A 70,174-nucleotide genomic window follows, 5' to 3' on the forward strand; every position below is an offset into this window, starting at 1 on the left:
TAATTCAAATCATTTCCTTCAGAAGTACAATGGACTGGATGATGTATTCTTCTTCATTTTCAACTACTGTTGCTCCTGGTTGTGTTTCCATTCGTTTATTTTTTTTAAGTTACAAAATCGAGAATAAAAAATGATGTGCAAAAATAAGTATAAAACTATAAAAAATAATTATCTTCGTACTGAAGAACGTCAAATACAACAAATTTTTTCGTTAACCCTCTCACGTTAAAATGATAAACTTGCTCTCTCAAATGCTATGGCTGAAAAATAATGAAAGTGTTATGACTAAAATGAAGATAAGAAAGTGCGGTGTGCATATGAGATTATTTAAAAATTGTAAGATTATGCTCCTTTAAAATTATTTAAAATTTAAAAAAATTAAAATTATTTTTTCGCAATTAACATAAAGACACAACATGAGTAAGATATGAAAAATTTGCGTCAACTCTTTCTTTTTCTACTTCCATATTTTTCTGGATTACATAATTGATAACAATATTTTGAATTTTGAACAAATTAATAAACTTTAAATCATATAATATACGATATGATTTATAAGATATAATTATTCCTAATTATATAAGATATAATTATGAGTTACGTATTTTAAAATACAAATTCAAATTGATTATGAGGTGTTAGCATATGATTTCATTTCATTGATGATTTCTTATATTAAAGGGTGGGAGAATAAATTATGGGCATTGGTTAGGGACCTCACCTGTCCAATTATGTATATTTTTGGAGCGAGACCCCTTACCCCAGGAAATTTTGTTGCTATGTAATGATAAATATAATTAAACACTAAATGATAGCATATGTACTGTTATTTTTTTTAATTGAAGAGGAAAATAGATAATACTTGAAAATAAAGTCATTTGACTGCAATGGAAGCATTTATAGCCTTCAAAGAAAATAACATAAATAAAAATATTATTAAATAGGAAAATAAATAATACTTCAAATGTAACAAAAGAATAACACGGTGAAGGAATTTGATTCGGTCAGGCTCCAATACTTCAAAAGAAAATGGGCCGGTCCACTTGAGATTTTTCGGCCATTGGATTTTGGTATTTTGTTGGATGTCATAGGCTAGACTGTTTCTTCCTGCACCTCTATATCTTCTTCTGCCACCTCCATACACAACATCAAAATACATTTTTGTCTTTCTTGTGTCACCCCATAGAATAGTTTCTGGATTATGTAATTTGGAAACTCATTTGAAAAAACACTTCCGGATTACATAATCCAGAAGTTAAATCAGACTTTCGGATTGTGTAATCCAGAGAATAATCATGTATCTGAAAAATGGCTTCCGGATTATGTAATCCGGTAGCTAATTACAAATTTGAAAAATAACTTTCGGATTACGTAATCCAGAATATAATAAAGGGGCATTTTTGGAAATTTGAAAACTTATGGAGGTGAGAGAAGAAGGTATGGAGGTGCAGGAAGAAACAGTCCATAGACTAAAACTAATAATAACATGTGTTTTATAATAATTAAATTTCTTCCTGCACCATATTAATTTGAAGTTGCACCCAATTTTCACTGAAATAACGAAAATGACCTTAAAACAAAAGAGGATGCTGATAAAAAAATACTTTCAAAACCACTTATCTGAAATACATTTCTGGGTTTGAATTTTTGGAACACGTTTCTGAATTCTGTAGACCTTTTTTCAAAATATATTTTCAGATTTTGTGGTTTTGATTTTTTTTCCGAAATATATTTTTAACGTTCCAAATTTACTTTTTTGGAATGAGGTTTTAATTTTTAAATTGTATTTTTAAATTTTAAACATTTAAATCCAAAACAGAAAGTAATATGCAGGGTCAAATTAGTATGGTGGACGAAAAATTTGTCAATCAAATATTGGTGAAGTTGCTTTACTTGCAGTTTTAAGCCTATTTATTAATTGTTTTGTATACACAATTTTATTTGAAAGAATGGTAAAACTAGTAATAACTTGAGTAGTTCTCCTTATTAATGAATTTAAGTAACTGTTGTTTTTACATACAATGTTAGAAGGAAAAATATTTTTGAAAGTGAAGTTACATTTTTGTTAAAAAGCAGTTTTTAGCAGAAGAAAATTTAAAAAGGAAAAATTTAGGGTTGAAGAAGAGTAGTGGGGGAGCGCATGGGTTTGCGCACTCAAGTGGTAAAAACGAGGGAATTTGGGAATGTTGTGTGGTTGTCTTGGGAAAGTCAATGTATAACATTTCCATCTGCAGAATGATTTTGGAGAAAGTCAATGGAATCCGATCCCACAAGAAAGAGAAACACCAAATCTACTCTCTCACTCACCACGTTCCTCCAAATCAAAACCTTCCCTACCCTAATTATGTCATCCATCTACTGCTACACATCACATTCTATACCTTTTTCATCTCCTTATTCATGTTCAAACCCACCCCATCAGTATATCGTACACATTTAATTTCACCATAACCAAACAAACTCAATTCTCACAGAAAACCATCATCAAATCCAATTAATGCTCCATGGAGAACCTTTAATTATACCACCAAATTAATGCACTATCAGGGTTACACGTTTTGTCTAGAGTTACAAGTGCATCACAGCACCAACACACAAATTAGCAAGGTACTACTAGTTATCAATATTCAACATTCATCAGGACTCTAGCTACACAATCTAAGGCTCACCCTTTTCCCACGTTTAACAATGTTTCACCCGCTTGTTCACGCCACCACCTGCAAGATCCACCATACAAGGCGCAGGGAACAAAGATTCCAAATCTTGGGGCAGATCAAGCACAATTCTTCTTCCGCACGCTTTTCTCTTCATCGCCGCCTTTGCTTTTGACTTCTTGGGTGCACCTGGGCATTCTAGGATCGCCGGGACTTTCTTGTCCGAAGATGTTGGAGTTGCGTAACCGTCATCCTCGTTGTCTGATCCTACGTACGAAGACAGAATCTCTAGTTTCAAGGTGTTTGTGACGAGGATGTTGTTGCGTTGCTGTTGCTTTTGCTCTTCTTGGTTGTGATCTTTGTTGTCTTCTTCTCGTTGGTCACGTTCTTGCACTGATAGTTGTTTCAGTTTAATAAGGTGGTGATCTTCTTGGATGAAAGCCTGACACCCTTGGTTGTGTAGCAGTAACCCAAGTTCTGGATCGAGGATGTTGGGTCCTTTGATATCTTTGTCAGAGAGAAAGACTTTGGGATTGGAAGCTACCCCCATGAAGAAAAAGGAAAAAAGAAGGAGAACAAAGGATGTTCAAGAAGATTGAGGTGGATGAAAGGGCAAGGGAAGAAGACAATTCAAAGTGATTAACGTAATAATAAGATACCTATAAGAGGAGTGGTGAGATGAAAAGATGCATGGTGTATGAACATGAAGAAGAAATGAGATGAGAGAGTGTTTTTTTAAAGGGTTTTTCTCTCAAGCATGTTTGGATTGTAGCATTGCAGGCGTTGTTGGTGTCATGTGTGGTTATGTTATGAGAGAGAGAGAGAGAGAGAGAGAGAGAGAAAGAGAGAGAGGGTAAGAAGGGTCTGAAGCGGAGGATCCAATGCAAGCAACAAATGCTACCACAGCACAACACAACACAACACAAACACCTTTCTCTCTCAACTCAATATATAACCTGCAGGAAGGGGAAAGTAGAGGGAGACTTTTACTGTCACTCACCTTATAAAACTATAAATGCAGAGGTTGAATAAGTCCACAATACTAATTTTATTTATTAAATACACAAAATACAAATAATATATATCAGAAAATAAATTCTAAATGCAATGCAACGTGTGTTCCATTCATTTTTACTTTCAACAGAAGCACAATAAAAGTTCTTTTTTAACAGTTAATTAGGGTTGTTTGTAATTTTTTTATCCACTAAGAGACTAAAGTTTTCTACAAACTTTGAAGCACAGGGCACGTGGTTGAGTAGCAAAATCATATGCTTTAACGTGCATGCTACTAAATTAGTATTCTGGCCACCATTCTCGTGGTACATTTGACTTTAAGGTATTGATTTGATCTCATAATCTGTGTTTGTTTATCACTTTATTTTAAATTTGAGGTGATTAAAAAATGGCAAAAAAAAAGTGTATAGTGAAGTTGAAGATAAAGTTTGGGGTGGGCAAACACAGCAGACATTCGGTTTGTTGTTGGATGCAATGGCAGCAGAAGATAGATGTTTGTGACCATTAATTGAGTGCTAAGTTTGAAAAGCATTTGAAAGCAAACCCACATATCCCTAACAATATAATTGCAACTCTTCACATGCATTTTATTCTGCTTTCAACTTAATTGCAACTTCAATCATGCCTTTACTTCTGTTTAATACAATACTCAACAATCATAAGCTAATAGATTACCTTATATTTTCTCAACAGTCATAATCGTCAACTAATAAATTACCTTATATTTTCTTTTCTTTTCACAGATTATATATGTAAAAAAATTGTATTAAGTTTTGTACAATAAACAAAATATATAAAATAAAACAGTTCATGTGATAAATAAATACTAACCAAGAAAAATGGCAATGTATGTACGAGTAAATACTAATTATTTTCTTTTATATAAATATATTATTTATAAAAAAAACTTATCTATATCTAGCATTTCCATGAAAGTCCAATCATTAATCTAATTGATATAATTATTTGTGTTTGTGAATTAATATATATAAAAGGACAAACAGAAACAACCCCTAAAAAGAACTAGCCCCGGAATGAAACAACTAACCCTATATCTCATAGCCATAGTTGTAGCCTCTCTCTATATATAAATTAAATTTTAACATTAAATATAAATATATATATATATATAAGTAATAAAAAAATAAAATGAATAGACATAAAATATCTAAGGTGTGTTTGTTTTACTATTCACGAAGAAAGAAAAGATGTATATCATGTGTTTGTATTTGTTTATGAGTGGAAATGTAAATGTAGAAAAACGGGAATTTACCTTTTCTCCATCCTTTCATGTGCGATTTGCGGAGAAAGCTACAAGCTACAGTAAAATGTACTGAATTTATGAATTTACTATGTTGCTCTTGAATAATTTTTTATACACTTATAAAATAACACTTTATATATATATATATATATATTATAATATAAAATATTATATATTTATAATATAAATATAAATAAAATAATTAATTTTAATAATATAATATAGTAGTAATAAAATAAACATATTTATATAATAGGAATATAAATGTATTTATATAGTAATAGTACAAGAAAATAAATTAGTAATATAAATGTAAAAACTATGTAATAATAGTAATAATTTTAAATTTAAAATAGGAATCATAATAATAATAAATTATAAACAATAATAATAAATATAAATATAAAGAAAATTACATATTTAATAATAATTAAAATAAATTTATTAAATAATAATATTAATAATAATAAAATTTAATTTTAATTTTCGTTTGATTTTATGAAAATATTTTTTATATGTATTTATAAAATTTTAATTAACTAAAATTTACACAAAAATATCTCATATTTTATTATTTAAATATTTTTTTAAGGAAAGGGTAAATTTATAAACTTACATTATACACATTTAAAAAAAATAAAAATTCTCTTACAACCAACATATCACTCAGACCCTTCAATAAACTTTCTTCCCAAATCCACCCTAACATACCTTAATACAAACAACCTCACTCTCTTTACACTTTCCTCTCAAATCCTCTCCCAAATCCAAACACAACCTACGTGGTATATTGTGAAAAACATAACCAACATAATAGTTATATATGGTAAATTTACAAATGTCATGCAATATGTCTTTATAAACTTTATATATATATATATATATATATATATATATATATATATTAAAGAAGGAAACAATAATTTACAATGTCATGGTTTGCCGTAATAAATTCTAAGACACCAAATAAAGATTGATATTCAAGATGTATTACATTTCTCCTGTCATTTAAAAGAAGTATATTTGTCCAATGTTTCGTCTTTTATTTGCAATATTTAGTCTTCAAGTTTGTATTTCACTTTCTAGTGTTAATCTTTTATCACTTATATTTTTCATTTTGTTATATAATCTATTAAAATCTAGAAAAATAATAAACATTGGAAAAGTTATTTGAAAAATTCTAAAATATAAATATTATTAATGAGAGTTGTAAAGTAAAAAAAATTAAATGCAAAACAATTATTAGTGTATAGTATTTGCTCTTATACATTCAACACAAACATCATTGAGCTTTCTCACCCTATCTTTCAACATTACATTGTTAATTTTATTACTTTCATTCTCATTGGCAACATGAACCAAAGTCTTAGAATAATCAAAAGCTTTGTCTTTTTACCTTTTCCATTCTTTCTAATGGACAAATGCACGCTCAACGCCAAGTTGAATACAAAGTAATAATCTCAAAATGTAGGAACGCAAAATTTCCCAAAGGAGACGCTGACAAAAAACAAAGTCTCTCTAATGATAGACGCAACATCCAAAGAAATATTAATGGAAAGATAGAAAAACAAAGTAAATTTTAGAAACAAAAACCCTATGTTGCACTTTAGATTTGATTTAACGTTTCCAACTTGTGAGCACTTCAATTATGAAAGAATGACAATATATTTTATCTAAATTAAAAAACTGCTCTATCAACTGCTCTGTAATTATTTTTTTTTAAATAATATAAAAATTTACTCATTCAAAATGACTGAAATATCTAAAATAAAATAATAAAATAAAAATTAATAAAGATAAAATAAGAACAAATTTGTGTACACCAAAAACAGTTGTAATGGAGAATCCCCTTTATATATAGTATTGATATTGATATAAAAAAAAAACTACTTTAGATCTTAAAAACTCACGTCTAATAAATTGTTTCACTGTTCCACCTCTAATAAACTGTTTCCTTCTACTTTTGACAAACTACTTCATTGATAACGGTTTCTTACAAAATGACAATATATTAGTATTAAACATAAAATAAAACATTTTTTAATTAATTATAGGAATAATTAGTTATTTAGTAAATACTTAAAAAATAGAAAATGATTGAAATATCTAAAATAAAATAATAAAATAAATTATTAATAAAGATAAAATAAGAACAAATATGTGTACACCTAAAATAATTATAATGTGAAATCCATTCACTACAAGAAAATCATTAAATAAAAACCAACTTTAAAGACAAAAAATAATTAGTTGATATAATGACTAAATTAGAAACCATTTTAGAAACTAAAAAAAATGGTTTCTAAATTAGTTTATATTATTGTTAAATAGTTTCTAAATTGGTATCTCAATTAGCTACCAAGGTTTTTGCTACCAAATTTAGAAACTATTTAACAATAATAAAAACTAATTTATAAGTCATTTTTTTTTAAATTTCTAAAATTATCTCTAATTTAGTCACTATAGCAACTAATTACGATTTTAGGTAATACTTAAAGTCAAATTTAAATGGGGAATACACTATCATTAGTTATCAATATCCATCAGAGTGGCGCAGCGGAAGCGTGGTGGGCCCATAACCCACAGGTCCCTGGATCGAAACCAGGCTCTGATAAAAAAAAATAGTTTTAATAGGGTTTATTAGTTATTTTTTATAACAATTGATTCACTAAGATTCATAAAGCTTGTCACTTTATATAGTAGCATTAAACTTATGCCAAATTGATATGTTTTTCCTTCAAAAAAAATCTTAAATAACAACTAACTTGAATCAGTGTTTGTTAAGTGATGATTTGGTTAAAAACATTGAGCAAAGAAGGCATAAAGTAAAATGGTATCTTAGCATAGGAGGTGAATATTAATTTGACATGGAAAGGGGTCCTACGTACTACCTGCCATTTCTCACATTCCTGATAATTGGGTAGGCAGAGGCAATAGATTAGACGTGTTCGGTTTCACTTAGGATTCCCAAACTTTACGTACTACACTATCAATATCAACCACAAGGTAGGTTTTACATTAATTTGTGACTTTCGTTTCTTGGGGGTTACAACCAATGTCAAAGAGAGCAACAACAATTGTTGTATGATTTGTATTTTAGGAAGTTGTGTTGTGTACATGAAAGAGAGTTGTGCTGTGTACATGAAAATAACCAGCAAATACTAATTTAGCATGTTATAGTGAAGAGGGCAAAAAGTTAACAAGATATTATCCTTCTCGATAGAAGAAATTGACAAAGGGAATATGCAGAAAGAAAAGAGGGAGGACCCAATTGGATTTGCCTGAATTTCACCACATATCTATCTTCGAACATGATAAAAGTGACGTATCTTGAGGAGGACCACACATGCATATGCGACTTTCTAAGATTCTACACATCAATACTTTATCTGGTTTTTCCATCATCCAACCTATAGTACTGTAAGTTGACAACGTTATATGAAGATGCTGTTGTTTTTCTTAGTATTCCTTTTCTTTTGCACCATCTGCATTTTTCTCAAGCAATTTCTCTGATACTTGAGATGTTTGGTGGTTGAGAAAACCTCCAAAGCTACCTGTCCGTAGTTGAGGAAATAATGAGGGTTGAGAGGTAACATGTGATGGTGTTCGAAAAGTAACACTGAGGGATGCATCTATTTTTAGTTAATTCAGCACCGTACAGTGTGAGTTAAGTTGGGAAAATTATTGATGAAAAGATGTTGCGGATTATAGTGTGCTTTAATTAGTATGAGAGTGGTGGTGTAGGAGTAGTTAAAGCATAGAAAATTAAGAAATGGAAAAGCATAATATTGTGGGGTAGGAAGAGGGAGAAGAGGGCCAAGTGTATGAAAAGTAAAGGGAGCATAACACACACTCTCATGGGGCATAATTGCACCCCATGCTCATGCCTAATCATTTTGCTTCCCATCTCAATCATGTCTCCATCCCTAACAATCATGAACCATCTTTCTTTCCTTAATTTCCTCTTTTTCTGCAATTTATCACTAAAACTGTTCTTTATCTTTTAGATAGTTAAGTTTAACAACGGATGAGCCCATTGGGGTCTGTTCTCCATGTTGGATCCTATTGCACCACTCCTTTCTCCCTCCAGCATCGGATTCTCAGCTCTTGTCGTATATAAATAAACTCCCACTTCAATATATTTTGTCCTATATAGTTTGCAAATTACTACAATCTAAATCAATTTGACCCTACTATACGTTTCTTTTTAATTTCTATATTCAAATCTCATTTACTAAAATAGCATAAATTATGTATATAAACTAAAAGAAGTATAATAGGTCTTGTTTTTTTAATCAAAATTCCTTTACTATCACAATCACAATGTTAGCTCTCCAGTAATAAGTCTTGTAGTGTTTGAAAATGTATGGACATGGCTCAATGGAGTTCAATTGTCTCTTGATCATGAATTTCATATTACGAAGTAGACTTTAAGCCTAAGTCAACTCCTAGTCGATGTGGGATCTTTAATACACCCCTCACGCCGAGAGTGACAGTTATGACTCTGATACCATATCACGAAGTAGACTTTAAGTCTAACTCAACCCCATAAAATCGACTCATGGAGTGAGGTTCACAACCACTTATATACAATGAAAATTTCATAATCTCTAATTGATGTGGGATCTCCAACATACTTTGTAAGTGTGATGCGGAACACACTTTATAAGTGTGGTGCAGGTAGGTCGGGAGACCGGATAATCGAGTAGTAAAATATAGTTGAGCCTCCAATAGTACACAAGATTGTAAGAGTTTTGTTTTCAAGAACATCATATTCTCACATTGGTTAAGTTTTGAAATTGAATGAAAAATAAGCAAAATTGGATAAAAATATAATGTAGTGTAGGTTGAAGGAAAGCAAAATATTTAGATTAAAAAGGATAAAAAGAGTGAGAAAAGCTATGGATAGAGGGGATGGAAGTGCAATGCAAGTGAGCCCAGAATTTTGGGGCAAACGAATGAGCATGGAGGCAAAGAGGCAAAGAGGCAGCAGGTGCAGTGCATGTCGTTTTGCATGGCCTGATGATTCGTGAAGGAATTTGTTTTGTCGTTTAGTGGAAACATTATCGTTTGTTCCCATATTTTGTTGAGGAAAAGACAACACATGTCTATGTTGGTCCGTCACAGAAAGAATTGCATTGTGGTGAGAACGTGCAGTCTTATTTTCTTTCTTGCATCATTTATCATATTTTGGCCTATACCAACGAACGTACCGTTTTTTGTTTTTTTGCAAAAGCCATGTTTGCATGAGACGACCCAGTGGGTGGAAAGAAGGCCCAAATGGATAGTGAAGAAATAGCGGAAGTGGTAAAAATGGGCCAAGCTAATAAAAGCAATGTGTGTGCGGAGCCACAGAAGGAAAGGACACGCGTGAAGAACAACACGAATGTCTCGTTGAGGCAATGTGCTGAGAACGTGGACACCTTCATTTAAAAACCCAAACTCATTGAAACTTGAGGTTTGATTTGGGCGTCCAATCCCGTGTATCAGTTTTCGCCTTCAGGTTAATCGCTTTCTTCCTCCTATCTCTCTAACATTCTCTCTAACATTCTCATGCATTGCTTTTTTTCTCTGCTTTCTTTTTCCAATTTTCAAACAAAATGTTCGGATTCTCATATAATCACCTACCATTAGTAATAATGTCTTTTCTTTCGTAACTCGATGAATGTGTTTAATTACTTACTCTTCTCTCAATTGTATCCATACTACCAGGCTGTGATCAATTTTTATTTTTTTTGAGTTAAAATTGTTCCATGTTTTCCCCTTGTATTGTCTTGTCTTTCAATAGTTTGAGAGGAAATGACTGCTTTGTGCAGATTTTGAAAGACAATGGCCGATGCTGAAGATATTCAGCCACTCGTCTGCGATAATGGGACAGGAATGGTTAAGGTAAAACATGAAAGTAGGAGTGATTGGATATGTAGTATGTTCTTTTAGGTGTGGGTGGTGTCTTTGGATTTGTACTGATTTAGTGAGTCTTTTGCACTGTACTGCGTTGCATTGCAATTTGGATAATGCAGGCTGGATTTGCCGGTGATGATGCTCCGAGGGCTGTGTTTCCCAGCATTGTTGGTCGGCCACGTCATACTGGTGTGATGGTTGGGATGGGGCAAAAGGATGCATATGTTGGGGATGAGGCTCAGTCCAAGCGTGGTATACTGACTCTGAAATATCCCATTGAGCACGGTATTGTGAGCAACTGGGATGACATGGAGAAGATCTGGCATCACACCTTCTACAATGAACTCCGTGTGGCCCCAGAGGAGCACCCTGTTCTGCTCACTGAAGCCCCTCTCAATCCAAAGGCTAATCGTGAGAAAATGACCCAAATCATGTTTGAGACCTTCAACACACCTGCCATGTATGTTGCCATCCAGGCTGTTCTGTCCCTCTATGCCAGCGGTCGTACAACTGGTTAGTCTTTATTATGCTGTCTATAAAAAAAACAGCCAATCCTCTGCAAGGTTCACATTGCCCTTGAAAACATGGACCAGAAAATTGAATGTGGAGAAAAGAATAACAAAAAGGGCTCAAGGGTCTGTTTGATTGCCTTTTCATTTTTCTTATTTTAGAAACTGTTTTATATTCAACAATCAATTTCTAACCCCAGAGAGGGTTCATTAGTTTTGAAAACGATTTCAAAAGTAAACAAATGGAAACAACTTTGAGATGTGTTTTCATTCTTCTTGTATTCTGTGACCCTAGGTCAAGAGTGTTGTTGGTCATTAAGGATGGTGCTAATGTAGTGAGGCATGATATGAGCTGTGTTGGCTTTGCAGAGATTTATTCGTGATTTCAAGAGCTAAACGATTTTTGAAAATAGAAATCAACACTCCCTGATTCTCAAAGTTCAAACATTTTGGTTTTGACCCTGCTAATTTTATATGCTTAAACAGTTATCTGATATGAAGTAATTGAGTTACTCTAACTTGGCTGGTTGCCGTTATGGTTGGTACACTAATTTGTGTAGGCATTGTTCTGGACTCTGGAGATGGTGTCAGCCACACTGTACCCATTTATGAAGGCTATGCCCTCCCTCATGCCATCCTCCGTCTTGACTTAGCAGGACGTGACCTCACTGATGCCCTGATGAAAATCCTCACTGAGCGTGGTTACTCCTTCACTACCACAGCTGAGAGAGAAATTGTAAGGGATATGAAGGAAAAATTGGCTTATATTGCCCTTGATTATGAACAAGAGCTTGAAACTTCAAAAACTAGTTCATCTGTTGAGAAGAGCTATGAGCTGCCTGATGGACAGGTCATCACCATTGGTGCCGAGCGCTTCCGTTGTCCTGAAGTTCTCTTCCAGCCATCCATGATTGGAATGGAAGCTGTTGGCATTCATGAGACAACATACAATTCAATTATGAAGTGTGATGTTGATATCAGGAAGGATTTGTATGGAAACATAGTCCTCAGTGGTGGTTCTACCATGTTCCCTGGTATTGCGGATAGAATGAGCAAGGAAATCACTGCCCTGGCCCCAAGCAGCATGAAGATCAAGGTGGTTGCTCCACCCGAGAGAAAGTATAGTGTCTGGATTGGTGGCTCTATCTTGGCTTCTCTCAGCACTTTCCAACAGGTAAACATTCTGTGATTCTAATGACCAAAGTAATTTGTGTTGTGATAAACCTAAAACGGTGATGTCTCATGCACTTTATTACAACTGCATGACGGAGACATCAAGTGTGTGATTGTCTTTATTTTAGTTTTAGTTCTGATGCTCTTATCTAAATCTCAGTTTGATAGCTTGGTTGCTTGAATTTTGTCTCCTTCTCATGACAGTTGAGGTTCATAGGCCAATTGGGATTTGTGTAACTTACTATGCATACTAATAGCAAGCGGCATCTCATGCATTTGGGCACACATGCTAGAATGTTTTTTATATGGGTCAGCTTATTAAGATTATTAATGAGAATGCAATTGTTTTTGGAAATGCAGATGTGGATTGCGAAGGCAGAGTACGATGAGTCCGGTCCTTCAATTGTACACAGGAAATGCTTTTAAATGCAGCAGAACGGCTTGGTGTCCTCGATTGGCAATGCAGTAGCCCCTTGCAATGATTGAAGATCTTTCTTAAAAAATGTTTGTGTTGTTAGAACAGTGTACTAAGATAAAGTGGAGTTTTATGGCAGAATTAATTCTTTCATTTGTTTTGTTTTAACATTGTTAATTGTTGAACAGTTGATCTTTAATGATATATCAAAACCAAATCAGCTTATTACTCATTGCTTCCTCGTAATCATCATATTCTTCTATTTAAATCAAAGTCAGATCCTATAATTCTGTATATGTTTCAAGTTAATTAGAACCTCCTAATCAAACTGGTCCTTGGTTGGGTTATATGGCTGCAGAGTTGAGATTTTAAATACGCATTTTCACTGCAAGAATTCGGAGCTGGTTAAGATATAATGTAAGAGCATTTGTGTTTGATTTTTTGGTTGCTGAGGCAACATTTTGAATATTATACTGAATGTATATTACTTTAAATCCTTTTGCTAGATGTTGAAATTTCTGAACATTTTAAATGCTTAAAAGTTGGATGTCTTACCCAGCAAACATAAACACCTACCTCGGTTTTAGACTTACTGTCACGTTGCCTGTGCATCTGAATTTGGTTTTCAGTTGAAAACTTACATACTCAGATTCAAAAAGAAAACAAAAATAAAGAAACTTCTCATTTTAGTATTTCTCATCCAAAAAATAGGTTATATATATTCAAAGAAATTAGTATGTATTATTTGGTATATAAAAATTTCAATACTTTTTATCTTGTGCACTAAATGCCTAATTAAGAAAATAAAAAGTTATTGAAATAAAATAAGCTAATTAAATTAAAAACAAAAATTAATTATTTGTGTTTTTTCAATATTTAAGAGAATGAATGCATTTCCCTTAACAGATGGAACAAAATAGATTATAAAATACTATTACTTTATAAATTATTGCACATTTAAACTATAAGTGTAAGAGATACATTCAACATATAAAAATGAGGGACGTTCAGAACTGAAACTAATTTTTTTTTACCGATAATTGATAAAAAAAAAAGGTGATGATCAAGTAAAATCGAAATTTGTTGGATCCATTTGAATTTTTTTTTAGAACCAAGCAGTTCTGTTTGGTTTGTGGTTTAACATTTTGAAATTGATCCAAAGAGAATCGAAGAGAAATCAATTATTTAAGTATTATTATAGTACTTAATATTTCACTATCATACACAAGAGAAGAAGAGATGTGTATGCGAGAGAAGAAAATTAATATGTCTAACTAGTTTCATGTTTATAAATCTGAGTAAAAGATACGTTTAACATATGAATAAAGTAAAAAGAAGAGTAAAAGGAAGAGTTATTATAATAGTGCGAAAGTTACATTATTAACAAGTGCTAAATTAAAATCAAAGATTATTGAAAGGAAACCATATATAATGACTAAATTTTTTGATGTTTATGTTTTGAATTTTGTGAACTTATGTGTGCAAAGATTCTGTTAGAGTTAATAAAATGTACATGCTAGAAGTTATTTATAATTTATATTACAATGTATAAATATAATCCAATCACCTTTTTTCTTTTTATTTTATAGTAATTCATTTGTTTTAAATATTTAATTATAGTTAAATGAGAGAATAAAATTATTCATTTTGATATAACATTAGAGTTGTTGAGAATAAGAATGAATGACTTCTTGAATAGGTCGTGAATGAGGTCTTTGTTGTTGCGTATATTTTTTGTCTTCTAGTTATCGATTTTGAATAGTGTTCAATCTTCTGTCTTCGATTAGTAAAGAGGAGGGAGTATCTGAAGAAGATTATCCAATGTTTAAGTCATTACTCGATATTTGATGATTGTAGATAATAAATGTTATTATATGCATATCTTTACTTGTTTGGTAGTAGTGGTCAACTTATTTAAAGGGATAATTTGAGCTTAAAAAGTGTTGAGCCAAATTAACACGAGTAGCGTTATCAAGTCTTTGTATTAATCTAACACGAAGTCTAATGTCACTAGACTTGTCATGGATGTAGAGCATTAAATATAAAATATGTTCCTACTAGGGAGATGAGACCTAGAGAACTATTGAAGTCTTCTTCTCCTTCCTTCTTTCGGTCGGTTAGGTTGTTGGGTGATGAACTTGAATTCTTCTCGTCCTCCTGCTTCTCCTTCGGCACTCGGTCTCGGGTGAACACCGGATGGTGGGGGTACCTGCGAAGGCACTCCGACACTCAAGTTAGTAAAGCGGGTGATCAATTTTCTGGTAGGTGAACAGTAATAAATGACGTACCTTTCTACTTGGGATGTGTGCTATTTATATTATTCTAATGGGCCTACCTTGTTGGACCCGTTTATCGGAGTGGATCTTGCTTAGGATTGCATTACTTAATTATTAATGATGGATTAGTTTTACTGACCTTGGTTTGAGCGTTAACGGTAGTATGGGTCGGCTGGCTAGACCGACCGTGATGTTTCCACTTGTCTCGGTCGCCTCGGCCGAATCTATCGGGTCTCGGCCAGACTCCCTCTGATCTCGGTCTCGGACAATCAAGTGGGTATCGGTTAGGATGACCAAGTGTCGATCTCGCCCATATCGATACAAAATATATTCACTAATAAATAAAAATGTATATAATAAAATCACAAACAAAAACTATACTAAAAAAATCATTTCTTTTAATTTTTTTTTTTTAATCTTCAAATCGAACCAAATCAAACGGTTAATAATTTTTATATTAGGTTGAAATACATTTTAACTTAAAAAATTAAAGTACATACCGCGAAACATCCTAATAAAAATAATTGAACAGATATAAAACAAAGATTGTGTTAGGAATGAATTTCTAAAGTCTGAACAAATGGACTGTTAAGGTTGGGATTTTCCCCGGGTTAGGTGAATAACAAGAATATTGTTCGGTCTCTTTCAAACCATTCTTTATTTCAAAGGATATTAGCTTTTAAATGAATATAATATTATATTCTATTAATTCTATTTTATAAAATTGATTAAAAATAAAATTTACATCCAATTATATAATATAGTTAAGATGTTGTTACATATAGTTGATGTTAAAAATATAAAAAAAAAAATCACAGTCGTATACTTAGTATAGAGAAAAAATGGTAGTTGAATGAAATTAAACATATAAAACATCACCATTGCAAGAATATCTTGGGAGAGTGGGTAATAACTAACTAATAAATTTCTGATATGTGTACGGAATGTTGTGACATTGCCAAATTGAATTGGTCTCTTCTACCATTATTATTATTACTTAGTACGACAAACAAAACCAGATTCAGAGTAACATTCTTATTTGCAGGTAATTAGAAACATGTTTGGGTTTTCACTGCAGTGGAAAAGGAGATGACTCCAATTTCCACAGACCATGGAGTCAACTAAAAAGTCAAACGTTTGATGGGTTTCATTCCAATTGAATTGGCATCACAATCCACCCAATGTTGCAATTTCTATTCCCACCATCCAATAATTCAGTTCCTGCAGTGCACCAATGGAACTTTTGAAACCTCTGCACCCTCACCATGCACCCAATTTGTGCCTTCCCTTCCACGGCCACCCCTCTTCTTCTCAATCTCAATCTCCCCTTCCCCTCCCCATGCCTCGAAAGGTTCATGTCGCTGTTGGCAAATCGATTGATAAAGCTGTCACCTTGCTTCAATGGACCTTCAACCACTTTCAGCACGCTGAAATCGTTATATTACATGCTTATCAACCTTCTCTCACCATCCCCACCCTATGTAAGCTCGTTTCTCTCAGTTTTTCGTTGTGAATTTTTGTGGTTTCTACTTTGCGCCCGTTTTGCGCTTATTCGGTCTCTTTGAATTTTGTTGTGTAGTGGGGAAATTGCCTGCATCACAGGCTAGTCCTGCTGTGGTGTCTGCTTTTCGATGTGTGGAGAGAGAACAGACCATGAAGCTTTTAGACAAGTACTTGACCATTTGCCGCACAGCTAGGGTAAGCCTCTTCTTTCTATTTTCATTTCAGTAACTGAGTTTATTTGTAGTCTTAACTTTTGGTAAGAAACCTGTTATTAACTGTGCTTTTAATATAAATTTACCTTTCAGGTTAAGGCAAGCATTATAGTTACTGAAGCTGATCAAGTCCAAAAAGGAATTGTTGATTTGGTCGTTAAGCATAGTATTCAGAAGCTTGTAATTGGAGCAGTACCAGAAAAGTAAGTTCTTCATTCATTGTCTACTAAAGCTGTTTTCTTTACAACTGTCTATTATTCTTTCTTTTCCTGCATTTTTTTGGGGTTTGGGGAAGGGAGGGAGAGAAGGAGGATGATTTCTTCTGTATAAAACTGCCAAGTTACTAGTTAGTCTTCCCTGTAGTTTGGATAGAGTTGATTTTATTTATTCTTGTGACTCATGAATTTTGTATCCTCGTGTCTATTGTTTCTGTAGAGAGTTGAGAACGACACAACTGGTTTTATTTTCTTTTGATAACTTGAAGGCTACAATCTACTTCTGTAGTGTCCGTTTTTGTCCCATTTCTTTCACCGAATGGATCAATAAATCGTTCCACTTACAAAAATCATCGTGGAAAATTGCAGTTGCATGAAAGTGAAAAGGAATTCTGGTAAAGCAAATTACACTGCCAAAAATGCTCCTCCATTCTGTGAAGTATGGTTTATCTATAAAGGAAAAGTTATTTGGACACGAGAGGCTTCTGAGACACCATGTTCTTCATCCTCGTGTGCTCAACCTGAGATTGCCACCGCAGAAAGCTTGAGATGTAGATCTTTTCAATATGGTAAGAATGAACTATTTGACTCGGAATGTCTTCAACCAAATTCGGCAAGATCTGCTACTGGTCTTGGAATTAGAAGTTGTGTTCATGAGGAAATCACAGAAACGGAAGCCACTTTTTCATCCAAAGCATCCAGTTGTGGCAGTCATTGTTCCTCCCAAAATTCTTCTAGGGCTCATTTAGATACGTACTTAGAGGCCATGGAAGAAAAAATTAACAAACAACTTATTGAAACCAAGATAGAAGCCGAGGCAGTATCAGATGAAGCCTTTGCTAACCTATTAAAGTGTGAGAGGTTAGAAGTTGAAGCCATGGAAGCCATCAGGAAGGTAAGCAAAATCTAGTGATTGTAAATCATTGAAGACTTCTGAAGCCAACAACCTTCTGGCTTTTGCCCTTATTGCTCTTTCTAGTCATGTGAATGAGGAATTAAATATTTTTTTCTTAAGTATTTCAGAAATTTTGACAAAGCATTTCAGCAAGACAGAATCCCTCCTGAAAATACTGGGATTCTGCACACAATTTTCTGAACCTAACATTTCAAGTCAGTATTGTAGAAGAAACATTTTGAACATTTGCACAAGTTTAATTGTTTGGAAATTTCTACGATGGGATATTGTATGATTTAGTTTTCTATCTCCAAACCATTGTGACCAGTAGTGATGGATAGCGAGTCTATAGTTTAGCTGATTTCTCAAGCTCCCTACGTAAGTTATATTCTATCTTACAGGTCAATTTGTTTGAATCTGCCCATGTTCGTGAAGTAAAGCTTAGAAAAGAGGCTGAGGATGCACTGCGAGCTGCGGTACAAGAACAACAAAAGCTCTTGAATGAGAGTGAAGAAATTGCTAGTGAGCTTCAAATGACCATGAGAAATATTGCGCTGTTAGATAGTCATGCTCAGGAAGCAAACCGTAGGCGTGATGAAGCTGCAGATGAACTATCACTAATTCAAGAATCCATCTCAACCCTGTGGCAAGAAAGGCAGCAGATAAGGAGACAGAAAATGGAAGCCCTACGTTGGCTTGAGCGGTGGAGAAGTCGAGGACAAGTTGGAGCACCTCGTTGCAATGGGGTCATTGGGTTTCCAGAAGAATTACCTGAGTTAGCAGAGTTTTCATCATCAGATCTTCAAAATGCCACATGTAATTTTTCCAATAGCTTTAAAATTGTGCAAGGTGGATTTGGTTGTATATACAAGGGGGAAATGTTGGGTAGGACTGTTACTATAAAAAAGTTCCACCAACATACCATGCAAGGACCAATGGAGTTTCGTCAAGAGGTTAGTTCCCCATAAAGGTCATTCTGCCTGTTGAAATAATTATCTTAAAATATAGAGATGGCTTCAGATGATTGGAGGTGGAAACATTAATTTTGAGGCATTTTATATTCTACTAATTTTTTTTTCGCAACACTAATAATGGAGTTGTTTTCTATTTTCCTCACTCGTTTCTTTTTCCCGTGTTTGTGTTAAGACTCCACTGATGTTATCCTTTTTTGTGATCAGGTTCAAGTTCTTGGTAGTCTCCAGCACCCTCACTTAATCACTTTGCTTGGTGTTTGCCCTGAAGCCTGGTCAATTGTATATGAGTACCTCCCCAATGGAACTCTTCAAGACTACCTATTCCGAAAAAGCAACAATTCTCCTTTGACATGGAATACCCGAGCGCGAATGATTGCTGAAATCGCTAGTGCTCTCTGCTTCCTACATTCTTTTAAACCCGAAACTATTATCCATGGTGATCTGAAGCCAGAAACTGTACTACTTGATTCCTCACTTGGTTGCAAGATATGTGGATTTGGGTTCTGCAGTCTGGTAAGTGAGGAGTCTCTCCTCCGTCCTAGTTTCCGTTTGAGCACTGAACCAAAGGGTGCTTTCACGTATACGGATCCAGAGTTTCATAGAACTGGAATACTAACAACAAAGTCAGACATCTACTCCTTTGGGCTCATCATTTTGCAACTCCTCACTGATAAAACTCCAGTTGGATTAGCAGCTCTTGTACGCAATGCAGCTTCATGTGGAAAATTGTCTTCAATTCTGGATTCTTCAGCTGGAGAATGGCCCTCGCCTGTGGCATCGCGATTGGTTGAACTAGGATTGCAATTCTGTCAACAAAATCGTAGAGACAGACCAGACTTAACTCCTACACTTGTGAGAGAATTGGAGCAGATGCATGCTTCAGAAGAGCGACCAGTGCCATCTTTTTTCTTATGTCCAATACTTCAGGTAACTCTTTTCTATAAATAAAAAAACTTTGCATAACTTTTATCTTGTTAAAAGACAAAGATGGTTATGTATTCTATTTTGCTCCTGTATTTTGGATTCCTTCAGGAAATAATGCATGATCCTCAAGTTGCGGCAGACGGATTTACCTATGAAGGAGATGCCATACGTGAATGGTTGGAAAATGGACATGACACTTCTCCCATGACTAATTTGAAATTGAATCACCTGTTTCTAACTCCCAACCACGCACTACGACTTGCCATCCATGACTGGCTTTGCAAATCTTGAAGCTTCTTTTGTTCATTTAGGCTAAAGGCTCCTTTTTATCCTCTTTAAGATTTTCTTTTCTTTTGTGTGTGGTTGTAAATATTTTGTATGCCACAAAAAAATTGCCAATTTGATTTGATCCCACCTTACGCCATTCAAGTAGACAGAAAAGAAACTGTATTTTGGCCACAATTTCCAGCCCAGAGAAAAAGGAAGAGGTATGTGCACCCGTCATGATTATGTCTGTGCTATTTTATGGCATTAAACTGGTTCTTGTCACACATTTGAGGGGCAAAAGAATCAATTTAGCCTTTTAGATATGCAAATATTTGTATATTCTATTTTTCACATTGCGTTTCTTCGTTCTGCAGCTTTCATCATTGTTAAGTCTTGAAATCATGGATATGTTTTAATGTGTCTTTCTATAACTATTTAGAGAAGAGAAACAATAACTGAAATTTACTTTTACATAAAATTATTTTTTAAAAACTATATCATACAATTTTTCTCTGTGATCTTTACAATAGGTGCGGAGGGTAACATATGTGCTTCATTTATATTCATTCATGCATTCCAATATGCTTAGTTCTAGTTCCAAAATCACAAACCTTTAGTCTTCTCTTCTCAGGGAAAACTGTAGGAGGAAATAAAGGTAACCCACATACATAAATACATGTAGTATAAGACCTTGATTGGAATAATTTTCTGCACATGAAGTGCAGTATACCTTGTTTCCTTCATTCTAATATTTATAATATCATCCACAAGGAAGAAGGGAAGAAGAGGAATGAATTTCTTTGGGGTTAAAGGGGTGATCATCTTCGGCTGTGAATATACTAAGTCTGGAATCATTCTCTTGGTTACCATCCAAAAGTGGATTGGATTCCCCTTTCAAGTTCCATAGATGGAATTCCTTCTTGCTAGGTGTCTCCGATTTCTGATAAATTTGAGCTTTTCCCTGATCATCCAAGTAGTTCTCAGGCTCTACACCATCTTGAGACTTGAAAATTCCTCTCTCATGACCAGGACTAAGAGATTTAGCTGCTGCTGTGTCCAGAAAATGGTTTGAGCCAAATGACTGGTTTTCCTGATAGTGATTGTTGTTGAAGTCAGAGTTAGATCTGTCAAATATGGTTGGCAAAGCTTTTTCTTGCAGAACTCCTTGTGCTTGAGTTGACCTTTGGCTGACACTTCCAAAACCTTGAATTCCTCTGGACAACCTCCGAGCACGGTTTCTTTCCTCCTTAAGGAGAGTTCCTTCTTCCAGGAGTTTCAAAATCCGTTCTGATTTCTCTCTAACAGTTAGACCCCAGTTGAACCTGCATGCACATTCTCACCAAGCCCTCATTAATCACTATCTGTAATAATTTTCGTGCACTGTCACTCAACCAATTAAAAACTATTCCAAACACGACTTTAAAAAAGTAATTATTGCAAAATAGTTTTGGCACACACATTAATATTGGATTACAATATAAAATAAATACATTTATCTTGAAAATATAAAACACCTTTAATTCTCACCATACAAAACAAACAAGTTGAAAAGTGTTATTTTGTTATTCATTATAAAAGAAGTAGTTAAATAAATTGAATATTATTATTTTCAATATTTTGTCTAAATTGCTTCCAAATTATATTTATTGAGACTAATATTTAAGTATAAAAATAAATGTATTTTTGAAATAGCAAAATCAAGGCTATCAAATATCACCATTGTTGTGCTTATATGTAAATACTGAGGAAGTATTATCATGTAAATCTAATTAAACCAGAACATACCCACTGTCATCACTATACTGAAAGCCTTTCATCTGGCTAATTACTTCTTTGTCAATCTGAAATTCCTCTGCAACACTTTCTGGTCCATGAGTCAACAGATGCTCCACCACAATCAGAGAATTGTAAGATGCCCTCCAATTCTTCTTCTCAAATTTAAGGAGTCTGTTTTAGAATTATTCCATTCATTCATCTTTTATCAGATGATTAAGATAGTGGCAAGCATCAATACCAATAACTTAAAGAAGAAAAAGCAGGCAGAAAAACCTTTTGTGGAGAATCTCTACAATCCTCCAATAATCTTCAAGCTCAAAAGCAGCCCTTGAAATTGATCTAAGTGTTGGAGAATCTGGGGCCCATGGATTTCCTTTGGTAACTTCTTCTGTCATGCTGCAAATAGTAGAAGACCACAAAAACTATGTATTACAAATGGTTTCTTTGGCTGTGAAACACATTAAAATGTCAAATCTTATAGTTGAATCATGAAAATAGAAGCTTACAGTTCTGCTGGAGTAACATCAGTGAGAGCTAACCTAGCAGTCTTGAATTTTTCCTTGAGGAAGAAAGAAGCTTGCTTTTTAAAATCATGGAACAAAGGTGTGCCCATTTTTTTGTTCAACAGGACTGACATGACATATCTAAGCTGAATCAGCTCTTGCAAATGTTCTTGAGTTGGAGGTAACAAGATAAGGAATGGACAAGAAAGTTGAGTTTGGTATATACAGTTGAAATTAGCAGAAACTATTTTAAAACTATTTATTTATTATATCCTAAAGTTGAATATTTTGAAAACATCTAGGGGTTTTGAGAAGTCAGCATATAAGTGCCACTTGGTGCAACCTCTGTTTAAGTTTGAACATTGAATACTTGATCTTATCATTTGAGGTCATCACCCAAGACTAGTATAATGTATATCAAGAGAAAGTCACACCATCATCTGGGCTCTGTGGCTCAACACAGAACACAGAGCCAAAAGAACTTTGAATAGGAATCAGACCCAATTGTTCAACAACACTAATGTTCGAATTATGTTCGAATTGTCAGAAATAAAACCGTGTTGTGCAAAGACTTCGATACGTAACTTTTTAATAAGTATATGTACAAAATCGATATAATTGTGCGAAGAAAGTGAAGTTGTTTGGATTGAGGTATGTTAGAATGTATGTGTGAGAAAAGTTTATTGAAATTTGTGAGTGATAAGATGATTGTGAGGAAATTTTGATTTTTTTTAAATGTATAAAATGTAAGTTTACAAATTTACCTTATCTTTAAAAATATTTGAATAATAAAATATGAAGTATTTTTGCGTAAATTTGAGTTAACTAAAATTTTGTAATTATTTCCAATATCATTGAATAATTATTTAAAAAAAACACAAATTTTTTTATCATTTAACACATGAAATTTTTTCATAAAAATAATAAATCTGTAAGTGATATGATGAGTATGATTGAAATTTTAATTAATGAAAACTTAAAATTACAACTTTTTTTTATATTTAAAAAAACTAATTTATTTATTTATATAAATAACTATATTTAATTTTATTATATTATAACTTTATTTATTATTATTAATAAATATTAAATATTTGATATAAAAATAATTATTATTAATATTACTATTATTTAATAATTTTATTTAATTTATATTTATTATCATTATTTTAAAAATATATTTTATTAATAATATCTTTAAATATTTGTGTTGGTTAAATTTATTGTAATAATTAATATTTATATTTAGATAATGTTAATATTATTTTATTTGTATTATATTATATTATATATTAAGTAATCTTCTACTTTATGCAAAGACAAAAAAATGAGACTAAAATGGGAAAAACATACTTGCTTATGTGGCTTTCTTCAAGGTTCTTTGCAATATGAGGAGAAGTAAGAGAAGTAATGTTCACATTAATCCTCTCTTTCTCTTCCGTGCACATCAACATATCCAAACAAGCGATATCACTGCACTTTCATCCTCGTGAACAGTACATCTCTTGAAGCAAACATGCCCTAACTAAAACGAATTGAATACTAATAGAAAATACTATTCAAATAGAAATAGGTCCAATATGGAGAATTTCAGAGATTTTACTTGACTTTATCCGTGTCAACAAACAATTCGAAATGCCTCGAAATGCCTCGACTTCTTTAGAATAGGTCTGAGTCAAATAAGAATGTTTCGAATCACTTTACACAATTTTGGAAACCCAATGCCTCTATCAATATGTAAAATACTGGATTTCCATTCCTAGAGAAAAAAAAGGGAAACGGACACTCAATTCAAGCATGTTTTTTAATTTCTTTTAATTTTTTGGTGAAGATGTCTTTATGTCCTTTAGTTCCTTATTCTTTATTCGTTTTTATGTTTTTAATTTTTATAAATTTAAATAATATAGATAATTATTTATATGATAATTGAATGTATTTTGAATAATTTAAATTATTAATGCAGTCAAATATATTTAAATTAATTTATTTAAAAAATAATTAAATAATTAGTCAATTTGATTAATTAATGAAATTACATGCAATTTTAGAAAATTTAAAACAATGCCATTAAAATACATGTTATCAGAAATAAGCTTAATTGAGATAAAAGAAGAAATAAATATGTAAGGACATTTTTTTATGACAATAAGGTTTTTTTAGAATGACAATTATATAAGGTTATTTCTTACAAAAATGTAAAACTTGATGAAATTCTTTTCGCAAATCTTCAGATGTAAGAGTGGAAGTTTACAGTTGTCAAATCCATTTTTTTAAAAAACATTTCTTCCTATTCTGCAATACCAACTAAACATATTTTTTTCAATTTTTATTTCTTTCTTATTCTTCTTTCTCTTCTTCTAATCTCGGAAAATTATATTTTTTTAATTATTTTGTTATGAGTAAAGAAAATTTAAATAAATAAGAGTCATTTTACAATACTAAAAGAAAAACACAACAAAGTAACCTACTCAAACTAATAAAGATTTTTAATAAAAAAAACAAATAACTTATCAGATCAAAACACCAATAAAAGAAATAAAAACAATTTAGCTAATATTGTTATATATTTTAGAATCGAAAGAACTGAGATAATACAATAAGCTAAAACAATCAAATTCGTTATTAACTTGTCAATAAATAAATTAGGATGAATTGAATTCATTGAGTTCAAAATCTCATTGCAATATAACCCTAATAAGTTATATATGATGACCCATAAAAAGAAGTTATAAAAATAATATAAAAATAAATGCAGTGTCATAATTATAAGTTATGAAAAACCATTTCTCTTTTTTTTTTCTTTAAAGAGGGTGTAGGGCTATGAACATGACTAACATCTTGACTCATGAGGAATAGACATAGTTGAATCAAAAGGAACCCATTTTTTGAATCTTTAAAGTTCTGTAACCCTTCTCTTTTAAGTCCAGCAATAACAATTTACATTAGCATCTTGGAATTCAAAGTTGATTTCAAAGCAGAAAATGTTTGAACTTTGAAGTTTTCTTATTATGTCTTGGTCAACACGGAGCAATCCAGTTTTCAAAGTTGACCATCCCTACCACACTCCAATTGGGTCATCCAATCAGCTAAGGTCTACAACCATATGGGTTCTTTTCCATCTAGAGCACTCACATCACTATGCAATATTTGAATTTTTCTTTATTTTTTTATCTTTGAAGCTGTATTTTGAATCGTATGAATTTTGTTGGACATCACTCTTTCATTAAAAATAAAGATATTTTTTATATAAATGGATATAAATCTTGTTAGGTATGAAGTCAGGACCAATTGGGTTGGACTGAGTAGACACCATGTTTTAGTGGGTGGGCTTAATCATTGTGTCCCTTTGTTATATCTATTTATCTCTATTTAAAGAGATCATTGTAATTGTAATTATAATTGGGGTGCAACAGGACATAATGAAAAACCTAATAGTTGTTCGTGTGGATGTAGGTTGCAGTTGACGACCGAACCACGTTAAATCTTGTGTCGTTTATTTTTCTGCAGTTGATTCGTGATTGTGTGTTGTTTCCGCGTGCGTTTTTTCAATCAAATCTCACTTTATAATTCGATATTATAAGATTGAGTTAAACTTAAAGTTTATTTTTTAATATGATATCAGAGTCATTTAGAATCTATCGTAATGAAAGTTTGTTGAGTCTATCGTATCATCCGTTATCGATCTGTGTGAGAAAAGTGCATTATAAAGTTAGACTTATAATTTTTTCTTAAAAAATAATATCTTTTGTGTAAATAATTTTCTGAAAGGGTCAATTTGCTCCAGTGATTATATTAATCAATTTGGTTATTCATGTTTTCTGACTCATATTATACTCATCACCGTATCCCCAGTACAGTGAAGATTGTGACTTGATGACACTGTATGGGGTCAAATTTTTTTGTACTTATACACCTTGGTTGAACAACTTGCAAATAATTGACTCTTTGGTGAGAAAGTTGCTTTAAAAAGACACGTTAAAGCACAATTTTTATCATATGCACTTCATCTATACCCATTTTTTAAATGCTTATTTTCTTAATTTTGTTGATTTAAACCCTAAACACGTTACCACTCCTTAAACATTCTCCTTCATGAGTTACCTTGTTCAGTCATAGTTTCGTCATCTTGTATATGCATACCTTGTTCAAGCAAAATACAAGATATAGGTTTATAAATATTTAAATAATCATTTTCAAATACCATTAACTTTTATATTTGTTAAATATATTTATTCAGGTAAAAGTTTAGGGTTACTCATATTTTCCGTGAAGGAAATACGTGTACTGATAAGTTGACTAATTTAAAATTTATTCATAGAAAATCATTTCATTGATATAATAGGTTTTCATCTAGTTTGTTTTTAGAATTTTTTTATGAATATGTATAGTCTTCTATGTATCATTTTTGTTAACATACGTGTTTTCATCTAATCCCTTCATATTTTTGTATTTTCTATCTTTTTTTAAAATAATATTTTTTTTATGTATTGTTATTTGATGTGTCAGTTTATCTAATATATCAAATTACATAGTATGTTTAACATAATAATATATATATATATATATATATATATATATATATTCAATCCGGTCACTTTAACTTTAATCTCTTTAAAATAAAAGTATTTGTTATATAATTTCAGACTTCAATATTTTAAAATAAATTAAAATAAACATTAAAACTTTATTGTTTCCATACGTATTCAAAATATAATATTATTTTAAATTCAACAGTATACTTGATTTTTTTTTTAAATGTAATTTAAATGGACTAAATTCTGAAAGAAAAATAAAACAGAGGGAGGAGAAGAAGAGAAAAAGACTTCAACACAAATATCAAATAAATATTTAAGACTATTGATGTAAAGTATATTTAAATGTATCATCTATCTGATTTTTGTCCTGCGATATTAATTATCGCATTTATTAAATAACAGAAACATGAATAGGAGTCAAATATTATATTTAGTAATTAAAAAATATTTATTGAATGTAATAAATAGAAAAAATTATATTAAAATAATTAATTTTCCTCGGAATCTATATATTATAAAAAATTATACTACAAAAATAAATAAATAATGCAAAAAACTTCACGCACATGTACATTTGAAAACCATATATTATTATTATTTAAAAATAAATTATAAAAACATGTTAAATACAAAGATTCAAATGTAATACAATCTAATATATCAATGATGAAAATGATGAATATGAGTAGTAATTTATTTCTTAATTTTATGTTTGAATAATATTTTCTATAAATACATTTATAAAATATATAATTAATTTAGTAATATTAATAAATATTTAAATATATAGTAACAAACTAGTTACTGTATAAATTTTAATTTAAACTTCTATATGATGATGAACTATCTCATATTTTACTTATATTTATTAGTGACAAAAGTGTATTTAATTTTGTGTTTTCTAAAAATAAAATTAATAAAAAGAAGATAATAGATTATGAGTTATGTGAAGTCCCTAATAGATTCAAACCTATAAATTAATCCGATTTATTTATCTCGTGAGTTAAACGGAGGTGGATTGACTCCTAATAACAATCTTAATTTTTTTCATATTTTATTATTATAATTATTTAATACTTCCAATTACACAGATTTTGACACTTTGATTTGTTTTAAGCTTATAATATTTTTAATAGTATTTGAATAGTTTGAATAATACATTTATTTATCCAATTATATAAATTAACACTTTAATTTTTAGTTACTATATTTATAATATCAATTCCTAATTATAGTTAATGTTTAGGTTAAAAAATGTGAATATCGTGATTATGTGATTGCACTGCTATAAAAAAGGTGGATTTAATTCATTGGTAGTGTAATAAATATATGAATCTAACTTGAAAAAAAATATGTTTAAATGAGTCAACCACTTAATCTAATAACTTATCGTTACTAAAAAATTTACTAAATAACCATTGATTTTTTAAAAAATAATTAATTATTATATTAATTAAATTAAATATTATTTAATAAAAAAATTATTAATATTTAAAGTAATTTTTATTATTATTAAAAATTTGTAAACTAGTTTTTAAATTATATATAAATTAATTATCAATATTTTAATTACTTTATAAATAAAGATAGCTATCAACTTATTTCTGATCATTCTTGACATCATAAAATTAATAAAATATATACTTAATATAATTATAGTTTATTTTTTCTTTGTCATTCTTGATCTTCTAATAAAAATTTCTAATAAAAATCATTATCTATGTATTATAGATTAGTATTTAAGATTAAGGGTTTACATATTTAATTGTATTTTTGACAACATCTTCTTAAAATATTGAAAAAATCATTTATTTTAATATAATTGAATGTAATTTTGCTTCAATATTGTATAAAGTATTAACATTTATAAGAAGCTAATATGAAGAGAAAAGTTAATCTTATAATAAAGAATCAATAAATAACATGGATATTGCACTTGAAAAGTATGTTAAGTATAGTCACACACAAAAGTAAAAAAGTGAGGAATTTCTCTTTTATAAATTTACCAAAATTATATGGAATAATATATTTGTATATACAACTCAATGAGAAAATTGGAGTTGTCTAATTATACTTGATATTGTATGAATTCCATACTTGTTCGGTTAGGAACTAATTCATATTGAGAAACATTTATATAACTATATGTAAATAAAAAATCACCTTATATAATATTTATTAAATAAAATACATTATTATACTATTAAGTATTATAGTTATAAAATATTTTTTCTCCATCGTGTTAAATATTATATTTTTCAAACATAAGACATAAATAATATATATAATTATTAGTATCCTAATTTATATCTTTGAACGTGATTTTAAATGAATTAATTTTAATATATTTAAAATAATTAGTTTAATTACTGTTTCATAAAGTTAAAATTAAATTGTAAACAATAATCTATATTCAATAAAATTGACTAAAATATTGATTTAACTTTTTGTGTTTACATAAATAACCATAATTTTCTTTATATTAAATTAATTATTTCACTTGTTGAATATTTTAATTTAACATATAATAACATTTAATAAAATCATGTAGCAAACAAAATAAATGGAATACAAATTTATTACATAACCTTTCATTTGAATCTATGCATTTAAGAATTCTACTGCTGGATTAAAACCAATTAATACAAATTCAATGTGTGTGAGAGAGAATCCCATAAAAATCACAATATTGTTAATATCAATAATCAATTTCCTTAACTTCAAAATCAACATAAATAATGCTAAACTTAAACTTGATGAAAAAACTAATAAATTAAGTCTATTTTGACTTTTTCTTTTCCACAACACTATCTTGACAAGTGATTTATTTATCTTCTGTTCATTGATTTATTTAGAATCAGTTTGTGAAGTAAATTGGGTCAATGTAAAATTTATTTTGTAATTGTTGGTGTGAGGAATAATGTTTGCAACTAAAAAACTAAGATGAAATTATGATGAAAGAAAATAATTTGGTGTGAAAATGTGCAGTGATAAGAATAAGAATAAGCATTGCAGAGTTTGTTGTTTGGTGATAGTGAGAGAGAAGACCAGTTTTGCGCGCGTTTGATGTGGTGAAGCACTTCCTCTCCTTATATCAACAAACATCACTTCCATTCCATTTCTTAACAACCTTTTCTCCCTCTGCTCCTTCTTCTTTGCTTTTTCCTAAGTTTCGCAGCAGCCACCCACCATAATAATAATATTAATAATAACCTATTCATACATACAAAGTTGACTTGTACTTTAGTTGTCCTTGTTCCTTCTTTTCTGCTTCTGCCACCTTATTCTGATCAAACTGCTTCACCCCTTTTGCGCCGTCGTTACTCTAACTCTGCCAACTCTCCTTTTCTTCACCACTTAGAGGTTAGACTCTCACTGCACCTTCAATCTTGGAGAGAGAGAGGTTTTCGTTTTGGTTAACTTTGTTTCTCACGTTACAAGTTCTTCTATCTCTGTTTTTTTTTTTTTTTCTTTCTATATTGATTGGATGCATGTTTTTCATGTTTATGTTACATGTTTGAATTGTTATGAAAAGTATGGATATGAGTTTCGGTTTTGTTTGAATTGATTGAATTTGACGAACCTCCAGGTTGCAGTCCGATATGTTAGTGTTTTGATTGTTTTCACCTTTTTATCTGTTCATAATTTCATGTTTTCTCCTTGGTTTGGTATGTGTCTGTGTGTGTCTTTGTGGTGTTTGTATATATGAATTTGGGGATGGTTATAATTTATCAATAAGGACCAACTAGCTGCAAAGGGTATGAATGTTTGCTGATGAATTTTGATGATCAATTTAATCCTTTCTGCTTAAGGGTTAATTTAGATTTCAAGAGGGGTTTGAGTTTCTTAATCTCCTTTTCTTGATGTGCAGCAACACAGGTTTTGGAACTAGTTGTTGTTGATATTCGTCTACGCGGACTTCTTCTTCATTCAGTGGAAGACTGAAGAACAAGGTTAGAGAACCTATTCTGCTATTCTGCTGTGGTTGGTTATTAAGGAAAGTAGAAAAGAATCCAAAATCTTGTGTGAATATGAGATTGAGATTCGTGTTCAATTATGCTTCTTTCCGTGATATAAACATCTTTTTCTTTGTATTTTTAATCAAGGTTCCGCGAGACAGGGCATGGTGGAAGAGATTGATTAACACTCGAGTGGATTCAAAAACTAGAGAACAAGATTACCCTGATAAGCAGTAATGGGAAAGGACGTGATTTCTTCCGACCAGACCGCTATTCAAATTCAGGACAATAATCCAGGATGCATGTGGGGCATGCTTAAAATTCTTGATTACCATCGTTGGCGCGTAAAAAAGGTGTTTCCTCAAAAAAGGAGAAGACATGTCACATGTAAGCTATTTCACAGCAAATCTTGTTTCTCTCACTCATCATTGCTTAAATTTTGGTTCTTTTTCTATTTGTAAATGAAACATTGCATTTGGCTTAATATATAACATGGAACCCACTGTGGTTGTATATTTGCCTTAAAAGGAATCATCAAAACGTGTACAAGATACAGAATAAGGGTATGTTATACATTACTGCCTCAGTAATTATGCACTTTTCCTATTAATTCCTCTAAACCTTTCTCTTCTGTGTCACTAAACCTCTCAAAAGTCCGGGTTAAAGTTAAACATATTATGGCTATAGTGGCAAAAAAAATAACATAACCTTCAGAACCAAAGTGAGAAAGTGTAAAAGGGATAATTTAGTCCATGTAATCAGAGTGGATACATAAAGTGAAGCCGAAACAAAATCTAATTTACTACTTAAATTGGGACACAAGGGACCTTCTGTGTACATCTGCTACTATATCATTGGGAATATGTCATTCATCCCGTCTTATTGTTATGATATGATTAACAGAAGGAAAGAATAGTTGAGTTCGAGTTCCCCTAAAAAAATAACATAACAGCTGCAGATCCAAAAAATAATTTTGTTTAAGGTAAAGCTCTAGAAATCCTGACTTTGAAGATAACCTCACATTATTCTCTCTTGAATAATCGTGACCATATTTTGCTTCTGTGAGTGACTTTACATACTTAACAAGCTCTTTAACTTTACTGCAGATAAGAGAAAATCCATTTTGTATGACCAACTTGAAGACCAACAAGATGGAGTTTCAGAAGCAGAACCCCTCCTGGTAAGTTGAAAACTTCATGCTCTCAGTTTAAGGAGGTGGCCACAAACAATTATAGATTGGTCTCCTATTTAACATGGATATATTTGTATATAACATAGTAATTATGTCTTGTATAAATATCAGGTCAGGCAACATAGCGAAAAATTGCATGCTGCAGACAAAAGTTCTCCCAAATATCGCCAAAAGGAAGCACGAACTGGTAAAAAGTTTGACAAAGAAAACTCCAAAGGCAACAAAGCCTACTCGAGGAAAAACCAAGACAGTAGTGAGTATGCGCTTCATCTGGAAAAGGATGGCAAGACAACAGAAGCTTCCCTTGACCATAAGCCTACGGACAGTTCCTACAATTTTGAGAAACATTCTGATGTTTTTGAGTTTCTTAGGGTGGAGAAGGATTTATTACTTAAATTTCTACGGGACATGGACTTTAGTGGGAAAAAACTCCATCAACCTTCCCAAACCAAAGCAAGATTGACAAAATGTGGGTCATTTCCTTTAGCATCAACTTCACAGATGAGGAACATTAGCTCTAGGTCCTTAAAACACAAGCAAAATGAAATTTATCCAAAGGGAGAATTTTTTTTTGCGGGTACCCAAGAATCAAACATGTCCGTGTCCAGTGTGAAGAAAGATGTTTCTTATGAGAAGCCACTAACTTTAGTGAGTGATCTTGGTGTGGATAGTGCCATGAAACAAAAAGCAATCATTTCTTCAAAGTCTTCTCAGGAATCAAATCACAGAGGGTGGAATCAATTGGTTCTTCATCAATTCAAAGCTATAAAACAGAAGATAAAACATGCTCTTGTGGAATTCAGAAAAAGTAGTTACCAAACTTCTGCTGAAGCTATCCACCACAGAGCTTCACCTGAATATAGCATCATCAATAATGACGAAGAGATCTCACGAACTTTGGAAGATGGTGTGGTTCAAGAATACAAAAGGAGCAAAAGCTCAAATGAAACTAAAGCTTCTGATTATGATTCCAACAAACATGATGCCCGGCTCATGCGGAGAACATCTTCTCTGAATGAATCATTGGATAGATATACTCAGTTGTTCGAGAAAAGCTTCAGCAAAGAAGCTAAGTGGCAAAGCTCAAAGTCTAAAAGCTTAAAATTGACACACGAGGATAAGATCCACAAGAGTGCTCATGTTCCCAAGTTTTCAAGAAGCAATTTCTCTATGCCTAATCTCGAGACTTTAGGCTTCATTGTACAAGAGGCACTTTTTAATACAAATGATATAGGGACCGAGGAAACTTATGATCGTGTTCACAGAAAATCAGTGAGTCTTCCTTTAAAGATGGACAAATCACTTGATAACTTTAAAGAGGCTGAAATTGTGGAAACAGATAAGATTTTGGAGAAAATTGATGAAGTTACCTATGACCAAAAGGAGGACATGGATGAGCCAGCAGTGGGGGATGGATGTTTTACCCAAGAAAAAGAGGAAATGAGTAATATGACTGCCTATCTGAGCAAGGAGGTGACGCCAACTCTTGAAACTAGCTCCGAGGACAATATAACCAGCCATGCAGAAGGTACCAAACTTATATACACGGGACTAAGTACTTCTTTGAGATGTCATGAAATTATTTTTTATTCAAAGTAAAACAAAAATATTGGATGAAATATTGCAGTCACTTTTCCACCTCTTAATGTTTGTGATATGAACTACAACAGAGGTAATTGACTAATTGCTGATTGTTTTTGGCCATTATCGTTTCAGGCACAGAATTGTATACCCGAGTCTCTACATTGGAAGAATTGGAAACTGATTTATCAGACAAAGGAAGTGTATGGCCAGACTCTTCATCCAACAGAAATGCAAGTGTAGTGACAGCTGAAGATACAGATTACCCTTCCAATTTCAAATATGTGAAAAAAGTTCTTGAATATTCAGGATTCTTGGGAAATGAGCACACTCAGATGCGATACACAATAGACCAGCCACTAAAGCCCTCCTTGTTCAAAGATTTGGATGAGAGTTTGAGCCATGAAATTGAACCCTCTGAAGAAGAGACGATGAACCCTTATGATCATCAACTCATTTTTAACTTAGTGAACGAGGTGCTGCTCGAAATTTATGGAAGATCACCAACCTACTTCCCAAGACCATTCTCCTTCAACCCCCGCCTCCATCCAATGCCTAAAGGGCGGTATCTTCTGAATGAAGTGTGGAGCAGTGTTAATTCATACATGACCTTGAGACCTGAGCTAGATCAGACATTAGATGATGTTGTAGGTCGTGATTTGGCAAAAGGAAGAGGGTGGATGATCCTTCAAGAGGAAGAGGAGTATGTAGGACTTGAACTAGAAGAGATGATAATGGATGATTTGTTAGATGAATTCATGTTCTCATGAAGTGTGCTTGATTAGTTACACCATGGTTTTGTTCAGGAAATTCTCCTAGCTGGTCCAGAAGTTTCACAGGAGTAGAAAGCAGTTTGGATTGTGTTGATTGTAGAAGAGGAAGATGAAGATGACAAAAGGGACAGCCACAAGCTTTTCATTAGCAATAATAGGCCGTGGAATATAGATTCCAGTGCATTTCAGCTCCATCCATGTCGATTTTTCCTGCGAATAAGATTCATATGTATATTAACTTATCAATAAGATTGTCTGGTATATGTCATGTAAATTCCTCGTGGATTTTGGTGAATGGCGTGATTGATTTTCATGTAAATAACATATATGAGTGAAGTGTTTTTGCTTACACCTTGGAGATTTCATTTCCTTGCACTTATGCATATAGAAACAATAAGCAGTTTCACATAAAATAACATTAAATTATACTTAATTTTATAAATAATTTCTATCTTATCGTCAAATACTATTTGAGAATATATTTTTAACTTGATAAAAATACTAAATATAATAAAAATATTATTGTGAGTAAACTCTCCATTCTATCATTCTCACCTCAACCAAAGGAAATAATATTAAATGTTATATATTGCCTTTTAGAATTTCTTTATGTGAGAGTAGAATTAATGATTTATTCTAGTAGAATATTTTGTCTTTAATAAAATATTAACCTTTTTTTTGGTCTTTAATAAATTTTATATTAACCTCTATTTTAACAAATTGTTTAAAATTGGAAAACATTATTTATATATATAAGTCATTTATTAAAATAACAATTTTGTAGGTAATTTTGATTGGAGATGCTGTAAGATTATGTTGTTTTGCATTTTGACTTCTTCTGTTGTTTTTCTTGATAACTTCGCCCACATGCCCGTGCCTTTCTAAACTTCACGTAACTTACAAGTTCGAACGAGTAGCAGCACCAAACTGGCGTACCCTTGTGTGATTGTTTGGGGTTAGGATGATAAGCACACGCATGCGAAGTGTGAAAGGCTTATTCGCACCAAACTGGTTGGTTCAGGTAATACGTCGAACACCTTGTGGCACTGTTAGTTTGAGACTGTTCTGTGCTCAAGCCACACAAAACCAGGATTCCCTGTCTCGGAGAATCGAGAGACTCCCCAAAGGAGAATCCGTTGGCTCTGTTTTCCGCGGTTGGATGAGAGATGGCTACCCCGTTCACGGCGGTGACGTCTTTCACTCCATTAATCGTCTCAGGAGGCTCAACATGAACAAACGTGCCCTTCAGGTCAGTTATATATGTAGTGACAGTCTTCTCCCTCAATGTGAATGTGGTTATTTATGCTCCAGCAATCTTTGATTTTTTTTTAAAATGTTGTAGAATGGAAAAGGTATTGCTTGTCGATACTTGATAGAGTAGAGATAATGAAGGTTTTACCGTTTTGTGTTCATTGATAGGTGATGGAATGGGTGATCAGGGAGAGACCCTACAGGCCTAGGGAACTGGATTACTCTTATCTTGTGGAGTTTACAGTTAAGCTTCATGGGATTTCACATGGTGAGCAGCTCTTCTCCCGAATTCCGGTTGAGTTTCAGAATGAGTTGCTCTACAATAATCTAGTGATTGCATGCTTGGATAAGAGTGCCATAAGGCTTTCACTTGAGTACATGAAGAAAATGAGGGAATTGAGGTTTCCCATTTCGCATTTGGTTTTCAACCGTCTCATAATTCTTCATTCCTCGCCTGGCCTCAAGAAGATGATACCCAAGTTACTTACCCAAATGAAGGCTGATAAAGTTACACCACATGTGTCCACCTACAATATTTTGATGAAAATAGAGGCCAGTGAACATAATCTTGAGAATTTGTTGAAGGTCTTCTGTCGTATGAAAGAAGCACAGGTTGAACCAAATGAAATATCTTACTGCATTCTGGCTATTGCTCATGCAGTGGCCAGGTTATATGCTGCTACTGAAGCGTATGTGGAAGCTGTGGAGAAGTCTATTACAGGGAAGAACTGGTCAACATTGGATGTCCTACTTATGTTGTATGGGTATCTGGGGAACCAAAAGGAGCTGGAAAGAATTTGGACCATCATTCAAGAACTTCCCTCCGTTAGATCTAAAAGTTACATGATAGCCATTGAAGCATTTGGTAGAATTGGACAGTTAAACCGAGCTGAAGAAATTTGGTTAGAAATGAAATCAACCAAAGAATTTAAATCTGTAGAGCAATTCAATTCAATGATGTCTATATACTGCAAGCATGGATTTGTCGACAAAGCAGCTCCACTGTACAAAAATATGAAAGCAAGTGGGTGTAAACCAAATGCCATAACTTATCGGCAGCTTGCTCTGGGGTGCTTGAGATCTGGTATGCAAGAGCAAGCTTTAAAGACCTTAGATTTGGGTTTGCGTTTGACAATTAGTAAGAGGGTTAGAAATTCAACCCCATGGTTGGAGACCACTCTTTCAATTGTTGAGATTTTTGCTGAAAAAGGTGATGTGGGAAATGTTGAGAGATTGTTTGAAGAATTTCATAAAGCAAAGTATTGTAGATATACTTTTGTATATAATACCTTGATTAAGGCTTATGTAAAAGCTAAGATTTATGATCCAAATCTTTTGAAAAGAATGATTCTTGGGGGAGCTAGACCAGATGCTGAAACCTACAGTCTTTTAAAAATTGCTGAGCAGTTTCGAACTTGATTTTGGATGACAATTTTCAACAAGTTATCTGTATGTTGTTGTCTTTCTATCTACTAAATATGTACCATTTCTCATGAAAGCACTTTGTTTTCCTTTTACAACTAATGATGCTGAGAGTATAATCTGTAGATTTGATAAATACTGAGATTGAATAGGCTCATTTATTATCCAAATCTATTAATCATACAATAGAGCATATTGCCTAGTCTTTTTCTTACTGCTTATGTTTCCATCATTTTACACCTTTGATTTGTTTGACATCTAACGATTTCTCCTTTTGTCTATTTTTTAAATGTTTACCTAGTTTAAGTTAACACTCCAAAATCTCCATAGCTGCTGGCCTCTCTGCTTATGGTGTGGCAGGTGAATCCTGAACTCTAGTCCCTCGTGCTCTAATTCCTTTATGACCTATTTCTGCTGAATGGTCCCTGCCTCCATCCTCTACTGCCCATGATACAGACCCTCTCAAGCCAGCACCTCCTCAACCAACCAGAACCTTCATCACAAGCTTTTCCGTCTACTTATTGATTGTTAATAGTGGCTTTCAAGAATGGAAAACTACAGTTGGGGTGAATTTAGCACAACTGAATGTTTCATTGGAGATAACATGATAATTTATTTGGCATTGATTCATTCCAAAAAAAAAAGCTAAGAATTATATAACATTGTGCATTCATCTGAATTAATTTAATTTTCGAAGTAGTTTGCCAAGTTATGTTTGATAGCTCCTAGGCCATGGGTCAAGGTGGTACAAGGGGCAGCACATTACAAAATTTCTTAGCTTAATCTTACCGGCTCTATATCTCGGCAATATGGTGGGACTGTCTACCACAGTCATCCCCAAGCATTCCTGAGATACGGCAGCTGGAGGAGACAATGCAAATCGGGAACCAGCAAGTTCTTCTGCGAAGTCAGGCAGCTTGTAGACCACCTCAGTGAGCAAGCCAAGGAGGTGGCGAGTGAAGCTTCAATGGAAAGAACACCCACCCAGAGCTCTTGCAATTAGCACTGGGCTAACACTAGCATTCGCTATCTCACCATCATCTAACAACTGGAATTTTTATATTGTATTAGTGGATGTAGGGATGTTTTGAGCCAACAAATATTTTTTCAGTTTTATTTATATATTTATTTATTTTCCTTTAAGGTGTTTTTAACAGGATACATTTTTCTGCTGCTTTGTATTCTTTTTTCTTTTGCAAATCTATTATTATCTATTAAATCTGGAGCTCAAGCTATAATCCAAAGTATCAGAATTCTGAGTAGAGATGCAAATAGCACCTAATTGATGAGACCAAGCATCATATAGTTCAAGAACTAAAGGGGTGTTCCAAAGAAATAACTCATGATACTAGTTGATATGAAAAGGATATTGAAAGATTACAAGATGCTTTTATTTATAGTAATGATATGTGCCTAATTAATCAACTAACTGCATGAGTAAATCTCAACCCTTAACTTCCAAATTATTGTGTACTGTTGATGACTGTGATAACCTATTTGATGCTTAGCATGAAGTACTTTCATGAGTTTCATCAGAATTATTTTGCCATTTTAGCATTTTGGCTTAGGTAGGTGATATATTTTGGTTGAAATAACCTCTTTCTTTCATTCAAATACTTAAAAAAAATTATCTCTCAATTCTCTTATTTATCTTTCCCTCCTTTCTATGTGATCATTTTCATTTCAACTCACATTTAAAAGTGATAGGTTCACTATCTTATATATATCCTCTTAACCTTCAACTATAATCAAATCATTAGTATACACATTGTATGGGTGTACACGTAGTTATAAAATATTTCCCAGTGACATACAGTGCATATTGCCTTCTGCATTTTATTTTTGTGACTTATGGTTTATGCTTTTAGGTTTGAGAAGTAGGCAGTATGGTGGATTTGAATTCAAGGTGCCAACAATCCACAAAAATTGCTTGAGGGAATTCTGTGTGTTATGAAGCTTCCCAAGTCTGGTAGGTATCTGGCTTCTGCATCTCCATTTCTTGGCCTCGTAACCTGGTAGGGATATACTTATCTGTCTGAGAAGGTCAGAAATTAGTTTTAGCTTTTCTATAATCTCATAGTAGCGTGGTTCTTATTGTGACAATCTGTACAACTCTATTTCTGCCATGTCAAAGTTCTTATTTAAAAAATGTGTCATATATTCATGTTATAAAGTTGTGATATCCAATTAGGAAAATTATACTCTCTCTATTCCAAAATGATAGTCTTTTAAGGTATGACAGGCTGATTCTGAAATACTCAATTATACAAATTTAGTAAAAAATACTCTCAATTTTTCAACTACACTTGTGTTTTTTTTCAATATTGATTACTCTAAATTATATTTAGGGATATTGTTGGCTTTAGGGTTTAGGGTATTTATCCCTGATCTGCAAAGGACGAAAATATGTTGATATAAACAAAATATCCATAAGCTATAGAGGATTGGCAATGCAGTAAACGCCTGCAAGTACTGGAGCAGCAATTGCAATGAGATGCAGATACCAACACGAACATCGGGTCTTTTCTGATGCGTTGAAACCCCAGCTAACCACAGATAAGGCCACAACAAAAATTCATGAAGGCTGGCAGGTGCCATTCTTGAGATGTCCATCGGTTTCAACTTGCAAATATGTACAAGATGGTGGAACTGCTTTGGATGCTGAGATAGCATTACTTGATTGTCGAGCTCAAACCATGAGTTCCTTTCTGCCTGATAGTTAAGGATTTCTCTTAACATTCCAATCATATCAATGTTGTTTGTTCCTAAGAGCAACACAAAGTACCCATAAAAAGGGTCATATTCAAATGATGTAATAGCTAGGACTAGTTAAATAAAGTGTTAGATAAAAAAAAATATATAGAAAATTATAACAGCAAACAAACAATAATATTATCCATGAAAATAAAAAAACACAAATAATACTTGTAATAATTAACATGAATAATAAATACGAAGACTTTTCTCAAGCCACCTATATTTATGTGTATTATCTGGAGTTTCAAACTCTGTTTGTACCTGTGTTTGGGTGAAAGTTTGACAGGTCCAACATCATATCTGTGGAAGAAACTCACTCCTTGTTAAGCGTTGGGGTTTCATAAAAATACGCGTTACGGTAATTTATACAACTACCCAATCATGCATGAGAAAATCTCTCAATTTTCCTTCTTCCACGGCATTTTTTTTGTCAAGTTTTGACGGAACTTAGTTTGACTTACGTATAAACACTTGAGAAATTTGAAGTTTTATAATAACACTTGAGACTGAGGCGAGACTGTTGTGCTCTATGTTTCAATGCATGTTATAATTCATTTTGTAGCTGCTGATTACAGTTAGATTCCCTCATAATCAATACATTTTTTACTGATTATCTTCAAAGGATAAATTGGAAACTGTATTACACTCAGAAAATTTTCTTCTTTGATCTTAAATATACCTCAATTTGATAGATTGACGTGCCTTCCCTTTCACATTGGAAACTGAAGAACTTCGTACCAAAATTGTCTATAACTGCAACTGCTGTTTTTAAGCATACACGAATTTGATTCACCGGTCAGCATAAAAGGGTTAAATTTGAAAACCTCGTCATCCTGAAACCTTCATTATTTTCAAACCCAAAGACTAAGTCCAACTGAACATGCATTGACACAACTGCACGAGGCAAGCTATTACCATGCAGAACAAGTAATTGACCGATATAAGATCAAAACATAGGTTTAACTGAAAGCTAAGTAAATAAATAACACATCTTAGAAATAACTGCATCAATATCAAGATCGAACTGTTACAGATGACAAAAAAAGACAGTGTGCTATCCTTTCCAAAACATGCAAGAAAACTAGTAACACATCCATTTTCATTCATTCAGGTAAGGTAATTTATGAACTCTGCAGCAGTAGCAATTGCTGCCCCCGTAATGGCATCTATCGCAATCTTGTCTTTCTTGTTGTTACTGACTGCAGATACCAGGGCCCCGGTTACTGCCCCCCCAATCATGGCATTCTTCTGCAGTACATCCAATCCAAGTCAAAGAAGTGTTTCAGTAAGAAATTAAGTAAAAAAATAAATTGCAATTGAACAATGGAGCACATCTAAATCAAAAAGTTAAAATCCCTTTGACTTCCAATTTTCACAAATTCCTTTTTTAAATTGTTATGTTTAATTCTGAACTAAGTCAACTTTGGGAAAAGCTAAAGTAAAAGAGAGGGAACTTTTATAAATAATTTATGGTGAAGGCTACAGTGTACCAGTATTATTTAGCATTAGATTATTTAAAATCTCAACACATATCCTACTTCTCCCATTAAATCGTGTCTTTCTACTTCTTCACCGGCCACTTCCCTTCCCAACAATTCTTCCGACCACCATTTGCTACTGCCAGAAGCGATTTCTAGGGGCAACAATTCTTCCCTCTTCTTCCACTAATTTATCCCTTGGAATTTATGTAATCTGTACAAGAAACCGACAAAATGGAAACTTGAAAATATAGAATATATTGTGAGAGAAGGTTGAGAAGAGGTCAGGATGCGTAAGTGCATAGCGTGAAAGAAGTTGGTTGCAGAGTTGTGGGTGATGGATTTTCTAAAGAACAGGGTGGATGTGGGCTCAATGGGGGAAGAGGAAGAGGAAGAGGTCAGAAAAAGGGAGATGAAAAGTTTTCTGGTTGTGAGGAAAAGAGAGACAGGGATAGGGGAGAGATTCAGTGCAGGTGGTATAGGATGCAAACAAAAAGATCAGATGAATCTAATGATAGATATAATTAGTTCATCATAAACCACATAATGAGATTGTCCACAGTAGTCTTTGCCACAACTTATCTAAAAGTTAATTTTAACTTGCCAGAAGTTTTTACTGAAAAGCTTAGCTAAACATAATCTCTATATATTGTAAATTTCCAGCCACTCAAGCTATACCGAAGTGGGTATTTTTCTAAATCTAATACAATACCCAGAGTATAGTACTAGATTTATTGAGAGCCAAACATGCTGCTTGCTATTGTTAATAAAAGTCGAAATTTTGTTATCAAATTCCTTGCCATCATGCTCAAGGCAACCGCATGAAAAAAATGTGTAACTCCTAGCATGGGGTCTAAAATCTTAACAGGTCTATTTAAACTGTGAAATTAGACTGCTGTACATGGGAAGTTGAACAATGGTGTGGAGAGAGTTACCCAGTCTCTAGTGCCACGGATTCTCTCTACCCCATATTCGGTTCCAACATAAAGGCCAGCTACAGTTCCTGTAAGCATAAAAAAAAGTGCATCAAATGGAGCTATTGCTTTTCCAAAATGAATGTACCCAATTACATAGACCTTGCAACCCAAGTCTTACCCCAATATACACCTTCTTTACACATCTTCTTCAACTGCAACAAAACAACGACACCTCGTGAGCAGGGAATGAAAAATGTCTATTGAATAGGTTTCCCAGGTACCCTTTGGGAGGTTACCCCAGTTATCATTTTCCGCAAGGACTACTCGTCCAACACTATATTTTGAAAGAAGATGCACAAGATTGATAGCACGATTGAAAGTTTTGGGAGAAGAGAATCCAATTTGACAACAATATACTAATCTACACAGTGAAGTTGGACTGAATGTCTACTCATGTGAAAACATCAATTTCACAACAACAAAAAAAACTGATAGCGAATCACAACGTTAAATCGTGAACTTACCGTTTTCTCAAAATCATGACTTGAGATATTCCCTGGAACAGACATGTTGAATTAGTCTCACAGAGGCCTTCTTCACAGACGAAAATAACAATAATAATTCAAAACTAAAGAAGTAGGAACTCTGAAGCGATGCAGCGGAAGAAGCAAAGTAAAATACGAAATTGCCATGGGTGTATAACCATAATCCAAATTCAACAAGGAAAAAACTAAAACCGTGATTATAGATAGAGAAGAAAAAAAAGTTACATACTCTTTTGGATAATATGATAGGTATCTTCAACCCCTGAGCGTGTGGCTGCGATCTGGAATACAAAATAAATAAATAGCGAATTAATTAATTAATTAATTAGGTAAGAAAAGAAAGAGAAAAGGAAGAGAAAATTACGGTTCCGATCCTGAGGAAAGCATCAACAGTGAGATTGAGAAATGGATTGCCCATGTCAATGGCTACATCAACCCTAGGAGACCCTGAAACCTTCACCCATGCCATCTTTCACTCTCCAAGTCTTCTCTCAAATTTTTTTGGTTTGGGTTCATTCAATTCACATGCATAGACAGAAACACAGATAGAGTGCAGATTCAACTGTCACTTCATTGCCTCCTACTCAAGTATCCTATCACTTCAAACCTTTTTTTTCTTTTCAAGTTTTTTATTTAATGAATGGAAGAAAAGTGACGAAGAAAAATAGCTTCAAATTAAGATCACACCAAAAAGTATGTGTTCATCTTGAAGCTTATCTCTGCAGTTAAAATTTATTATTGATTTCTCGATTTGAGTGCTTCACCTACTACTTGTTCATTAAATAATTATAAGAGTTTTTAGTCTGTTTTTTGTTTTTCATTTTTTTTAATTTTCAGAATCTTTCTCCGATTCCTGAATGTGTGAAGATGGCCGAGAAGTATCTTCATAATTGTAAAAGTATCACAATTGTATGAATTAACCGTTTCGAGAACAAAACTTTATAGGTCAACAATTCTCACTTTTTTCATTTTAACCATTTAATATATTCATTTCAAAATTATTAAAAGAACTATTTAGTCATTTTATATTTTTTTAAGTAGTTTTTAAATTTTATTTACGTAATTTATTATTTGTATTTATTTGTTACTGTTGAATAATTTTTCAAATTTGATTTACGTAGTTTATTATTCCTATTTGTTTATCACTATTAAAGCAACTTTCAAATTAATTTACATAGCAGTTTTTATTTTTTATATTCTTGAAATCTCTCTCTGATAACTGTGTGAACATAACCGGACGGAAAGTATCACAATTATATTAAGCAGACAAATGAAATAAGTATAATTTTATTAATATTTTTATGTTTTATATATTTGTGTGTGTATTTTTTATGATTTTTTTAAGAAAATTTAAAACAATATATGTATATATATATATATATATCTTTAATGTAACAATATTTATAAAAATAAAATATTTTATATGTATATATCATAAGTATATTTATACTTATCAGCATATGTATCATATTAAAGAATAGCTATCAGCAATGATTTAATGTTTAATGTTTATGTAATTGCCTGTATTAATATAATTCAAGAGACTAAAAATAAAAGTAAATAAATTCAAGAATCTGAAACTAAATAAATAAATAAAACAGAATAAATCTTAAAAAAATAGAAACAAATAAATTCAAAATAAGAATTAAAAAAAATAAAAAAAATCTATTTTAAAACAAAATAAAAACAATAACAAATATAAACACAATAATTAAAAAATAAAAACAAATTAAAATATTCACATGTCATTGATCAAAGGTGGTTGCAATTTGATCACTACTTGGTGACAGGTTTGACAGCTGCTTCTAGTCCATCTGCATGTGTTCCTGAGTACATGTCTTGGTTCAGGACGGTGTCACACCCATACATTCGCAGAGGTGAGCTTGGAGATCGACCCAGTGTTGTACCACGTCGTCGCCTTCGTAGTCCAAATGCTGAGCAGGCAGGTCTCTCGTCTCAAGATGAGCGTGCACATTCGGTAAGTTTTTTTTTTATTGTTATGTGATTAAACAATATATTTGAGAAGTTTAATTTATTTTGAATTTGGTGCAGGGTATATTTAGGCGCATTGTTAGTATTCTCCAACGCATGATAGATTGTCGTCAGGTCACTGAAGGCACTGACGCATATGAGAGTACAGAGGCAGCACTGCATTTAGCCCAAAGCGTGACAGATGACGGGGCGGTGTACACTAGACGATCACGTAATGTTCGTGGACGTCGTTGATATTTTGTTTTATTACATGATTGTAATAATAATAACTTTGTATGTGTACAATATGGTTTAATTAATTTATGTTGTAGTGTTTGCTATTTTATTTTTATCTGACATAAACACCAATTCATTATAAACACCATAATCCTTTTCAACTAATTCATGTTGATGCACAGAATTCATTAATTCTTCCATATATATCATTTCTACTTCATCCGATCTTTTTGTAATCAATCCAACCTCCATGTCCATACTTACACCTTCATTCATAAAACATAAATTTCTATTTTATTCTAATTTTCATAAATTCAAACAAGTATGCAAAATAAAAACAACATTCAATTACCCTTCCGGATAGTGTAATCCATAAGTAAAATAGTACCTTCCAGATTAGATAATCCGTAATGCATTTCACAACTTCAAAGTGACTTCCGGATTATTTAATCCATAAGTCAAATTAAAACAGCAAATTGCATTCCGGATTACATAATCCGTAAGTCATATTTAAAGTTCTAAAATGACTTCCGGATTACGTAATCCATAGTTCATTTTAATGTACCGGATTATACAATCCGGAAAAGTGAATATCTTTGTTTCGGATCCGGTTTACCCCAGCTTTAACTAATCCGGAACAATTTAATATTGTCTTACGGATTATGAAAACATTCCGGATTATAGGGGTGGATTCATTGCACGGATTATACAATCCGGTGTTCTAGCGGATTAACCCAATTCGGAGAAATGTGTTTAAAGCACGAAAGACTTACCTGAACGGAAGAGCGCAGGGAAGACCACCCACCACAGCAACAGCACCACCTCCACGGTTACCACCACCACCTCCACAGTTACCACCACAAGCACCAAGACCAAACACCTTCGTTCTTCGTTTTCATTATGAGTAGAAAGTAAAAAAAAAAATTCTATTTTTATCTTTTTTTACTGAAGGACAAATTTGGAATTTTAAAAGTATATGGGGGTGGCTGAAGAAGGGATGGAGGTGCAGGAAGAAGCACTCCTATTTCCAAACCCCCTCTTGGGCCTAAGTCTATCTTAGGCCTTTGAGAATTTCTGGAAGGGCTTCCATTGAGTGAAGCCCTATAATTATTAGATAAAAAGGTTTATTAATTTGTGGATTTGTTAAAATAATTTTGAAACAAGAAATTTCATTATATTAAAGTTTATAAGTTTGTTGATAAAGTTAATGACAAGAAGATTTATTTATTTATTTGTAGTGGTTTTTTAAATGTTAAAAAACATTATTACCAAACTTATAAAAGATTTAATATTATTGAATGTAAAACCTCTAAATTAATGTTATATTATGAAATATTAAATTTTATAAGTTTGACTTTTCATGATATTAAATTTTATCTGTGTTTGTTTAAATATTAAAAAACTTTATTACCAAACGTATAAAAAATTTAATATTATTGAAATGTAAAACCTCTAAATTTAACATTATATTATAGCTCTTCATATCATTAAATTTTAGAAGTTTGACTTTTCATAATATTAAATTATGTAAGTTTAATATAGTTTTATGAGAGTCTCCATATAATACCTTTAGTACAGTAGGTATTGTAACCTGAGGACAATTTCACTCTATAATCTTCTACTGTAAAATTAAAATTATATTTGTGAGAAAAAAGTTAAGATTACATTGTAACTATTATGCAAAAAGTATATAACATGTTTTTCTGTTTATTAATGTTTCATTATGAAATATTTAATTATACTTTTATAAAAAATGTTTTGTAACTTTATAATAGTAAAAATGGAAAAATTAATCCAAACTCAATAACAAAATATTTGATTTACTTCAAAATTTATATTAAATAAAAATTAAATCACAGCAAATAATATCTAATAAATAGAATCAAACAAAATTTATTTATAAAACGAATAAGTTTACATTTTTAAACAAAGTCCACATCGAGTGTGATATTGTGTGAACAAATGTATGATCATAATATAATATCAAATGTTATGGAGTTAATTATCACGGAGTCATGTGATAAACACATAGCAAATTATTCTTTCACCTTTTACTAAAGAATACCGTGTGTTTGTCATCTTAAGTGACATACGCTTGTTTTTTAATGAGTTCCTCTTGAAGAACTTTGTATTTATAGTTAAATTTTTTATGTGAAATTTAGGTGTGTTAGTGAGGAGGTTTTAGTGCATGTAAATTTGAGTCTATTTTTTTACAAAAAAAATTGGCATTTTCCTCTTTGAATTGTTAGTAGAAAATATGATATTAATCTAACAATTATGTTTTTAATTAATAATTGTTTGTTAATATGATAAAAACAGTATTCATATTGAAGATTTTTATATGTTTAATAATTAAGCATAAGATGATATTTTGATATTGGAGGTTTGGTTTGATTTTTTTTTTTAATTTGAATGAATACATGTGTGGATAATCAAATATTTGCTTTTTTTAACTATTGATGAATTTTTTTCTTCTGATATTTTTATTTTGCAATGTTCTTATAAATAACATTGTGGCTGGAAATTTGTGGGATAATTTGAGTGAGCTATTATGAAAATTGGTAAAAAAAATTATTTTATATATAGGTAAGTCGTGTTATGTTAACTTCTCCACACTAAAATCATACAAAACTGAAATTATGTGAAAAGAACACGATTTTAATTACACATTGAAGACGATTTTAATTACACATTGAAGTTGTGTGAAGTTAAAATAATTTTAATTAATATTTAATTAGAGTTCCACTACTTAAACTTTGTCTCATGAAAATTTCTAAAGTGGTGAATTAAATCCAGAAAACAAGTTGATAATAATATTATAAATATTATAAAGAGTCATTGAAGTCGCTAGGACCCTCTAAGTTTGAGCATAGGAAGCACTGTAAGTTCTAAGATCACAAGGTCTATTGGGAACTCCATAATAGCTCTCAATCTGCCTCATTTGCCCATTTGCCTAACACCTTGATCTTTGAATCTCCTCCATGGAAACTTGGGCAAGAAGGATCAAGAACAACAATGAAAAAGCCAAAGGGGTGGTTCGGTTCACTCTCTTCAACTCTCAACCTTTTCTTTATTTTATTAGAATTGAAAGATTATGAAAATACAAGGACAATGGTGGCGTGGGGTCCAACAACAAACATTGTAAGTAGTTTTGTGTATGGTTTGATTTAAGTTTGATAAAGTTTCTCAATATTTGAAATATCGAATAATAGTTATAATAAGTATCATTGTAAGTAGTTTTGTGTAAAAAGAAACTTGTATTTTGAAAGAATAAGCCTTATTAAAATCTTACTTGAAAAAAAAAAAAAATCCTTCTTAGGGATAAAAAAATGAACTAAGAAAAAAAAATACTTCATCTATCAAAGGATATGGATACAAAGCTTCTAGAAGGAAGCTAATATCAATTATGTTATTTTGTCTTTTTTTATTCCTAGTTGTTTCTTTTTGTACTATGTCTAACCTTTATTGGTTCTTTATTTTACATTTTCTCTCTTTATCTATACCTAAAATGGGTGTACTACTTGTACATATTCAAGACCCTTTATGTTGGAGATCCCACATCGACTAGATATTAGAGTCTTTCATTGTATATAAATGAGTGCAAACCTTAAACTTAAAATTCACCTGCATAATATGGTATTGTAGTCATTTTGAGCCTATCCTACTCATATCCTTTGCCTCCCCTTTTCTCTTTTTCTCATCTCTCTTCTTTTTATCCTTTTCTCTTTTTCTCATCTCTCTTCTTTTTATTTAATATTAGAGTTGTGATTGCTACATTTACCCATGAGCTGGAATTGTTGATCCCTCACAAGATCTTTGTCACCTTACCATGTTAGTTTATTTGATAATCCTTTCTTTCTCATTGTCCCTATTATTCTTGAGGAACTAAATTATCATCATCGATCTTGTTCATTTTAAATGAGCCTCATTTCAAAGAACAAGATAGGTTTCATCGATGAAAGCATAGAAGCTCCCACTTATACCACTTATTGTTTTCAGCATCACAGAGAGCCAATGTGTTGGTTATTTCCTTAATGCTCAAGTTTGTTTATACATCCATCACACAAAGCATCCTCTGTATGAATAATGCCTTATACATATGGAATGATTTAAAGGAGAGATTCTCACAAGGAGACATGATTCTTATTTCTAATAAGAATCAAAGTCAGAAGTGCAGTCAAAAGTGATTATTGCCACTAGGGTCTTGTTGAGGTTGGGTCTCTTGCTCATGTTTGAATTTTGCGGTTTTGTGGTGAGGGACTTAGCCTCGTCTTTGAGATCCATCGTGAGATTCTCTTCCTCAACCTCAGCCAATGGCCCCATCCTCTCCCTCAGCCAATGGCCCCATCCTCTCCCTCAACCCTTATAGGCATGTTGAGTTGGAGGATTGGATTGTGATTGTTGCACAAATCAGTTGAGGGCTTCTGATCATACCAATTCCTCAATCAAGTCTCGAACTTTGAAGCATTCCTCGGTAGTGCGGCCCTCGTTCTGGTGGTTATGTTCTTGCTCTCTATGGTATTGCTCTTGTGTCACTCGATGTTGTTCTTATTCCACTTGGTGTTGTTTCTTCAAAGATTCTATGTCTTGGTTAAGTTTGTCCTCTATGTCTCAAAGAAATAAATTAAAAATAAGTTACAACATAAATTTGATAATAGAATCTAAATCTATTTAGAATAATTTATCTACACAAATTTAATTAATAAATATGTTTAAAATTAGTTAAAAAACTAAAAGTATTTAACATATATTTTATCTATAAAACAAAATTAAAAGTATCATGTAAAATTTTCATTTATTTTTAATTTATAAAAAATCTCCAAAACTTATAATTAAAGAAAATAACTTCTCAACTTTCACTTACTTACATCTCTTAAACAACTTTTCAGCTGCAACTAATTTATCACTTAGTTGTATCAAACATGGCATCACTTAATGTATACTTAACTATGTCTTGGCTAAAACAAAACACACTTGTCTTCGAATTTGGGTGTGTGACATAATTTAGTGAAACATTTTCCATTGTGAAGGCAACGTCACTTTCTTAGTAATTGAATTTTATTTATAAGAGCCACATAAAATAAAAGTAGTTACAACGATCACAAACCACAAATTGTTGGGACCTTCACCACAACCCTGTGGATTACAGCCAACTCTTAAATGCTTATCTCTCCCCTTTTCTTCCTCACCACAATAATATAAATTCTCCTCAACTTTTTCTTTTACACTTTTTTTCTTAACACCAACTTAAGGTGATTCTTTTAAAAATTTCATGTTATTAGATATTAGAATGAAATTGATGTAAAATAGAGTTTTTTTTATCATTTTTTCGCATGTACCTGCAGTTGCATTCAAGTAATATCCTTTGATTTTACCTGTTTTAGTTGTGCTTTATAAATCGCTTCAGCACAAAATAAAAAACCATCTCTCCAACACATAAATGGTTGGGAATTCACATTTTCATCATCTTTGGTAAAATCAAGTCCTCCACCAAGACATTCATAAACTGTTTATAAGTCAATTTTATAAAATCCAATTAAATTTAAAATTTACTTTTTAATATAATATTAAAATTATTTTAAATTTATTATAATAAGAGTTTATTATCTTTATAAACCATTATCATCATCTTCACGAACGAACTTTTCTTAATAGATTCAGGTTATTTTTTACATAGTATTTTCTTTTTTTATTAACATTATATATAACTTTTATGTTATCCAGTATTAATATTGGTTCGTGATTTTGATATTTAGAGAAGGAGATAAAAAAAAATGAAGGTAAAATAACTCCAAATTAATTCATTTAATAAAAGATGAATGCGACGCTTCTGAAATAATAATAAAAAGACGAATAAAAATACGCAATAGTACATTTTTATTTCAGTGATGGCCAAATCATATATATTTTAAACTATAGTGTCCATTATTTACGTTGACTTTGCAGTTTTGACATTTAATAGCCTTTTTTACCTGTTATAATAATATAGTATACTCTAAATAGATAGTTCATTTGAATTAGTCAAAGTACATAAAAATTATTCGGATACTACATTAGCATAATGTTTAAAAATCTAAATCCTTTTTTGCATATATATTTTTTATAATCCCTTTTCTTTAAAAAAAAAATGCTTTTATCTGATGGGAGCATAAAACTGGCGTTTCATTTATGCTGATTATTGTAAGCATTATATATATCTAAGAAAATGTAACAATTTTACCGGCAGAGATTGATTTATGTCATGTTAAATATTAGATTAAAAATTCCGACAATATAAATTAATTTAAATATTAAATATTTAAAAAAAAACTTAATACACATAAAGATTTATATTTTATATACCCAATACATAAAAGTAATAATAATTTATATTTGATATTAAAAAAACTGGACTCGTTATTTATGCAATTTGTAAGAACTAGAGTCATGTCTGAAACTTTAAGTGCTACTAAAAATTAATTGAAGCCTAAGATTTTGGTGAGTGTTATATTCAATTTACTTAAACTTTTTAATTAAAAGAATTAGTGTTTAAAAATAGTTTATTAAAAAAAAAAGATGAGAGGCAAGGAAAATGCCCTAAAGCATATTCCGTTTGTCCGCATTATAAAGTGATAAGGGTGTGTGGACAGTCACTTTGTGGTGTGCATCGTAGAACAAGGGTTTCTCTCTGTTGTTTCACTTTCTCGTAGAAATCGAAATCAAAACAAACAAAATTATGGGCAGAAAATTCTTCGTCGGTGGAAACTGGAAATGCGTATGTTTCAATCGCCTCTTCACTTTCTTCATCGTTTACCTTTTTTTTTTTGCATGTGTGATTTTGTTTTGATCTTGACAAACGAAATCGTGGTAGTTCTACACGATCAACTTCGAAAGTTGGTCTAATTTAGAAAGGCTGGGCTCTGAAATTACGAGATCGGAAAGTTTTGATTTTGTCTGTGAATCATTTCATGGGTGTTATTCTTTTTTTTTTCCGATCTAGCCAGTATGTAGTAGTGGTGACACTCTTCGCACTAAGATCCTTACTCTCTTTGGGGATTTGTAAAAGAAACATGCACTTTAACATTATGTGATGATCTTAAGAGTATTTGTGTGTGTGAATGCTTTATTTGTAATCTGATGATGGCATTTCTAATTGCTTTGTATACCTTTTTTTATTTTTCGTGGATCTTTCTTGGCAATGCCGTGGGGAAAACTAATTATTGAATCAACGTTTTTTGAAATCTTTAGTGATTAATCGGCGTAACTGATGCTTTGGATTGATTTTGTTGCAGAATGGAACCACTGAGGAGGTGAAGAAGATTGTTACTACTCTGAATGAAGCTAAAGTCCCTGGAGAAGATGTTGTGGGTGAGTCTTGGCTAACTTCTTATGGGATTGTCTCTTTTTCTGCCGAACATTTCATACTTAACACACTCTTGTCAATGATCTATCTTGCTTAAGTTAATTTCACTTTTAGTATGGATCATTTTTTTATATTAAGGATTATTATAATCACAGAACTACTTACTTCTCTAAAGGTTCTAATTCTGTCTCTTTTAATTCAGAACCACTTTTTTATGTAGCGATGAAGCGGGTTGTTATAACGATACCTAAATTGTTTATTTAGATGTTGTTTCTTATACTTGTCAGTTGTAGAGTACGCAATTGCATCATAATTTTTTTTTTTACCAAAGATATCAATCTCCTGACTCCCTTGAACCTATTACAATTCTTCACTGGCTTCATATATCCATTGTTGGTGTCTCCAATTATTTCTTTTGCATATAACATCATCCAATTTTTATTGCTTGATGATGATCTTTTGGCATGTGCTAATAAATCTGTTTCTCTTTTACAGAAGTTGTTGTGAGTCCACCTTTTGTGTTCATTCCTACTGTAAAAACTTTACTGCGCCCTGATTTCCATGTCGCGGCACAGAACTGTTGGGTTCGCAAAGGTGGTGCTTATACTGGAGAAGTTAGGTATGTTACCTCTTTTTTCTTCAATATTTTTCATTTGGTCATGTGCTCTGCGTTTAGTTATTTTGGGCTAATGGCCTAGTTATCTTCATTTGCTTCAGTTGAATTGAACCATGAAATAGAACTGTCTACTCCTCCCCCTTGTGTTAGTGATTTATAAACAGTGAGGCACACATTCTCAAATCTTTTACCCACCTTTTAATGGTTGTACATTTTGTATTTTGCATTAACAGTGCTGAAATGCTTGTTAATTTGGGAGTTCCTTGGGTTATCATTGGTCACTCTGAACGGAGGCAGATCTTACAAGAAACAAATGAGGTACAAAGCGTTCTGTTGTCTCTTATTTACATTCTTTTTATTACAAGTTATTTTTGGAGTTTAATATCATACATTATAACATTACTACGTGCTTGACTGTCTATCAGTTTGTGGGAGATAAAGTTGCATATGCACTTTCACAAGGTCTGAAAGTTATTGCTTGCATTGGAGAGACTCTTGAACAGCGTGAAGCTGGTACAACAGCAGCTGTTGTTGCCGAGCAAACAAAAGCAATTGCAGGTACCTTTTTCCCTCCACATATACAGCTTTAATTTTCCGCATACTCATTAAGTTGTTTTTTTTATTTCTTGTTACAGAACTGTTCTAGTTGCTTTAACATATTATCATTATTCATCACTTACTATTGTTAGCAATCTATATTTTAGTTGACCTTAATTTTATTTGCAGCTAAAGTATCAAACTGGGACAATGTTGTTTTGGCCTACGAGCCAGTTTGGGCCATCGGAACAGGAAAGGTTGCAACTCCTGCTCAGGCTCAAGAGGTATGCTAGCCTATGTTTTGTTAATACCATTGTTTTAGTGAAAACTTGCTTGTCACTGTACTGATTATTTGTTTTATAAATTTTATTATTCTTTAATATTCTAGATTGTGTGACTTTGTCTGATATCTTTTTGTTCTTAGATCTTTTGCCAATTTAGACATTTGGTACCTCATCAATTCTTCCATCTAATTACCCCCTATCTTGTTAATAGTTGTAGATTGTATTATGTTGATGATGTATGTTGGGTGTTTGGCCTTAGGTTCATGTTGATTTGAGGAAATGGGTTCATGATAATGTGAGTGCCGAAGTTGCTGCATCTGTAAGAATTATCTATGGAGGTAATCTTGCATGCATTTTACCCCCCCTCTATTGTATAATATGTAGTTTACTTGTAGTTGAATATCAAAAAAATAAAGTGAGTTACTGATCTAATGAACGTTATTCATTAACTACAGGTTCTGTAAATGGAGGAAACTGCAAAGAATTGGCAGGACAGGCCGATGTTGATGGATTTTTGGTTGGTGGTGCCTCCCTCAAGGTAATTCTTTTTACCCATTGTTTTTATTGTGATTGGTTTAAATTACTTTGCATTTAAGCAACTAACTTTTGTTCTTGTCTGTAATTAGGCGGAGTTCGTGGACATCATAAACTCTGCCACCGTGAAGAAGAATTGAAATTCGTAGTTAGGAACTGATATGCTGCTTTTCAAGCTGCTTCGGAAATCACTGTTTGAGTTTTGGTTCTGTGCTTTGTGGCAATTGCTTTGAACTTTGCGTTTATTACTGCCGAATAAACACGCTTTCTGTGATCTCATCCACAGGCGATCGATCCATTGGATTTTGGTTAAATTTCTTAATGCAAATAGTGTTACTACCATAACATTTGGTGGGTAAATAATGTTGAACACTAGTTAACTGTAGTCAATTTGGTTACAAATAATGATGCACGTGTCACCGTAGTTAAGTGTCCATTCTAATTGACCCAGTGATTGGATGAACAAATTAACAGGTTAGAACTGGTATAAAAATGGTAGAACCAGCAAGAACTGTCAGATTTCTAGTTTGCATCGTTCAACATCATTCTCGTTCTGGACCTCATATACCTTGTTTCTCTGACGATCTGTTATTATATGTTTGTCTCTGGTAAATGTCAATGGTGATCTGTGTCGAATGCTTGTGTTTGTGGTATGTGACTTCACTTTGTTAATGAGAGATTAAGGAAAATGAAATGATATAAAATGGAATGAAATTAACCTGTTGTATGTTTTTTTATCTGAAGATTCTTAAACTGAGCGAGTAGTAAAGAGAGGGTTTATTTCTTATACAAAATCTCTCTCAGACACACTTAAGAGTATTTTAACTTTAATTCTACAAAATGTTTTGATAAGAGAGGTCATATTAATTTTGTAAACCTAATGTAATTTTCAGAACTTCTAAATTTTCATTTTACATTTGTAATTGTGTGTTAAAAGTTGTTTTTCTCGTATTTATAGCATATGATTTTAGGGAACTCCTAATTTTTGAATGAAAACAGTGAGTCTGAATAAAAAAAGGGTGCTTCTAATTTTGTTTGTTGGTGTTCGGTTGTTGGTTACCTCAAATTGTGAGGAATAGGATTATTAAAATTCTTAGATTTTTTGACAGATTATTTCCTTTATCATTAAATACAATCTTTTAAATATTAAATGATATTTAATAATTCAAAAATGAGTTAGTGACATTTTTTAGCCTATGAGACCTTTTTTTGTTCAATTTCATAAAAAAAAATTATCTAATATTGAGAAAAAAAATAATTCTTATATGACATTAACCAATATTATTTTCAATTACTATTAGTCATAAAATTATTTCAGTACAGGTCAGTTAGAGTTGTTTTTTCAACGTGTTAATTGAAATTATCTTTTAGGGAAAAATTGTTCCTAGTTGATACAGTCTAAAAATAATATTAGAAGCTTGGTTAATAATAGTAGTCTGCATTAAAATAAATTCTAACTACTTTCTTACAAAAATAACACTATCGAAATTTATTGAAAAACAATATCTGCAAACATAAGAAAAAATTGTCCAGAAAAATGTCAAAAAAAAAACATGTTGGCTTATATATGTTAAAAACAACTTTTCTATTTGTTGAAAAAATCTTTACTAATGTCATTTTAAAAATAAATTTTGCATATATTGAAATAAAATCTTGAAATACAACTTCTATAAACATTAATTAAACAAACCTTAATTAAATTGAAAAAAAAATAGTATCATTAACACCGCTAAAGAAATCATTAACACCACTAAAGAAATCATAGTTGAGTCAACTGAAAACTAATTTTTTTTAAAAAATATTGAGTAACATTGATCAATAAATACTAACATGTATTTTTGAAAAAGAAAATTGTAATAGATATTAGCAAAACACATTTCTACTAACATTGGTTGACTGATGTTGAAAATACTACGAACATCCAGTACAAAAAATTATAAAAAGAAGAAAATAGATGTAATATACAAAAGTGCGTAAATTATAAAAAAAAATTAGGTAAAATATGAAGTTTTATAATTTTAAGTAATTATGAATTTATAATATTTTTAATTTTCTATTAAAATAACATATTTTATCATTAAGTATTTAAATTCTATAAAAACGAATTATCTTCTAAATTTTTTCTAACTAAATATATAATAAACATTGCATGGGTGGATTTTTTTGAAGGAAGAGATACTATGACACCAAATTTCTAATTTTGTTTAGATTGAACCTTGTCAAATGTTTGAATGATAAGTTTAGAAATACATCTTTATGTTCAAAACCTTATCTTTTTACAGGGAAACCCTTAATTTCTTCTTCTGACTTCAAAAGCAATTAATGGTTTCCCAAGAACATGATGACTTTGTTTTATTAATTCACAAGTTTTGATCCCAATGGGTACACAACACTACACTTAAAAGCGATTGAAGCATAAAGCAAAGATTAATAATAACATGTTAGAAAGAGAAGTTTAAATTGATTGAATAAGTTTCTTTATGTTCCAATTGTATTCATATATACATGTACTTCTTACCAACTTTGTTTAAGTCTTCAACATTTGTAGCCTAGTTGGTTGAATCATTTACTTGTTTCACGGTTCACAATTTTTTTTTCATTTTTCTTTTCTTTTCTTCTTTTGATAGTTACAAGTTCTCATCTCTTTTTATCATATTAGTTAATCTCATTATTTGATTTTGGTTTGGTCCCACTCATCAATTTGAGTGAAGTCATTGCTTCAACCACCTTTTTATGTTTAATTAGTACTTATATTTATATTTCACTATTGATTAGATTTAATAACCTGCGTGTCCTTCGATAGGGTGGTAGATGCGCTCGAAGTATTCGCCTTAGTACAAGTAAAGGTTTGGTCGTGGATTTACGCAAAGTTTCACTGTGCTTCCTTCAGATACTCTAATTGGATTTTGAACCCATTGGATTGTATGAGGATGATAATTTAGTGTTTTCCTGTGGTTAATTTGGTTGTTCCTTAGATAATCAGGTAGACGTTTCGTGATAAAAGTATGGTAAGGTGTTTTGTTCTTTATGTATAAGGGTTGAACCACCCTGAAGTGGTTCCCATTTATTTATTTTTTATTGTCGATAAAAAAAACATTCAAATTTTTATATTATTGTTCACTTATTTATTACCAATAGAATAATCAACCATTAATCAAATTAAACTTCAACAAAATATTATTTAATTGTATTTGAAAGTTTTCCTTTAATGTGTGATCTATTTTTTATTTTTATTTTTAAAAAGTTTGCACATCGATTTTTATAATTGGTTGTTTTATCGGAACATTTATTATTCTTTTTTCTGATCCGTGCAGTGAGAGAATGAAAGACGACAAAAGGAAGTGAGAAAATGAAAGACGACAAAAGAAAGTGCAGAGTGCAGAGAGTCATTCATTCAATTTATCTTCTCTTTTGACGTCAAACTCCAACTTTTGTTTTCCACTGTTAAGTCACATCACATCCATCTGTTTTGCTTCCGACTTTGCAGTTCCATGTCACGAGCTTCTTTCATTTTTCATAAATTAATACAAATATTTTTTATTTACAAAATTAAATTTAGTTAAATATACTAATTGTATATCACTTATATTCAGTAATAAGATTATCATATAGTAAAAAATTATTAATTTTTAATAATTATTTGAAATGAAAGTTATTGTATATTCACACTGAAAAACTGAACAATTCTAAAATAATTGACAAAATTAAAAACTCCTGACACAAAAGTATTCTTTTTAAAATAACATTATAAAATATTTTAAAATTTTTATCAATTAATAAAATTGTAAAGTCCTAAAAAAATGAAAATAAATCTCTTAGAAATAAGAAGGAAATTATATATTATCTAGGAATTATCTATAATATGATTATTTATATAATTGATATTTTTGAATGATTTAGTTAATTTGAATATAGTTATTTATATAATTGATGTTTTAGAATCATTTACTTATAATAAAAATATTAACTATTAGAATTATTAGTTGTTTGATAATAACTTCATCATGTGATATTTATAGATAATAGTATATCATTTAAATGGTGAGTTATAATTGTATACATTATTTAATATTTTCAGTAATATAAGTTGAAGTGATCAAATTTATATTTCAAGTGAAAATTTATATTTTGGGTGAGAGAGATTGAGATAAGTTTATATAACACTTAACCAAGAATTTGATTGTGAAGTTTTGTCAATGATTCATGGGTTTTGAAATATGTGAGACTATGAATTATGTATTAGCACTTAAGTGATAATATTGTTAAGAGAACTTATTTATGTTTCTAAAACTTATTTTGTGTGACACAACATGTGCATCACTTAGTTCAAATATTGTGAGAATGCTTAAACATGGAGTGAACATTTTGGTAAGAGAGACAAAATCAATTGTTATTTAGAACTATCTTGCTCAAGTCAAGGAAGAAAGTTTTTCTTAGTTGTTGGAAACAAGGTTAAACAAACTAAACTTATATATATATATTTCCTTTTTATGAATATGTATTTTGAATATACTTTAGATAATATTGGTCCTTAAAATTGTAAAATTAAGTATTGAACTTATTAGAAAATAAAATATTATATGATTTATTAATATAGTTTTATTACATAAAATAGACTTAGTTAGTGAGAAAATGAATGAAGTTTTTGTGTCACTAATACTTATATAACTAACTATCAACACATAAGATAATGAACTAAATGTTAGTCTTTTTGGTATAAAAATGTTTAATATGAATATTTTAAATAAAATATTAAATATGACAAATCATATAAAATATGATTAAAAATTCATTAATTTGATTAAAAATAAGTTCATTGTAGTTTAACAAATATATCTTGATAATAATATTGTGTGAACAATATATATGTAATATATACTCTCATTAATTATTATTTTTACAAATTAGGTCATTTATATACTATTGTATTAAGTAGAAATGAAAACATAAGATATTATGAATATGGTATTGAATGCTAAACAAGAAATATGTTTTTTTATTTATTCACCTATTGTTTGGTATTCTATATATTTATTTGGAACTAGCATTCCAGTGTTTTGTAAAAACACTGTATATGTATATTATTATTATTATTATTATTATTATATATGCTAATATATTAAAATGTATTGCAAACTGTGAAGTAGTTGGCCTGTAGGCAATAGTTTATACTATTTAACTGGACAACAAGTTTTGTTTTTTGTGGAAATGAAATGAACTCATTTTAGCCACATATTTTATGTGAAAAATATTTAAAGAAAAGAAAAAATGTTGATTTGTGTGAAACAGAGAGCAATGATCTAATTCTACAAGCTTGTTGCTGCATTTGTCAATTCACTGAGCATCAAACACCAATCTGTGACCATTCCTTTCTCAAATCAACATACTCTGTTTCTGTGGCCTCTCTGTTTTTCTCTGTAAAATCTTAATTTCTTCTGTTTGAGAAGTTCTTCATATTTATTAATGAGCACGTGATTACTATTAATGAGCACGTGATCACGCCTAGTACCTACCTCTACCTCTGGAACCTACTGTCTCCCTTGATATGGTCGCCAAACATTTTCCTTATTTTTCGCTCTTTTTGGCCAAAAAAATTTACACATCATAACTTCTTGCAGTAATAATACGACAAAAAAAAATACAAATATTTTTAATCAAATATGTAATTTGAAAATAATGTTCCTCATTATTCTCCTGATTAGAACTTTATAGGGAATATACCGTTAATATATTAAGGATTTCAAAAGGATGTAAGGAGTTCTGAAATAAAAATAAAAATGCTAAATTATCAAGAAAATGGTTTTTTTTAAATGAAAAACACACATTAAAAAATAATTATTTGATTTTGTTAACATGATTAAGAAAAATTTGCAATGGGATGTGGGACTCCACATGCCACAGTAGTCTAATTTCTTTTGCTAAATTTGGATATATTTTAAAAAGAAAAAGTCCAAGTTATGCCTTTTTGGTAACTAAAAATGGACAGAAAGAGAAATGAATCAGAAAGAGAAAATTGAGTGCCTTTATCCCTTTTCATGTCAAATTTCAATAATATATATATATATATATATATATATATATTAATTATAAAAAATTATGAAATAAAAAATAATTTTAGAAAAAAAAAAATTAATTGTTATTATGATTAAATTAAACATCATTTTAGATATTAAAACATTTTTTTCTAAATTAATTTATATTATTATTAAATAGTTTCTAAATTAATATTTAATTAATTACCAAAGTTTTAACTATCAATTATTTAGATTTTAAATTTAATAAAAAAAAATTTTAACTTTAATAACAAAAAATTTTATCACTAATTAAATATCAATTTAAAAATTATTTAATAATAATATAAACTAATTAATTTTTATCTTTAAAATTAATTTTTTATTTCATAATTATATATATAAAATAAGGTGGATATGAATCTAACATTTTGAAACATTAAACCAGAGATGTGTTATACTTTTTATAATTGAAAAGAAAGTAAATGAAAAAGTATTCTCTCAATGTTTCCCTCACATTTAAGTATCATTTGATACTCCAATAATAAGGATAATGTAATTAGTTTAATGGAGTCCATGCATTGGAAATATTGATTATTAACTTCGAGTTTCCTTCTCATTGTTATTTATGACTTAAAAAGTGCTAATGAATTATTTTTTGTTAACATATTTATTTACTATGAAATAATTTCATGTCATCAGTAAATAAATGTTTTCAAATGTCTTCTTGTTAGATGCATAAAATTTATCATAGTGATTATGATAAAAAATAACAAAAAAATAAATTTAATGTAATGTTTTATTAATATAATAATTTAGTTTAAAACACCTAAATTATGATAAATTGTATGCTCGTAAATATACTTTAAATAAACTATATTAATTTGGGCACAGTGCTTTTGCTTGTTAAATAATACTTACACCATTTTAATTTTAAAATAAACACACATTCTTTTTTCATTCTTTTTTATCAGCTCTTTTTTCATATTTGTAATAAAATAGCATTTGCTTACAGAGCTTAAACAAACGCTTGTATATTTCATAATACATTCATTAACATTCAAATAAATTTTAAATTGTAAAAATTAAAGATTTTTTACAAACAAAAAATTATATTATTTAATTGTAGAGAAATTGTTACAATTTTTTTTAATATCTTCTTAAAGGATGCTTAGATCAATGTACCGAAAATTAATTATTCTCACAATATCATTGTAGGGATCTAGAAAATAACTTTAGTAGAAGTTATATATTTTAAATGACACCTGAATACTTTATCATTAAAATCAAAATAGCATGTAAATAGAAAATTCAGTTATTCATATTATATTTTAAGATGATTTTACGCATGACTGTATGGATTCACATTGAGTAGTATGACAGGTGTATGTCTCTAGATGCTAATTTCAATACACGAGTTTTCAGAATTATAGTCAAGTGTTTGAGTATGTAAGTCACTAGAAATCTAAAAGGAATAATGTGGATGATAGATGTGATAGACATATGGTGACTTTGTGTAAATTATGAGAATTTGATGAATTATGCTTGTTCTTAAAAGTTAAATTTATATTAGAATTCTTTAAAATAGTTAACTTACCTTATGTTTTGTTTTGTATTTATTTTATTTAATCTGTGATGATTGTGTTAAATTATACGGGAGCATATAAAGTTTCAGGTAGTAGAACTCCACAAAAACAAATGTTTTTATATTATAAACTTTTGTATATATATTAAAATTTCTAAAAAAATAAATATATTTTAAGATAAAATATTAGATAATAATATATATTTATATGTTAATTACATATCACATACATAATTTATTATGAAATACGGATAAAATGAGAATGTTACCATCACTATATATATAAAATTGGATAGTTAGAAAAATTCGCTATCACTAAAATAGAAATCACATTTTAACTTTAAAAGAAACATTCTCTCAATAAGGTAACAATCATACTTTTTATTTTATTTATATTTATATTTGTATCCAAATAATAGTAAAAATAATTATATATTTTATAGCTATTTAATCATTTTATATTTTATAAATTTATAATTTAGTAATAATATGATTTTTAATGTAGAATAATTAAACCTTTTTTTTATAAAAAAAATCTATAAATTTGTATTTTGATATTTAAATTTTAATTAATATATTATTTTTAAACAAAATAAGATAACCGAGTACCATTTTATTTTAAAAAAATGCAAGGATCAAGCCTAATTTAAAATTAGAATAAATAAAAATATGATTTGTTCTTGTAGACTGTGTTTGAAATTGTTGTCGTCACTGTAATTATTGGTTAGATGGATAGTGATTATCTTTAGGGTAATAGTAGAAATAGTTTAACATATTCTAATTAGATATTAGTCTCATTCTTAAATAATAGTATTTTTTTTTATATATATATTTGACATTGTTTTCGCAATCATATGGATTAAGTGAAACTAGATTTTACTTAGATTTTGAAACAAATGTTATTGATATCTCATGTCAGACCTTATATGGCATAAATAGTCTCTATCATATGCTTTATACTATTTTATAGGAGACAATGTGATTTATTTTATTTCAAAAGAAGAATAATTTAAATGTGACATGTTTGTTATTAAACCTTACCTTAGCTTAGCTGCACCTGCAACAATTTGATAAGCCTTCAATCAATCAAGCCTCCAAGCATTAAATTTTCCAATGCAACAACAAACATATAACTCAACAAGACTACTGCTCTGATTGATCTTGTACTCGGACGACGAGTCACTCATGACGGTGAGCTAGGATCTAAACCACTCAATCATGATTAGGTCACATAACGTGTGACCGACTAGCTCTGGGCGACGAGTCATTAACCAAGTCAACAAGGTTAATTCATAGTTAAGGATTGTTTAGCACAATCCTAAACACGAACCAACTTCTTAATACTACCTATCAACAAAAACTCATTAAGATAATATAAATAGCACACATTCAAAAAACCAGGTACGTCATTATCTATAGTATTCTGACACCCGAGTGCTAACATTCCGACTGACTTAAGCGTTAGAGTGCCTTCTGCAGGTACTACCCCCATCTGTGGAGTCAAACGACCGAAAGAAGAAGGCGAAACAGGAAACTTGGAGTATGAATGACCATTAGACAGAAGGAATCGTTCTCTAGACCACAAACCCCTTTTAGAACAGATCTCAAGAGTTTTTTTTTCTCTACATTATAAAAAATAACTAAATAAAAAACCTCAAGATTTATTTTTCATTACTAATTCAAAAATACTTTTAAGATGTTTTTTAAAATTATTAATGGTTTACAAATTACTCATAAAAAATGTAATAAATGGTGTAGGATGTTAAAAATCCAGGGACAGCTGGAAAATAGTATTTGTTGTTCTTGATGATACAGGGTCGAGACAGGAGAAGAGATGATGAGGTGTGTGTAAACCATGTATGAGATTGGAACTTAGTATTGTTTGTTTGAGGAACTTATTACAGTTGTGGAACAGTATCTAGGAAAAGGGGGGTCCATGTTTCATGCTTCATACTTCATTTTCATACAATGAATGCCACTGCTTCCTCTCACTCACAATTCACCTTCTTCCTTCCTTTTTCTTTTCAACTTTCTCTTTTTTTTCTGTTCCTATTTATTAATTTTCTACTCTACTTCCATCCATCCATTCTTTTACCCAAATCTCCCTTTTCTCGTCTTTTCTCTCAGCCAATGTAAACACACACACACGCTTCCACTGCAAACAGTTTCTTAGCCTTCTCCTTCACCAATCTTCTGTCTTTTCAATCTCCTTTCCTTTTCTTCCCTCTGTATTCAATTAAACTTTCATGCTTTCTGCAACATCTTGCGTTCTCTAGCCAACATGGGTGTTTGTTTGAGCGCCCAAATTAAAGCTGAAAGCCCGTATAATACTGGTATGCAACTATGTGTTTGTATCTCAATTTTTTTTCCCTCTTCAACGGGCCCTGTTTTTTCATTCCACTCTGGTTTCGGTCTCTGTTTTTCTATAGTCCAAGTTTAGTCCTTTCCTTCCCCCTTTATTTAAAAAGAAGATTTTTTTTTTGGTAAATTGATGTTAGGTTTCTTTTCCTTCCTCTTCCAGTTCTTTAATTACACTGTCTTGTTCGCTGCACAAATATCAAATCTATTTCAATTTTTGTTATCTGAATTAATATTTTGTGCTTTCATCTCTTAGTAAGTAGTCTTTAAGCTTAACCTTAACACAGTGAATCGTTCTCTTCACATATACCAATGTGATCCGTGTGTAAACATGATTGCAGAACCAGTTGTATTGTATAGCTAGGTGAATGTTATATTTGGTTTGGCATTGATAAAGTTTAACTAAGTAATGGCTATGGTTTGATTTGGCAGGGTTGAATTCAAAGTATGGGAGTACAGATGGAAATTATCTTGGCAGCACAAACGATAAGGTTTCAGGGAACTCAGTCCCTCAGACTCCTCGGAGTGAGGGTGAGATCTTGCAGTCATCCAATTTGAAGAGCTTCACCTTATCAGAACTTAAGACGGCCACTAGGAATTTCCGTCCAGACAGTGTGTTAGGAGAAGGTGGTTTTGGATCAGTTTTTAAAGGGTGGATTGATGAGAATTCATTGACTGCTACAAAACCAGGCACTGGCATTGTTATTGCTGTGAAAAGACTTAATCAAGATGGCATCCAGGGTCACAGGGAGTGGTTGGTAAGTTTAATCTAATCCTTTCTTCACACTTCATACTAATTAAGAAACAAATGATGCCGACACTACACCATAGTTAGTAGTGCAATGCATGGTTAATGATTTAAGAAGCAAGCAAATCTCAATTAGCCTTATGTTGTCCATGTTCTGCTAAGCTACATGATGATGTTGCTTCATTACATTTTTAGACCTGTTACCACTTCAATACAATTATACAGTATTATTTTTGGTGGTTCAGATGTGCTTGCCTTACTGTGTTTCTATTTTCACTTTTAGGCTGAAGTCAATTACCTTGGACAACTTTCTCATCCTCATCTGGTGAGATTGATTGGGTTTTGCCTTGAAGATGAACACCGCCTTCTCGTCTATGAATTCATGCCTCGCGGAAGCTTGGAAAACCATTTGTTCAGGAGTAAGTTTTCCATCTTTTCTCATAGTTTTAACTTGAGAAGTCTGTTTAACACTGGCAATATGTACTGTAACAGGAGGCTCATATTTTCAGCCACTTTCTTGGAGCCTCCGTTTGAAAGTTGCTCTTGATGCTGCCAGAGGGCTTGCCTTTCTACACAGTGCTGAAACAAAAGTGATATATAGAGATTTTAAGACTTCAAATATTTTGCTGGATTCAGTATGTGAACCTTTAACTTTTAACTTTTTGTATTCAATGTGTAGAAACCGTTTGGCTGTCAGATCTGAAACAAGTATGTTGTTTGATCACAGAATTACAATGCAAAACTTTCTGATTTTGGGCTGGCAAAGGATGGACCAACGGGTGACAAAAGTCATGTCTCCACCAGGGTAATGGGAACCTACGGATATGCAGCTCCTGAATATCTAGCCACAGGTATTGTTGGTTTTATGATACCAGATCATTTCATGACCTCTTCCATTTCTGAGTTTGTTAAGTTATTCTAGTTTCAGCTCTTTGGTTAATGGCTAAATTGTTCCTGTAGGTCATCTCACGTCCAAGAGTGATGTCTATAGTTTTGGAGTTGTCTTGCTGGAAATGTTATCTGGAAAGAGAGCAGTTGACAAGAACAGACCATCTGGACAACACAGTTTGGTGGAATGGGGTAAACCATTTCTAGCAAACAAACGTAAGATATTTCGTGTGTTAGACACCCGGCTTGAAGGACAATATTCAACGGATGATGCCTATAAGGTAGCCAACCTTGCCTTGCGGTGCCTGTCAATAGATTCCAAGTTCAGGCCAAACATGGATGAAGTGGTTACAACATTGGAGCAGCTGCAGGTTCCTAATGCAAATGAAGGCAATCAAAATCTTTGTCGCGTTCGAAGAAGAAGTGCTGATGTAAGTAGAGGCTATCAAAATCCTTCTGTTAATGGATCTCGAGCTCGTAGAAGAAGTGCTGATGACTTTAGCCGCATGGAGACTCCCTCAACTTATCCCAGGCCCTCTGCATCCCCTCTCTATACTTGACATTTCAAACACAGCCTTCTAACTTAACATGATGCTTCTTCTCATCTTCTCCATGACCTCAGCCACCTGTGTAGCTATTACACTGTACATATCATATTTCACGCAATATATTATTCAGTACCAAACTCCTCTCACCACCATTAGTATTACTCGTATTCTGAGATCTGTCAAAGTGAAAGTGTGTGTAACTACTATTAAACTAGGTGGGAAGGCAGGTAGATTTGTATGATTGTTCATTTTTGTTGTCTATAGATTTCCTAGGCTATTTTGTAACACCTCATTGCCTTATAGGACTTCTACATACGAAATACATTGAAAAGCTTGTGCTATATTCTGTCCATTTTCTTGTCAATGACTCAATTGTATCAATGAAATTTCGCAATGTGTGAGAACACGATTCAAAACTTGCAATGAAAACTGAAGCAGTTTGGTTATAATCAATCAACTGCACCAGAAGACAAAGACATAAATCTAAGCTTTTCCATTTGAAAACGCATGATTATGAAAGCAACTTTTTTCTGGGATGCAGTTTACTGCATGTCGTGTTACTTGTGTTTCATTACAACAAGGGAAGGCAACACCCTGAATCAATCCTCAACACCCTGAATCAATCCTCCTCCTAAAGTCTACAATGGTGGCCCACTGAAGAAGATAACGTTGTAGAATGTTTGAATTTTGAGGAATGCTACACATGTGTTGTACTATAATCCTGTTAGAATTATTATGAAGCCGTACAAGCAAGTACCTTTTCAATTAAGTTCCCACTTGGTAACCAAAATGTCAAAACTGTACTTGATTCATCGTTCCTAATGGTGGATTATAAGCAGCATTGACTTGCTTCCAAGAAGCCACCATGTCTATGTCTAGAGTAATTGCTGTGACTACATACTCACTACTGAATGAAATGAATACTCATTGATCACTCTTTCTATCTTTTAAATAAAACATTTTTTGGACATCCTTCAAGCAATGTCCAACTTGGACTTCTTATCTGCCATTCTAGGTAATCAACCTTTTAAAAATGTCTGAATCACATGTTTGGTCCAGTAAAGTGTAATTTCACTTACTAAATAAATTTTTGTTTAAATTTAGAGCTCTTGACTTGTTAAGTCCTTACAAATTTTTCTGATTAATTTCCTTTTTTACATGAAGTTCATACACACATCTTTATTTTATCCTCAACTAATTGAGGTTTTAGTATAAATATAGGATGTGAAATTATTCAAAAATGTTTACAAGTCAAACAAATTAATGATATTTATTGGATTTGTGTACACTACATTAAGATTCTAAAGAATAAATTCTTTTGGAATTTTATAATTTTGGAATTTTATAATTTTAGGTGGAATATAATGTTAGTATTGATAAGTTTTGAATGAAATAATGTTTAAAATAGTTTGGTCCATTTAGTTCATAAATATTTTGATGGAAAAAAAAGGAAAATTTCAATTATACGAAAAAGAATACTGGATAAAGACTTCACTTAATTGTAACAAGGAAATAAGAAATATTTTTTTAAGCAGGTATACACCAAGCAATAATCATAGAAAAAAATTTAATAAAATGAACGTAATGAAGACTTAAAAATCATTGAAAATTATAATGCAACCTGAGTCCTCATGTTATAGTATTCAATTTTTAGCTTCCAAAATTAAATTTAAAAGCAAAACCTGTTTGCATTGAAAATGTTAAATTTGGAAATAAAGAAAAAGAAATTCTTAGCTTTGAGAGCAGCTCTTGGAATGGAGTTGGTTGGTTAGAAGAATCATGTCAGGTGACACAGTTATCCTGGCAATTTTTAGGCCAGTTATGATTGCTTAGACCCACCTGATTAAATAATATTAAAATGTGGGTCCAATGTCTTCAACCCTAATTATCTAACGGCTATTAGACATTTTCTGTAGCGGTGTAAGGTGCTGATCACAATTCATCTGGTGCAGGGGATAATTAGTCTTATCTAACCACATTCTAATATTTTGATACTCTCATAACATTGATAAAATATAATAATATATATTTAATTTTCAAATTTATTTTAATTTAAAATAGATTAAATCTATTTTGTATGATTTTTTAAAAGTACACTTGTGTCTCAACTCAACTTGACTTGAACTCAACTTGAATTTACATGACTTTCGATCTTTCTTAACTTGGACACAATCTAGACCAAACATAACTTAGTTAGACTTGTGCTTAAGTCAACTTAGCTTTACTAGAGATGAAATTAGGTTGATTCGACCTAAAGTGGAATTGACTTGACTCGATTTGGGCATGAGTTGTCTTAGCTTATCCTAGGTCAAAATCCCACTCAACTTGACTTGCCATGGTTTGCATTGACTCGGCTTGATATAGATTAGGAAACTTGACTTGGGTTTGGGTTGACTCAACCTAACTAGTTCCAAGCCAATTCAACTTGACATTGACCTCAACAGACTCATCATGACCTAAGAACAACCTAATGTAGACCTCGCCTAACTTGACCTGAGGTAAACCCAGGCTAACTCATCCAGACGTGGACTCAGACTGATTCAACTTGATTTGGGACTGATTTGACCCCAAGTGGACCTAGGATGACTCGACCCGACCTTATCCTGGACCAACTCGACCCAACTTGTCCGAGTCCTGCCTATACCTAGTTTGACTTTGGTGTGTTCTTCCAGGTTTGTCCTAAACATGCTTAGTCCAACCTTGTATGACTTGACTTCAAGTCGACTCGATCTTATATGAGTTGGGTCAAACCTAACCTAATCTTGCCTTGCCTTAAGCGTGAAACATTATAAAGTGATTAACTCAAGGTTATAGAACACAAAATTTGTCACCTAACATATTCACCTTCAACATAAAAATATCATCTCTATCTGATAGCATTCTATTCCAATTAGAGAGCAATACAAGTACAAAACACACTAATTGTGTATTGTAAAAAAATGTAATTTAGAATTATAAAACAACCTCAAATCTATAGACTAATTTTTCTCTTATGTAAAAATAATAAAATTTCAATTATTTATCTCAGTGGTTGAGATTAGATATAATTAAACTTAAATTGACCAAGTTTATAAATTTTAACAACAGTCCAGTTATACTCTTTTTATGTTTAATGATTGTATGAGAATGATAACCTTCTGCTCTATCTTAAAATCTAATTAAAATATTTTCAAATTCAAACAAAAAGAAGAAAAATTAATTAGGACTAAGGATGTTAATGTAATTAATGATATTTATATCATCTCTTTGGTTATTTGATGATTGTCTAAAATCCTAACTTATTAAATTTACATTATGAAAATATTACTAATTTTATTTGCATTAATTGTATTATATAAATTACTTTATAAAATCCTAAATTATTTTTTAGAGCATTAAAGTTAATAAACGTGATTTTATTACTTGGAAATCTCATAACTCAATTATATTATCACTTGTAAATTTTAATCACCTATCTTTCATAAAAATAATATTTCTTATATATATATATATATATATATAAATGAACAAAAGAACCTATTCCAACTCTAACAGATAACATCCACTTTCACTATATACAAAATTTATTTGATCTTTTTTAACAGCGACCATAAAGATGAGGATATAGCTACAAGTTCCAAATCCGTGTCA

At 31.4% G+C, this 70,174-nt stretch overlaps 8 protein-coding genes, 1 long non-coding RNA gene and 2 other non-coding genes across 13 annotated transcripts; 9 read left to right on the forward strand and 2 right to left on the reverse strand.

Annotated features, from left to right (window-relative positions):
- The first annotated feature begins 7,474 nt into the window (after window positions 1–7,474).
- On the forward strand, window positions 7,475–7,546 carry TRNAM-CAU (transfer RNA methionine (anticodon CAU)). The gene has a single exon. It is a non-coding gene; the product is annotated as a tRNA-Met (tRNA).
- A 2,622-nt stretch (window positions 7,547–10,168) lies between these two features.
- Window positions 10,169–13,162, forward strand: LOC137817032 (actin-like). The gene is made up of 5 exons (XM_068620244.1): window positions 10,169–10,435; window positions 10,749–10,821; window positions 10,953–11,346; window positions 11,903–12,516; window positions 12,876–13,162. The coding sequence occupies exons 2-5, from the start codon at window positions 10,762–10,764 to the stop codon at window positions 12,939–12,941; spliced, it is 1,134 nt and encodes a 377-aa protein (XP_068476345.1). The 5' UTR covers window positions 10,169–10,435; window positions 10,749–10,761; the 3' UTR covers window positions 12,942–13,162.
- A 2,983-nt stretch (window positions 13,163–16,145) lies between these two features.
- On the forward strand, window positions 16,146–20,547 carry LOC137817015 (U-box domain-containing protein 33-like). 2 transcript variants are annotated; one of them, XM_068620217.1, is made up of 7 exons: window positions 16,146–16,687; window positions 16,786–16,904; window positions 17,015–17,124; window positions 17,506–18,031; window positions 18,433–18,984; window positions 19,210–19,932; window positions 20,038–20,547. In XM_068620217.1, the coding sequence occupies exons 1-7, from the start codon at window positions 16,441–16,443 to the stop codon at window positions 20,218–20,220; spliced, it is 2,460 nt and encodes an 819-aa protein (XP_068476318.1). In that variant the 5' UTR covers window positions 16,146–16,440; the 3' UTR covers window positions 20,221–20,547. The 2 variants fall into 2 exon arrangements, with proteins under 2 accessions (XP_068476318.1, XP_068476319.1); XM_068620218.1 differs by having other exon boundaries at window positions 16,164–16,687; window positions 17,357–18,031.
- Window positions 20,548–20,731: 184 nt separating this feature from the next.
- Window positions 20,732–22,696, reverse strand: LOC137817016 (epsin-3-like). Its single transcript, XM_068620219.1, has 4 exons — window positions 22,479–22,696; window positions 22,246–22,368; window positions 21,982–22,143; window positions 20,732–21,518 (listed from the first exon to the last, which is right to left on the reverse strand). The coding sequence occupies exons 1-4, from the start codon at window positions 22,607–22,609 to the stop codon at window positions 20,957–20,959; spliced, it is 978 nt and encodes a 325-aa protein (XP_068476320.1). The 5' UTR covers window positions 22,610–22,696; the 3' UTR covers window positions 20,732–20,956.
- Window positions 22,697–30,018: 7,322 nt separating this feature from the next.
- Window positions 30,019–34,864, forward strand: LOC137817027 (protein TRM32-like). 2 transcript variants are annotated; one of them, XR_011081906.1, is made up of 7 exons: window positions 30,019–30,373; window positions 30,882–30,963; window positions 31,117–31,356; window positions 32,076–32,149; window positions 32,273–33,689; window positions 33,878–34,564; window positions 34,595–34,864. XR_011081906.1 is itself a non-coding variant. In XM_068620237.1 (6 exons), exons 3-6 carry the CDS (start codon window positions 31,206–31,208, stop codon window positions 34,510–34,512), a joined length of 2,277 nt encoding a protein of 758 aa, XP_068476338.1. In that variant the 5' UTR covers window positions 30,019–30,373; window positions 30,882–30,963; window positions 31,117–31,205; the 3' UTR covers window positions 34,513–34,864. The 2 variants fall into 2 exon arrangements, 1 of the variants encoding a protein (XP_068476338.1); XM_068620237.1 differs by having other exon boundaries at window positions 33,878–34,864.
- Window positions 34,865–35,307: 443 nt separating this feature from the next.
- On the forward strand, window positions 35,308–38,325 carry LOC137817001 (pentatricopeptide repeat-containing protein At1g07590, mitochondrial). Its single transcript, XM_068620196.1, has 2 exons — window positions 35,308–35,764; window positions 35,935–38,325. Exons 1-2 carry the CDS (start codon window positions 35,477–35,479, stop codon window positions 37,183–37,185), a joined length of 1,539 nt encoding a protein of 512 aa, XP_068476297.1. The 5' UTR covers window positions 35,308–35,476; the 3' UTR covers window positions 37,186–38,325.
- Window positions 38,326–40,937: 2,612 nt separating this feature from the next.
- LOC137817002 (outer envelope pore protein 16, chloroplastic) lies at window positions 40,938–43,647 on the reverse strand. The gene is made up of 6 exons (XM_068620197.1): window positions 43,250–43,647; window positions 43,115–43,166; window positions 42,865–42,896; window positions 42,519–42,552; window positions 42,359–42,426; window positions 40,938–41,193 (listed from the first exon to the last, which is right to left on the reverse strand). Exons 1-6 carry the CDS (start codon window positions 43,352–43,354, stop codon window positions 41,053–41,055), a joined length of 432 nt encoding a protein of 143 aa, XP_068476298.1. The 5' UTR covers window positions 43,355–43,647; the 3' UTR covers window positions 40,938–41,052.
- Window positions 43,648–44,696: 1,049 nt separating this feature from the next.
- LOC137817085 (uncharacterized) lies at window positions 44,697–45,197 on the forward strand. The gene is made up of 2 exons (XR_011081917.1): window positions 44,697–44,863; window positions 44,938–45,197. It is a non-coding gene; the product is annotated as an uncharacterized lncRNA (long non-coding RNA).
- A 1,907-nt stretch (window positions 45,198–47,104) lies between these two features.
- On the forward strand, window positions 47,105–47,221 carry LOC137817092 (U5 spliceosomal RNA). The gene has a single exon (XR_011081918.1). It is a non-coding gene; the product is annotated as a U5 spliceosomal RNA (small nuclear RNA).
- Window positions 47,222–51,657: 4,436 nt separating this feature from the next.
- Window positions 51,658–54,811, forward strand: LOC137816990 (triosephosphate isomerase, cytosolic). Its single transcript, XM_068620181.1, has 9 exons — window positions 51,658–51,847; window positions 52,365–52,440; window positions 52,931–53,054; window positions 53,285–53,369; window positions 53,477–53,609; window positions 53,778–53,872; window positions 54,132–54,210; window positions 54,328–54,410; window positions 54,499–54,811. Exons 1-9 carry the CDS (start codon window positions 51,809–51,811, stop codon window positions 54,544–54,546), a joined length of 762 nt encoding a protein of 253 aa, XP_068476282.1. The 5' UTR covers window positions 51,658–51,808; the 3' UTR covers window positions 54,547–54,811.
- Window positions 54,812–63,826: 9,015 nt separating this feature from the next.
- LOC137817034 (probable serine/threonine-protein kinase PBL9) lies at window positions 63,827–66,885 on the forward strand. The gene is made up of 6 exons (XM_068620246.1): window positions 63,827–64,335; window positions 64,793–65,118; window positions 65,392–65,527; window positions 65,601–65,743; window positions 65,836–65,959; window positions 66,069–66,885. The coding sequence occupies exons 1-6, from the start codon at window positions 64,284–64,286 to the stop codon at window positions 66,554–66,556; spliced, it is 1,269 nt and encodes a 422-aa protein (XP_068476347.1). The 5' UTR covers window positions 63,827–64,283; the 3' UTR covers window positions 66,557–66,885.
- The last annotated feature ends 3,289 nt before the right edge of the window (window positions 66,886–70,174 follow it).

The sequence above is a fragment of the Phaseolus vulgaris genome, unplaced genomic scaffold, assembly GCF_000499845.2.
Source record: "Phaseolus vulgaris cultivar G19833 unplaced genomic scaffold, P. vulgaris v2.0 scaffold_15, whole genome shotgun sequence".
Lineage (NCBI taxonomy): Eukaryota > Viridiplantae > Streptophyta > Magnoliopsida > Fabales > Fabaceae > Phaseolus > Phaseolus vulgaris.

Bases quoted from the DNA above. Each gene is read 5' to 3' on its own strand.
- LOC137817015 (XM_068620217.1), top strand. From the start codon at position 16,441: ATGGAACTTTTGAAACCTCTGCACCCTCACCATGCACCCAATTTGTGC. The intron at 16,688-16,785 runs GTAAGCTCGTTT...TTTGTTGTGTAG, and splicing joins TCTCACCATCCCCACCCTAT to TGGGGAAATTGCCTGCATCA. The intron at 16,905-17,014 runs GTAAGCCTCTTC...TTTACCTTTCAG, and splicing joins CCATTTGCCGCACAGCTAGG to GTTAAGGCAAGCATTATAGT.
- LOC137817016 (XM_068620219.1), bottom strand. From the start codon at position 22,609: ATGTCAGTCCTGTTGAACAAAAAAATGGGCACACCTTTGTTCCATGAT. The intron at 22,144-22,245 runs GTTTTTCTGCCT...ATTCTAAAACAG, and splicing joins GTAGAGATTCTCCACAAAAG to ACTCCTTAAATTTGAGAAGA. The intron at 21,519-21,981 runs GTATGTTCTGGT...ATGTGCATGCAG, and splicing joins CAGTATAGTGATGACAGTGG to GTTCAACTGGGGTCTAACTG.
- LOC137817002 (XM_068620197.1), bottom strand. From the start codon at position 43,354: ATGGCATGGGTGAAGGTTTCAGGGTCTCCTAGGGTTGATGTAGCCATT. The intron at 42,553-42,864 runs GTAAGTTCACGA...GTTTTGTTGCAG, and splicing joins GTCATGATTTTGAGAAAACG to TTGAAGAAGATGTGTAAAGA. The intron at 41,194-42,358 runs GTAACTCTCTCC...GATGTACTGCAG, and splicing joins TCCGTGGCACTAGAGACTGG to AAGAATGCCATGATTGGGGG.
- LOC137816990 (XM_068620181.1), top strand. From the start codon at position 51,809: ATGGGCAGAAAATTCTTCGTCGGTGGAAACTGGAAATGC. The intron at 51,848-52,364 runs GTATGTTTCAAT...ATTTTGTTGCAG, and splicing joins TCGGTGGAAACTGGAAATGC to AATGGAACCACTGAGGAGGT. The intron at 53,610-53,777 runs GTACCTTTTTCC...TTTTATTTGCAG, and splicing joins GCAAACAAAAGCAATTGCAG to CTAAAGTATCAAACTGGGAC.
- LOC137817034 (XM_068620246.1), top strand. From the start codon at position 64,284: ATGGGTGTTTGTTTGAGCGCCCAAATTAAAGCTGAAAGCCCGTATAAT. The intron at 65,119-65,391 runs GTAAGTTTAATC...TTTCACTTTTAG, and splicing joins AGGGTCACAGGGAGTGGTTG to GCTGAAGTCAATTACCTTGG. The intron at 65,744-65,835 runs GTATGTGAACCT...GTTTGATCACAG, and splicing joins CAAATATTTTGCTGGATTCA to AATTACAATGCAAAACTTTC.
- LOC137817027 (XM_068620237.1), top strand. From the start codon at position 31,206: ATGGGAAAGGACGTGATTTCTTCCGACCAGACCGCTATTCAAATTCAG. The intron at 31,357-32,075 runs GTAAGCTATTTC...ACTTTACTGCAG, and splicing joins AAGGAGAAGACATGTCACAT to ATAAGAGAAAATCCATTTTG. The intron at 32,150-32,272 runs GTAAGTTGAAAA...TATAAATATCAG, and splicing joins CAGAAGCAGAACCCCTCCTG to GTCAGGCAACATAGCGAAAA.
- LOC137817001 (XM_068620196.1), top strand. From the start codon at position 35,477: ATGATAAGCACACGCATGCGAAGTGTGAAAGGCTTATTCGCACCAAAC. The intron at 35,765-35,934 runs GTCAGTTATATA...GTTCATTGATAG, and splicing joins TGAACAAACGTGCCCTTCAG to GTGATGGAATGGGTGATCAG.
- LOC137817032 (XM_068620244.1), top strand. From the start codon at position 10,762: ATGGCCGATGCTGAAGATATTCAGCCACTCGTCTGCGATAATGGGACA. The intron at 10,822-10,952 runs GTAAAACATGAA...TGGATAATGCAG, and splicing joins ATGGGACAGGAATGGTTAAG to GCTGGATTTGCCGGTGATGA. The intron at 11,347-11,902 runs GTTAGTCTTTAT...TAATTTGTGTAG, and splicing joins TGCCAGCGGTCGTACAACTG to GCATTGTTCTGGACTCTGGA.